Here is a 72089-nt window from a genome sequence, read left to right as displayed (position 1 = left end):
ATTTTTAAATTAAACTTATTATTATTATTTTTATGAAAATATTGAGAAGCCAATTAAATTTATAAAAAATTTAATATATTTCAGTTATATGAAATTTAAATAAATAGTCCAAATTAATTCATTAAAATTAGTTTAGGGACTAATACGAGTTATTATGATAAATTTTAGGGTTTAAATTGAATTAATTATAATTTTAAGAGTAAATTTAAATATGATTTCAAATTTTAGGAATTAGGATGAGTATTAATTCTATCGGTTTCTCTTATAGATTTTTTTTATTCCTAATTTTTAACATATGGACTATTGGACTTAATTACATGTATCTTTATTTTTTTTTTAAAAATTATTCAACTTATCTTCAAATCATGAAAGAAATTTTTATTGGCGTTATTATTAACGACCGTTTTTTTTTCCTAGTTCTAAAAATATATAACCATAATTTGCTTTTAAACTATCAATATAAAAAACAAAAACAAAAACAAAAGAGATTTAAAAAATAAATATTTATTTTTCCTTTTCTCCCAGAAAAAGTGAATCCAAATGCATGAGGCTTCTGTGTTTGGTTGTTCAGATTTGATTCTTTCTCTTCACTCTCTTCACACCTTGGATCTGCGTCCTTTTCCGCCCTCTTTCTGTCAGCTTTCTCCATAACACCCTTTTCGCTGCTTTGTTCCCTCAAAGAGCTTCACACTCAGCTGAAACCAAGATCCAATTTTGACCCTCACCCATCGTCATCCATTTCAAATCCCTCTCTGGGTCGATTTTGATTCCTCCAAAGGTGTTTTCCTCCGAGGTAATTCATTAGGTCACTACTTTTCAATGCACTGTGCTTTAATTGAGTTTTTTTTTAATTAAAAAGATTTTTTTTTCCTCTGTGGTAAAAAGTGTGTGAAGGTTATGGTGATGAAGGAGCGGCAATGAGGTGGTTTGTGGCAGAGAAATGGAGGTTAGATCGGAGGGTGTTCAGGTGAGGTGCGATAAGCTTCAAGCACCTGTGATAGCGAGGACACGTTTGCGGGTTTGGTTCATTCGAGTGTGTTCAAGCATTGTGATTTGGACATGCCTCATTCAGCTACTTACAGTCACTGAACTGTGGCGTTCCAATTTCATTTCTGGAATTACAAGTCGAATATATCACACTAATCAGCGTCCTTTCTTAGCAGAAACCACTGTTGCTCAAGCCCCTCCACCTTATCCACCTGCAAGTTAGTAGTTTTAGTTTATTATTATTATTATTATGCTTTATGTTAAGTGCTTTTGACTTATGAGTTTTGTTTGCCAGACCCCAATTTTTACTAATTATTACAGATGGGCTTGAATGAAACATGATGTTGCTCCATGTTTTGATTTTTAATATTATACTGTTAGTTGTTAAAAGAATCATGTCAATGAATGTAAGTAGTCTGAAACAACACTTGTAAATAGGTAGGTTTGGTGGATAGGATATACTTCGTTGTTTGTGTCTTTCTTCTGTTTAACTTTCAAATTTTGGTACATATTGAAGCTGTATAACCTGAAATCATGTAGGAAATTATACAAGTAATGGATTTCTAAGAGTGTCCTGCAATGGGGGCTTAAATCAAATGCGTGCAGCGGTTTGTATTTCCATTCTTCCATTTTTTTTTTGTTCCTTCTATAACAACATTAAATCTTCATTAGAAAGTTTTCCATTTCAGATTTGTGACATGGTAACAATTGCTCGACTTTTGAATCTCACATTGGTTGTTCCAGAGCTAGATAAGAAATCTTTTTGGGCAGACCCTAGGTATGTCCTTTCTTTAATAAAATTGTGAGTATCATTTAAGTTGGGTACCTTGACGATTGACATTTTAAAGTTTTGTAGTTTTCTTTTTGCAGTAATTTTGAAGACATATTTGATGTCACACATTTCATCGGGTCTCTTAGAGATGAAGTTCGAATAGTGAAAAGAGTGCCGAAGAAGTTTAATACTAAAAATGGATATTCCACCCTTAAGATGGCTCCTATTAGCTGGTCCAATGAAAAATATTACTTGGAGCAGGTCTGCATTTTTTTTTTCGGGTCATGGTCTGCATATTCTATTTAGCTGCATTTAAGCTAAAAGTACATGTATTAATGATATTGGTGGAAGTAAAATAATTAATGTTCTTTATACATTATCGTATCTCCTTACTTTCTAGTAGATATATTGAATCGGGTTCAATGCTACCAACACCACACTGCAGATTCTGCCACACTTTAGCAAGCATAAGGTGGTACACTTCAACAAAACAGACGCACGCCTAGCAAACAATGGTCTGCCATTGGATCTACAAAAACTTAGGTGTCGTGTTAATTTCCAGGCTCTTAAATTCACTCCTGAAATTGAGACTTTGGGGCAGAAATTGATTCGGATTCTTCGTGAGAAGGGACCTTTTGTGGCATTGCATCTGAGATATGAGATGGACATGTTGGCTTTCTCAGGCTGTACTCATGGTTGCAGTCATGAGGAAGCCGAGGAGCTCAAGAGGATGAGGTATCTTATGTTTGGTGTTTGGCTGGAAATATACTTTATTATGTCTAGTTTTTGACAGAGGATATAGGTGCTTTATATCTGACATTTACTAGGGAAGTTATGGATCAAGAAAACTTTTAGTTTTCCTCTATTGTAGCTAAACTACAATCAAATTCTTTTCCTTTTTCAGTCTTGTAAAATTCTAATTAGTTAATTATGCGAAAATGAGAAATAATGTTTTATTGGGTTAGAGAATCCTAATTGCTAGTCAATGAGCTGGTGAAGGCACTGCCCAGTTTGAGGAGAGTTTGATTCTTTGGTTCTAGAATTATATAGTGGATTTTGTGTATTCACTTTTGTACCCTAGGTACCTTCACCTTTGACCAAATAAAGCATTAAGGAAACAGCAATGAAAGCTACTACTCTAGAGCTGATAATTTGTCAAATTAAAGATCCAGCAACAACTACAAAGCTTTATCCCACTTGTCAAATTAGATATCGATTCAATATAAAATTATCTTGCTCGTGTAATTCAGGTATGCATTCCCTTGGTGGAGAGAAAAGGAGATAGTGTCTGAAGAGAGGAGATTGCAGGGTCAATGTCCCTTAACACCAGAGGAGACAGCCTTAGTTCTCCAAGCCTTAGGTTTTGATAGAGACATGCAGATCTACATTGCTGCTGGTGAGATCTATGGTGGCGAGCATAGACTTGCACAACTGAGAGCTGCATTTCCAAAAATTGTGAGTTCATCACCATATACCCCCCCCCCCCCTCTTTTCTGTTTATTTGCTGGATTTTCCACATTTTATGTATTTAGTAAAATAACATTCTGAAGAGTGCTGAATGATTCTTGCCGGGGCTAGGTGGATATGTGGGGTTATGTAAAACTGTCCATTTACAAGTTATATCGCTGATATTTATATGGCAGATTCAACAACATATTTTTGAAGTAAAATTTCATTTTCAGCAATGCACAATGACTTGTTTTCATGTGGTAATCATAATTTCTGTTTGTGGTATGATTTTCTGCTTCATTTTAGTTAAAAAAAGAAATGATGCTGGCCCATGATGAGTTGTGGCAGTTCCAAAATCATTCATCACAGATGGCAGCTTTGGATTTTATGGTTTCAGTAGCCAGTAACGCCTTCATTCCTACCTATGATGGGAACATGGCAAAACTTGTTGAAGGCCATCGCAGGTATGTGCACATATTTTTGCTAATCACAATTTGATTTCATATAGAAGGCAAAAGCACAACCTTGATGAATATCTACAGAAAACTCACTATTAAATTATCCTTCAGGTATTTGGGTTTTAAAAAATCCATCTTATTGGATCGGAAGAAGCTTGTAGAGTTGCTTGATTTGCATCAAAATGGAACCCTTCCATTTGATGAGTTTTCAGATGCAGTGAGACAGGTTCATGAAAACAGAATGGGGCAGCCATTTCGTCGTCGGGTGTCAGACAAGCCAAAGGAGGAAGATTACTTCTATGCCAACCCTCAAGAGTGCCTCTGTGAGGGGACAAAATGCAATGACCTGTTTGGCCCACGCAACTCCAGTGAAGTCAGATGAGTACAGGCCGCCAGATGTAGGAATGCCAGCTGCACAACTATGAATTTGAACTTTGACAAATGAATTTAAAAAATTTGCACATTCACACAAGTTCCTCAAGTTCTGTGTTGAAGAATCCATATCACTGGCATACTGTCTTAGAAATTTTATTATGTACACATGATTTTGTAGGAAAGCACGGAAAAGAAAGAGGAGAAAAAAAAGGAAGAAAGTATTAGCTTCTAATTCTATTGAGGTTTTGCAAAAGCTGTATCTTGATCTTTTCCCTTCATTTTTTTACTCCAACCACAGACTCACATCAAGCATTGTAAAGTTCATTCTCATTACCATCTTGACTATATTTATAACCGGTATAGAAGTGTAATTCAAGCGTTACATTATCCTCTTTGCAAGCAGCATTCAAGTAATGGGTTGTAAATGTAATAAACCTAGTAAAAAAATTGATTAAGACCCTTTAAAGATTGATTGAGTGCATGGCATGGACTTGTCTTGAAAGATTCCATCTACCAAATGTTCTGTTTCATTGTCCTCTGGAAATGTATAGTAGTGTCCCTAAGGGGGCGCTTCCTGCAAGATTACATGAACTTCTCAAGGTCCCCTAGTATATCACCACTTTCGCCGCAGAGGCCAAGGTCCTTGAGCCTCCTTTCTTGGTAATACTCTAACTGGTCCAGTTCCGATTCTTTCTCCTTGAAGACCTCATCAATTTGTTGCAGAACTTTCTTCTCCCCTTCTCTTATTCCGACTGCTATTGCAAGTCTTGAATCTAATTTTGCTTCCTTTAACTTGTTATCCTGCCATTCAAATGCTTGTGTTTTAGACTTTTAGTTATTTCTTGAGCTCAAAAGCTCCAAAATTAAAAAAAAATGTGTATATATATATATATACCAATTTAATAATGAACCTGCTCAGTAGAGATTTGTTTATATGCTTATATTTACTGAACCTCATTTTTGTTTTGATGAATACCTACCTATAAACTAAAGTGAAACCCTTTAATGTGTATGAGTTTATCTCAAATTAGAATATAAAATCATATACCTCTTCAATGGTTGTATGATAACCAGCAAGAGCAGATTTGCAGGCCTCTCTAACAACCCTGCATAAAAGTTCCTCATTGTCACGGCTCACTGGCAATTCTAGATGACTCCAGACAGTGTTTCTGAATAGCGCTTCCAGTAGGAAAGCATCAGTACCTCCTAGAGCTACAAGTCTCAGGTATGGAATCATCCCTGGTGGAAGTGGTTGGTTGTAGAATATGTCAAAGTATGCTGTCTCACCAAAACCATTGGTCTCTGCAATGTCTAGTTTGTCATCATAGAAAGGGTCGGACTCGGGTATTCCAAGTGTCAAGGTATATGCATTACGGTCAGAATTTGGTTCGATGAAGCCATAGTCCAGAGCCAACTCGGCGTTGCTTTTGTTCAAATCATATTGGATATATATCTGCAGTGAGGAGTTTCTTCCATTGTTATGTTTAACTATAGTATGATTGCAATTCACATTATCAAGAATGGAGATGAAATTGGAATTGGCACCAAAAAATTAGCACTAATGCGTATAGTTCACAGCAATTTGACATGCAGAGCTGGATAACTCTTGGTGGAAACCCCTATGATGGAGTTAATGTTCATCATTTTAATATAATGTTGTGTATAATTAGACCAAAAAACAAGAAGAAACAGAAGGTAAAAGCCTTCACCTGTTCCCCAGCCTTGACAGAAAGGGGGCTTCTTAGGGAAAATAAGTAATCCCAAGAGAAAAGGCCTGCAGCTCCTTTAACTTCATAAGCATGATCTTCTGTAGTTACTCTTGCACTGTGGTTTATCTGATCCAGAAATTTAATTTGGAAAATATCAATTTTTTCTGCACAAGATTGTAATATCTTCATAGGAATACCATGCAGTTTATATGTCTATATTAGTCTCCTCTATGATCTACAGTTATTGCAGTAGAAGAAGTGAATGGTGCATACTACTGCAGGATGCATGAGAGGAAATGAACCTTACCAAGTCTGCTAGTGGAATAACAACCAAATTTTCATTGCGAAGTCTAGAAAATGCCCTTGATCTGAGAATTCCAAATGCCCAGAAGAAGTCATCCAGTGTTATAGGAAAAGGAAAAAGCTTCTTGTTAGGGAGTATGATTTCTTCTTGCAGTCTCATAATTTCATTCTGCACATACTCTTTCACACCCAATGTTGTGTTCAGAAGTTGAGTACCTACACATGCATATTACTTCAATTAGGTCTGTGATAGACCTATTACTTTATAAGTTTATATACACAAATTCATTATTCAACACTTGTTGTTTACATTGGGGGAAATTCATTAGTTTATAGACCTAACAAATAACTAACCCATGAATAACTCCCAATAGGCCTAATCCTGATTACAGCCTATCTAATAACATTTACACACACAGGCATATAATATAACATTGCACACATACATATCAAAAAGTTCTATGCACTTGCATTAAACAATGTATTATCACATTTATTTAATATCAAAACTATCTATTGTTAACCATTAAATGATGTGTGTGTCAAAATAAGATCACCAACCTTGAATCTCTGAGAGCTCCTCCTCTGACCTGCACTGGAATAACCAATTAACAACTCAATCAACCAATGTCCATATTTACCAAATTCTCACCAACCATTGTATCACTAGAAATTAAAAAAAAAAAAAAACAAAACAAAACAAAAGAAACCCACCAGTATATAGTAGAATCAGTTTCTTTTGGCAGAACAGGGAAGTAGTGCTTCCAAAGTGAATCATCCCTTGACCTCTCCCTAATGAGGAACAAAGCAACAGAAAGCCATGGCTTGAGACCACTACACACATTCCCAATCTCAGAAGCAGCAACTGCATCTGGGTTAATCCAAAACCTCTTTGGAACCTGAAGAACAACCTCGTTTCTTGATATGTCTTTGGTTGCAACAAGTCCAAGGCCTTCAGGGACCACACCAGGTTTCACTGGTGTCTTTGAAGAGATAACACCTTCTTCCTTAAGCCATTGCCAGAAGGTGGTAACTGCTGGTGACACTGATACTGATGATACTTCTTGAGTTTCCAAAGAAGAAAGGGATTTCACAGAAAAAGGTTTCTTGATGTGGTGAAGAAGTGGTGATCCTTTGGGTAAAAGAGACAAGCACCTGGTGTGTGAAGTGCATGGAGACAGAAAAGCAGATGAACCCGAACACACTGAGAACAAAGTAGCCATGATGATATTATGGTTTCTGATTGTGTTGTGTTATGGTTCAAACTTTAAAGGTAAGGATTTAATTATATTTGTTGGTTTTGGTGGTTGTGGATAAGATTCTCTCTCTTCTTACTGGTTCTCTTCTCTTCTTCATGTTAGAAGAATTTAGATATTAAAATAGGTGGTACCACTAAAATTCAAAGATGATAAAGTGAATGTTGAATGCAAAAATGTACATGTTAATTCAAAGCTAATTTTTCATGGTAAAATTAGTTTTCATTTGAGCAGAAAGTTGAAAATAAACATGTGTTCACTAGTTTTGGAGCGAGAGAAAGACTTTATATAGTTAGATTTCAATTATGAATTTTATTACTTGAAAAATAAGATTTCTTAAGTTTTTGTTAATCTTTTAAAATTTTTTTATTTTCAAATTCTTTCAAATGGTAGGTTTGATCAGATTTTAATTTCATTTATATATGCTTTAAGTAATAGAATTTTTGTTACGTTTATTAATTTCTTTCAACATTCTTATCATTTTCATTTTTATACTTTTTAATTAATTTTTAAAGATATTTATAGTGGTTTATTGAAAATTAAATTAGGGATAAATTCAAAACGGTGATACCAGAGTTAAATCTCAATTTGGTCTCTGAAATTTAGCCCGATGCTTAAAATGACTTCCATAATTTCGTTGGCCCAAATTAGAATTTGTGGCTCCAACTTGCCCCTTCGATCATCTCCGTCACCAGAATGCTATTTGATGCAATTGCATGACACAGTGGACACTACTTAAACCACGGTGCATTGGTTTTCAAAGGGTTTGGGCGTGAAACCAATACGTCGTCGTTTAAGTACTGTCCGTCATGTCATGCAATTGCGCTAGATCAGCATTCCCGTGACGGAGATGATCGCAGGGGCAAGCTGGAGCCACAATTGTAAATTTGGGGGTTCTAATTGGGGCCAACAAAATTTTGAGGGTCATTCTGAACATCAAACTAAATTTCAGGGACTAAATTGAGATTTAACTCGTGATACCACGCAATCAACTCATTTTGATAACTCAGTCACAAAAAAAAAACTCATTTTAATAACTAAGTTCAATTAAGTTAGACTTTGTCTAAGATTATAAAAATTAATAACTCGAAATTTTTAGTTAAAAAAAAGGAGAGACATAAAAAAAAACTTAGTTAACTTATTAAAAAAATAATTTATTTACATAATATTTCTTAATTACGAATTAAAAACTTGTCATAATCGCTATTTGTATTCTCTCCTACCAAAATTCAAATTATTCTTAACAAAACACAATTTTGTTTTCTAGAAATACTGGGATTAATTCTTTATATTTGTTTCTGTCTACTACACATGAGCGCAATCCGAAAAAAAAAAAAAACACGTAAATTATCTAAACAAAAGGGGAAAAGAATATAGGATTAGCTAATCATTAATGGAAAATGTTTCTAAAAACATTCTATATGTCGTCTTACCAACACACACTGAACTCATTTTATTATATTTAAAATCAATACAATTTCCCTCAATTACCCAAAAAAAAAAAAAAATCAATACAATTATGAATCCATTAAACCCTTTCATTTTTCAGTCTTTTTTTTTTTGCAAAATTTTCAAATATATATCACAATAACTGCATATAAATTTGATGTTCTTTCTTTCTCTAGTATTTAAAAAAAAAATCAATTTCAAAATTTAAAAAAACAATCATTTTAAATTAAATTTAAAATTTATAAAATTATAACTTTTAAAAATTAAAAAAATTCTAAATCATTTAATCTGGAAAGCAGGGAAAACAAAAACAAGGAAGAGTTTTGTAAAAGGTATATGACGTCTTTAAATCTGCGAATTGGGAAGGAAGAAAAACAAAAACAAAAAGCAAATAATTTTTTTAAATAAAGAACTTTTTTATGTGGATTAGATGTTTAATGATATTTATTTTAGATAAATTTTTAGACGATTTCGGATGTATTTTAAAAAAAATTTGTGTATTATTATATTGTTTTAGATGGGCTTTATATTTATTTATTTTTTTATGTGTTTTGAAATTATTATATTTATGGTATATTAAAATCAGTCATCAAAGTTAGTTACTGGTATAAAATATATGTTAGAATATAAATATATATTAAAAATAAATTAAATTACATATATATTTATACACAAATATATTAGTGATTAATTTTAGCGACTAATTTTAATGTACAAATCGTATTTTTGTTATTTTGAACGGCTTTAAACACAATTAAAATATTACATCAAATTTTAACCACACATCTTTTTTTTTTTTTTTGTGACTATTTTAACTACACATCTAAAATTATATAATAACACATAAAATAAATTATAAATACATCCAATTCCAAAAATGAAATGAAGACGAAGAATCGATTGCTTCTCTTAAAAAAACTTGCCCCTCTTGATATCAGGCCTCAAATAGTCGTCCATATAAGCATTGAGTTCTTACCACTTAACACATCTATTAAGACCTGCATCAACAAACAAAATTAAAATATATCACCGTGAATTCAGTGACAAAATTAATATTATATATTAGGAAGTGCTCTCCAACTTCTATGTACATGTTTTTGAATTTTCAATGAGCAAGAGCAAGACTAGGGATGTCAATAGGGTGGGTTTGGGATGGGGATACTTTTTTGCTTTTGTTAGTTGGATAATTAGCTTGTTAATTATAGATATTAGTTTGTCATAGTCAGATTAGTAAAATTAGTTATTCTCACTTACATGTAGGGGTGCACATGGGGCCGGGTGAAGCCGGGTTCGCCGTGACCCGAACCCGACTCTAAATAATGACCGGGTCTATTTATGAGACCTTTACCCGATGAAATCGTGTTACTTTCGGGCCACACTTAAGCCGGGTCTAAACCGGGTGAAACCCGGGTCTTGATCAACTATATCACGACATCACCAAAAATTAGATTCTACATCTTTTGAACCTCTAAATTTTGAAAAATAATTATTTCATAACAATGCAACATTCGCATAATAATAATTTAGAATCTAATAATAATAATTTAAAGTTTCATAATAATAATTATATCAATTACACATTAAACATTCAAAGTTCAAAAGACAATTAAAACAAAGTTAACAACCAACACAAGATTAACATAATAATAATAATTTATAGTGTCATATCAACCTATAACAACAAAATATTAAGTAGCAAACAACTACACGGGTCCAACGGGCCGGACCCGGGTGACCCGAGGCTTGGCCCGAACCCGATTTAATAAATAACCGGAGCCATCTATTGAAACCTCGGGTCTGACCAGACCATAACGAAACCGGGCCAAATTAACCCCGAAATCATCGGGTCCGGTCCGGGTCTTCGGGCCGGACCGGGTCTTGTGCACCCCTACTTACATGTATGTATATATATGTGACAGTAAGATTTGTAAGAGTTAAGAAAAGAAAATAAAAAATACTGAAGGCACTTTTTGCTTTCAATTTTTTCTCTTTCTCGAACTGTCTATCTCACCTTCTATAATCCCCTTCTTCTTCTAATCAACAATTGATTTAATCATGGACGCAGAACACAGCAGTTTTAACATGGTGCGGTGAGCGTTCCATGGATTGAATCCTTCATTTCTTCTCCCTTTTGTACTCCCACCTCTTGATTTCTTCTCTTTCCTTAAACCTACACTATAGAGTTTGATGAGAGTTTCTCACTCCACGATCTTGTGATATTACTGTGGTGAGAACTCCGATCAACGGGATTAAGGGAAGAAGATTCTGAATCGGTCATTTACTAGATTCATTGATCAAAGATTTCAATTCCTACTCCAATGGATTCCAACCACACCCCGAATCTTGGAAGCATCGATCTCCAACTTTTGGCCCAAATTATGGCACAAATCACTAGTATGCAATCCACGTCGACGAAATCAACTGTGAGCCCTTATCTCGATTTGGCTAGTCCCTATTATTTGCATCCAGCGGACAGTCCAGGTAACCCCTTGATTTCTAGGGTTCTTGATCATCAGAATTATCACAGTTGGTCGCACTATATGTTGTTAGTGCTTAAATCAAAGAACAAATTGGCCTTTATTGATGGTACTCTCCTGAAGCCACCCATAGATGACCCGTTGTTTGAGGCTTAGGATCGTTGCAATACTTTCTCTAAGCAGTGACATTGCTCAAAGTGTAATGGAAAATAGTATAGCCAAGGATTTATGGCAAGAACTCAAGAATCGATTTTATCAAGGGGATGTCTTCAAGATTGCTGGGCTCCAAGAGAAGTTATTCTCAATCAAGCAAGGTGATCTGTCTGTCACTCATTATTTCACCAAACTCAAAGGAATTTGGAAAGATTTGAAAACTTTCAGACCCCTCCCACAGTGCAACTGCACACCGAAATGCACCTGTGTCTTTGACACGGTTAGCAATTATCAAAAGGATACTTTTGTGGTACGATTCTTGAGGGGCCTCAATGAACAATTTGGAAGTGCTCGATCAAACATTATGCTCATGAACCCTCTTTTCTCCATTGATTCTGCCTATTCAATGATGCTGCAATAGGAACGGCAACTCTTGGGCACTGACATTGCTGAGCTGAGCCCTTTGTTGAGCACTGCTTCATCACACACTTTTCAGTCTCGAGGCAGAGGACGCGGGAGAGGCGGTCGAGGACGCAGTCTAGGTGGCAGAGGAAGTTCTAAGCTCTGTGCCTAATGTGGTAAAACTGGACATCTCATCGACACTTGCTACCGCAAGCATGGAATGCCTCCACATCTTAAGAAACAGAACCAAATCAATAATCTCACTGCTGAGGATGATGATTACGGTGAACCAATTAGCTTGTATGAGAATCAGGGGGAATCTTCACATGCGAAGTTTACTTCAGAGCAAAAAGATGCACTACTGGCCCTTTTGCAGCATCATGGAGCCAAGGTCAATCATAATATGAATCAAGTTGCTTCAGCCAATAACACCACTCCTGGTGAGCATCACTATGCTGTCATGTCCATTTGTTCACAGTACAATGACTCCTGGGTCATCGACACTGGAGCCACCATACATGTGACATATAAGTTAGATGCATTTGATTCGTACCATAAAATCAAACCAATAAAGTTAGATTACCAAACAACCAAATCATCATTGCATCTATTGTGGGTCATGTCATTTTCTCAAAATCTTTATACCTTACAAATGTCTTATACATTCCATCTTTTGTATACAATTTAATTTCTGTTTCACAACTCATTGCATCACTTGACTGCCAATTTGTTTTCAACAAATTTGGTTGTGAGATACAGGACCTTCCAACATGGAAGATGATTGGAGCAACTGATTACTCTAATGGCTTGTATACACTGAACACTAGCACCACCATACATAATACACTTCAATGCAGCTCACATGACACCACGATGCACAACACTGAACTGTGGCACCTCAGATTGGGCCATGTTCCTTTTAATAAATTGCAACTCTTACATGATTCGTTTCCTTCAATTTCTAGTTCAAACTTTAATAAAATTGTGGCTGCAAAGCCGTGTGATTCTTGTCAATTTGCCAAACAAAAGAGGCTCTCTTTTTCTACTAGTCATAGCAAATCTAATGCAGTGTTTGACATTATACACATTGATATCTAGGGTCCTTTGAATATTCTTTCTACTGATGGTAACAAGTATTTTCTCACTATAGTAGATAACTACAGCAGATACACTTGGATATTTTTTATGAAATTAAAATCTGAGACAGAAAGACTGATTAAAAACCTTGTAACCCTCATTGAAAATCAAATTCACAAGACTATAAAGTGCATTCGGTCTGACAATGGCAAGGAGTTCTTAATGCATGACTTTTATGAAGCCAAAGGCATATTGCATCAAAGGTCATGCGTGGCAACTCTACAACAGAATGGAATAGTAGAACGTAAGCACCAGCACATACTGCAGGTAGCTCGATCCATTCTATTCCACTCTGCTGTCCCTAATTGCTATTGGGACTTTGCCGTTGCCCATGCTATCCATTTGATCAATAGATTGCCAAGTTCCATCAATAGATTGTCAATACGGCATTTTTACATGGCGATCTGGATGAGGAGGTTTATATGAGACCCCCTAAAGGCCTTCATCTACCAAGACCGGACCTAGTCTGCAAACTCAAAAAGTCTCTCTATGGCTTAAAACAAGCCAGCAGGCAATGGAACGTGAAACTGACTTCAATGTTAGTTAGTTTGGGGTACAAACAATCCATCAATGATTACTCTCTCTTTACTAAACAATCTGCCAAGTCGTTTACTGCTGTTTTGGTTTATGTGGATGATTTAATACTGACAGGGGATGACCAAGATGAAATAAGAAAAACAAAGATGGCTCTAGACAAAGCATTCAGCATCAAGGACATAGGTGATCTCAAATATTTCTTAGGCTTGGAAATAGCTAGGAGCAACAAAGATATCTCTGTTTGTCAAAGAAAATATGTCACTTATTTGTTGAAGGACTATGGCTTGAGTGATGCCAAACCAGTTAGTACTCCCATGGAGTATACATCAAAACTATCCAGATCAGCTACACCTCCATATGACGACATTTCAGCATATTGCAGATTGGTTGGGAGATTGGTGTATTTGACCACGACAAGGCCAGACATTTGTTATGCAGTTGGCAAGTTAAGTCAGTGTTTGGACTGCCCCACAACATCCCACTATCAAGCAGCGATTCGTGTGTTGAAATACCTCAAGAATGCCCCCGCTACTGGCCTCATATTCCCTACCTCTTCCGACCTCTGTCTGAAAGGCTTTACTGATGCTGACTGGGCATCTTGTCCAGATACCAGGAGGTCAATTTCTGGGTATTGCTTTTTTTTGGGTGATGCTTTGGTTTCTTGGAAGAGTAAAAAGCAACTTACTGTAGCGAGGTCATCCTCAGAAGCCGAGTATATAGCCATGGCAGGTGGTGTGTGTGAGGTTCAATGGTTGTCCTATCTTCTACATGATCTTAATATTCCTATTACTCAGCCCATTCCCTTTTATTGTGATAACCAGTCTGCCCTTTATATTGCAGCGAATCCTGTGTTTCATGAAAGGACTAAGCACATTGAGGTAGATTGTCATGTGGTGCGAGAAAGAGCTGTGTCTGGGTTAGTTAAGTTGCTACATTTCTCAAGCAAAAATCAAACAGCGGATATCTTCACCAAGGCCTTAGCACCTGGTCCTTTTCAGAATTGTTTTAGCAAGCTAGGCCTGTTCGATTTGTATGCTCCTCAATTGAGGGGGAATGGTACCAGTGATTTTGTTACTTGATGATTGACATCTTCCTTTATTGCAAGTTAGTGATATGGAATTCTCCATTTCTCCAACTTGAAGGGGAATGTTAGTTAGTTAGATGGTGTCATAGTTAGATTGTAGTTTTTTTTTTACTCCAAGTTGATATTATGACAATATGCATAACTATCAACTTAAGGAGGAATGTTAGTTGGATAATTAGCTTGTTAATTATAGAGATTAGTTTGTCATAGTTAGGTTAGTAAAATTAGTTATTCTCACTTACATGTATGTATATAGACAGCAAGATTTGTAAGAGTTAAGAAAAGAAAATGAAAAATACTGAAGGCAATTTTTGCCCCCAATTTTTTCTCTCTCTCTTGAACTGTCTCTCTCACCTTCTACAATCCCCTTCTTCTAATCAACAATTGATTCAATCATGGACGCAGAACACAGCAGTTTCAACAGCTTTCCGTCCCATTTCTAAAATTAATTTTTATCTCCGTCTTGATCTCTGCTATAGAAAAATAATTATTCCTATTCCTATTTTTATTTTTCGTGTTTTTTGTGTTTTCTATAGGATTTCATTATCTGTCTCTCTATATTAAACATTTATATAAAAATGATAGTAAAAAATAAAAAAGAAACAAAAAACAAACTACAAAACATTATTACAAACACACAAACATATTTTATCTAAGATTATAAGTCTAGAAATACAACATAATAAATCATAGTCCATTAAACAAAATCTTAAAATACAACTTCCATTCTTAAAAAAAACAATAAAAAGAATAAATAACAGAGAATATGCAAATTAAGATTTTAAACTACAATAAATCAGTAAAAAGGGCAAAAAACACAAAAAAAAAAATAAATTATAAACTGCAATAAATCAACAAAAGAACACATAATAGAGCATATTATTCAATATTCAGAATTCAAAAAACACATAACAAAGATTATACTGAAGAGTAGTATCAAACCCTAACTATTTCATAATTATAAACCCTATATGTCTAATTGCTTCAGATACATAGAAGGAGAGAGAATAAAACCTGAAGTCAAGTGGATGAGAAGGAGGAAGAGGATTGGAAGAAGGGCAACCGGTGACTGCTACAGCGTCAACAGTGATGCGCTCCAGTAGACGACGAGCAACGAAGAGAGGGCAGAGTAGTGGGATGTGACGGCGGAGAGGGGAGAATGGATGCGGTGACAATGACGAGAATGGACGCAATCACGCAGACGCAAGAATGGAGAGGGGAAGGACGTCGCACCTGAAGAGAGAGAACGACGTGGTGAAACTGTGAGGGTGACAACGCGGTAACATTAAGCACTGAACAGGAGGAGGAGTAGTGGCCAGTGGCGACTGGCGAGGGGGTATGGTGCTATGGCTGTGATTGTGGAAACAGCTCTGAGAATTTTGAACTTTTGGGATTGGAGAGTTAGGGCTTGGGGATGGCGCAGTAAATATGGAGAAGTAGTAGAGAAGGGAAGACACTCAATAAGATAGGGTTAGGATTTTCAATAGGTGAAATTACTAAAAAATCCCTATATTAAAAATAAATTAAGGGTATTTAAGCAAATTCAAGAATTCGGGGAATTATCGGGGATGGGGCAGGAATCCCCGCTCGAATTCCCGCCCCTATCTCGAGAGAATTTTAGTTTCTATCCTATAAAAAATTTTTCGCTTTCAAGTGTCCATTTGGGGCAGTCTTCACGGGAATTCCAGCGCTTTGGGAAATTTTGACATCCCTAAATAAGACTAACGAGAATGAAGAGAAGAATGAGGAGATAACAAAGAAAATAAAAAGAGAGAAAAAAGATATGAGCTTTATTTTAAAAGAAGGAAGTTATACTCAATAAAGAGATTTTAGAGATAAAAATTAAATACATTAAATTGAAAAAATTGTTTTCTGAAAAATAGGAAGATAACTTCATAAAAAACTAATTCAATTATTTTATAAGATTTAAAAGTTGAGTAAAGATAACATTTTAAAAAATGGATAGTATTTCTCATTTAAAATATGATGTAATTCTTACCCTAATACTTTTTAGGGTTAAGTACGATTTTGGTCTCTAAGGTAAGGGCTGAAAATTTATTTCGTCTCCGGCCTTTTTTTTCGCTTAAAAATGGTCCCAATTTTAAAATCGTCATTTTTACCAAAATTTTAATTTTTATTACCAAATTACCCCTAACTAAACAACGCGGAGGGTGGAGGGTAGGGAAGAAGAAGGGGGAAGGGGAAGAGAAGGGGGAATCACTCGCCGCTATGATTCGCATCACCACCGAAACCACCGTCCACCACCACTGCTGCTCCTCTCCATCGTCGCACAAGTACAACAACAGTTCGCTGGCGTCACCGTTACCTTGGATTCGCCTCACTGTCATTGCCGCGTGAGGTCATGCTAGCGCCGCCGCGGTAGCTGCCTTCCTCTGCTTGCGTCGCGCCGCCAGCATTCTACCCATCGCCTCACTGTTCTCCTCTGTGTCTTGTTGTGCTTTGTTTCTGATGATAGGCATTCATTTTGCTTCGCGTTATTTTTCCCTGGATTTGTTGAATTTTTTTATTTGTTGATTTTGTTAATTACATTATTTCTGATTCTGATTTTATTATTGTTGTTGATTCTATCTGCTTCTATAGTTCTGCTTCTGATTCTGATTCTATTATTCATTGTTGTTGTTGATGTTTCTGTTTGTTTCTGCTTTTGTTTCTTTTGTTGCTGTTGTTCTTTGGAGTGAGACAGTGATGCTTCTGCTTCTGCTTCTATGGTTCTTTTGTTGTTGTTCTTTGAAAAGTAGGGCTGCACACGGATTGGATATGCTCAAATTTTCGATCCGATCCGCACAAATTTCATCGAATAGGATTGAATCCAATTACCGCACTTTTCGCACTCAGATCCGATCCGCATATTTGCGGATAGGATCGGATATCGGATATCGGATATATCCACAAATTTGGAATAAAACTATATATATTTAAAATAACAAAAGATTAAACCATTACAGCAGCAACTCAAGGGTCAGATATGATCATTGATATCTAATTGATAAAAAAAATAAAATCATAACAATAGCAACTCAAACCTTTTAACAATTGAAGAAGTAAAATTATTTTTCAAAAAAAATTAAACTTATGAACAGAAACACCTTATTCTCATAATAGAAAAGATTTTTTCTTTTCAATATAACAATTTTCATATAAAAAATTAACAAAAAAATCACTTGATGAACGAAGCACTCCACAATAGCACTAGGTAGCGCCGACAAGAAGAGAAGACGATGAAGGCGGCGACGACAGAGGAGCCCCACGCTGCACCAGCCAGCACCACTCACACCATAGAAGTTGGAAGATACCAGGTAGCTCCGACAAGAACAGAAGACGATGAAGGCGAGAACAGAGACGGAGAGGTGGGGCGACAAGGAAGAGAAGAGAAGACGGCGAGGTGACAAAGCTAAGAGACTAGCAAGGAGACGACGTGATTGCGAGAGGATGAAGAAGAGGTGAATGCCAGTGATGGTCACTGATGAGCATATTAGACATGGATTTGTCTGAGAAGTGCGATTGTTAGAAGAGCATAGCGAGGGAGATGAGTGAAAGAGATCACAGTGAGGGTATAGCACCGTATTAAAATGTTTAGGGTTAAGAGTAGGGTTTTTGATTTTTTTTTTAAGTTAGCTATATATATTATTTATTTATTTATTTATTAAGTGTGCGGATCCGCAGATTGGATCCGCGGATCCAGTTGCAATATCCGCGATCCGATCCCCTTATAGTGCGGATCGGATAAGATCCGCAATTTGCGGATCGGATGCAGATAAATACCGCGGATCTGTGGATATTATCCAATCCATGTTCAGCCCTATTGGAAAGAGATAGTGATGCTTCTGTTTTTTTTTTTCCTTCTGTTTCTACTTTTTTTCTTTATGTTTATTACATTGTTTTATTATTATTGTTGCTGATGCTTTGATGAAGACGAAGAAAAAAGAAGCAGAGATGAAGAGATAATGCTGTTATGGGAAAGGGGGAAGGGGAAGGGAGAAGGATATTTTGATCTGAAATACGATTTTAAAATTAAGTTAAATCTTTAGGACCATTTTTTAGCGAAAAAAAGGCTGGAGATGAAATAAATTTTCAACCCCTACCTTAGAGACCAAAATCATATTTAATCCTATTTTTTATTAGTGTTTACATTTTGTACATGTCAATTGAACACATTTAATAATTTTCAAATACCATAATTAGAATATGTATGTGATGGACATAATATTTTGTCAAGTTATCTGACATCAGAACTTCACATTACACACATACACATTGAAAATGGCAATGAAAACGTTTGAGATTAGAGTTTTAAGGAAGCAAAGTTGTTCCCAACAAATCCAAAACCACTCAAACACAGCGTGAATATTGCTAAATTTATGAATACATAATATGCTTTTACAACTTTTCTTGGGGGCATAATAATTAAGCCCTATTGCCCCCTTTATCCAAATTTACCTAAGCTTCTACTTTCTAACTTGAGACTAAAAACGAAGGGAAACAAATATTTGTCATTCAAATCAACCATTATCTATTTGTTTGACATCTCGTTACAATTAGGTAACGAATGGTGGTACTTTTATTATTAGGCCACAAGAAGTCAAGAACTATAAAAATAAACTATGCTATATATTATGAATTAGACCCACGGAGCTAGGGATATATACATGGTAGACATAGGTTGTTGTAGTGGCAACCTCAAATTTATTTTATGCTCTCTGTAAAATGAAGGGATGCGTGCCTATGTATATATATTGAGATACAGATGCACCAACTTCCAATGGGTGCGTGCTTGACTACTTCTTCCCACTCTTTAATATTGTTAGCAACATTTTGCATTATCCAAAAGGTACACCACCCTAATATATATTAGGAAGCGTTTTAAGTGAGGCAGGTTCCTGTACTGGAAGTTTAGTACATCAGTTATTCACACCATTGAAATATATTATAAAATATTTAAATGGCTCAAATAAATAGATACATAGATACTGTGATGACTGATTTAATAAGATATACGATAGGAAGACTTTCACATGTGCCACAGTGCCAGGCAACTTTACTGTTACATTGCTATGCCATGTACGGCTAAGTAGCAGGTTTATAGTTTGTCTTGTAGCAAGCATGAGAATTACAAAAGAACCCTTGAAACGGTGGATGAAAAGACAAAAATACTTAAAAATAGTAGCCGCTTGGATAGGTAGCTAAGGTGAGGAGGATCGAAGCTATTAGACTGCGTCTTCATAGAGCCAGGGTGCAGTAAATGACAAAAAGTTAAAACTTTGGTATTACTTATAATTAATATTAAATCTACAATATTTTTAGTTTTAATTTTTTATTATAATGAACTTATTCTAAGAGCACTTTATATTCGTATAATAATAAAAATATTAAATTTTTTTATGTATTTAACACATTAAAAATACAAAATAAATTATATTTTCGATAACTTTTAATGAAATATATTTTTTATCCAATTTTAATTAAAATGTTTTTTGCATACATAAAACAAAGAAGAGTACTTAATCTTATTTTAAAAATTGACAAAAATAAAATAATATATTTTAGAGTAAAGTATTGTTTTTGTTTCCAACGTTTAGGGTAAGTCCTAAAGTTGTTTTCAATCGTCGTATTTAATTTCCTAACATTTCAAAATTGGCTCAATGTTATCCTGCCGTTAGAGATCCGTTAACAGAATTGACGGCGGGACAAAATTGAGACGATTTTAAAATGTTAGATACTTAAATAGAACAAAAATGTTGGGGACAAAAACGATAGATAGAAATAAATTTTAATTTTATCCTTCAATAATTTTAATTTTTTACTGTATATAATATTTAATTATTTTTTAATCACATTTAAGTAAATTACATTTAATCACACTACTTTCATTTCAAATAAATTTTTTTATATTTTTATATTAACTTATAACTTTAAGTGTAAAATTATAACAAAAACAAATTTATTTAGAATGAAAGTAATATGATTAAGTATAATTTACTTAGATGTGATTAAAAAATAATTGAATACTATGTATAGTGAAAAATTGATATTATTGAAGGATAAAACTAAAATTTATTTTTATGTATCGTTTTTGTCCTCAACGTTTTCGTCCAATTTAAGTCCCTAATGTTTCAAAATCGTCTCAATTTTGTCCCGCCGTCAATTCTGTTAACGGATTTCTAACGGCAGAACAACATTGAGTCAATTTTAAAACGTTAGGTAGCGTTTGGTGGAGAGACAGAGACAGAAAGACTGAGACTGAGAGACAGAGACTAAAAAACAGAGATTGGAATAAATTTCAGTATTCTGTTTAGTGCAAAGTGGGAGACAGAAATTGAAACAAGAATGAAATTCTAATTTAATTTGTACAAAGGGTAAAATTAGAATTAATTAATTGAAATGAAGGTATTTTAGGTATAAAATGTTATTAAAGTTTCAGTTTTTATCTTTAAAAATTTTAGTCCCCTGTGTCCCTACTTTTTGGAGGTACTAAAATATTGAAATTTTGGAGACAGAGATAGAAATTTTAGTACCAATCTCTGAATTAACAAACATGATACTGAATCTCAGTCTCCCAATCTCTGTCTCAGTATCTCAAAACAAACGCTACCTTAGAGACTTAAATAGGACACGATTGAAACGTTAGGGACAACTTTAGAACTTATCCCAAACGTTGAGAAAAAACCGATACTTTACTCTATATTTTATATAATAATTATTCAATCACTCATTAAAAAATTAGTATAATCGATAAAATTTCTATATACATTTGTACTAAAACTGTTTATTAAATTAAGAAAATTTAGAAGTAAATAGTTAATAATTTAACACACATATGTAATTAAAAGTTTTTTTTTGAAGGGAGACCATGATCCATGTTGGGCTTCTAGGTTTCGCCACTGGTGTTTGATGAAGAGAGAGATCGAATAAGAAGAATTTGGATTCTCTAAAATAAAGTGAGATCTTTTATTATTGAATATTTTTTCTCTTATTTTTTTCTTGGTCTCACCTATGAAATAAATAGTGATAGATCATATTTTATACTCTAAAGTAAAATTCAAAATTTAGAGGATCAAAATCTAAATACGAGATGTTGATTTGTATTCGATCTTTATAAGTATAAAAATATAAAAAAATACATAATAACTCATGTAAATGTATAAATAACATTTTTTTAATTAAGAATATATAAAAATCTGTATGTTTATCATCAGATGGAGAACTGTTCCGGAGCTTACCTAGAATCGGATGGTGGTTGGGCTTGTTTGTAAGGCTTAAGCGCTAAAAAATGGTGGCCTCCGACTTGTTTTAGATCTGAAGCCTCCGTCCGAATTATGTATGTGAAAGAATGGGGTGGTACCTGCAAAGATACTCCGATATCTAAGTTAGCAAGGGGGTAATCATGTTTTTAGAGTATTGGAATTTAGAGATACCTGAGGGGTAGTGTCAGTGTATTTATAGGTGATGTGCCAATAACTACCGTTGAAGTGGATCCACTATTAGTGGATAACCGTCCCTTTTATCTAGGGGTTGTTGAGGTCTCCTTTCTAGAAGTGGGGGAGAGATTTACGGAAGCAGTTACTCACTTAGATAAGTATGAGCTGCCTGCTTCAGTCTATTCCGACCTCTTCTAAGAGGTCGGATAAGTGGATAAGGTCACTCTTCTTAATTGGCCCTTTTAATTTTATTGGGTTTGACTTATGTTTTAGGTCAAGGTATGAACAAGAACTATCCTAATGTTGTTTCTGATCAAATTATTATAAACTTCTATAAATTCAAATAAATTGAATTTCACAATAATATTATACAATTAACACCACATTTATTTCGACTTGAATACTCACTTATGAGCAACACGAAGCATATTAACTTCATGTGGCAGATATGTTTTTGCAAGTCTTTGTTAACGTAAATAAAGATTTTCAAATTCGATTCATTTTAGCATTGATTTAGCGTTTAATCTTATGAACAATTCTTTAGAATAAGTTAAACTTAGAGTGTATGATTTCTACCAAATTCAAATACTTAAAAAAATTAAGTCGATAATCAATTGATTCGATTAAGACAAATTATAAACAAAGAATGTCTAAATGAACCAAAATAACTTATACACATTGAAGGTAGCACATTTTATAAATCATTGAATTTTAATAAATATAAATATTTTTTTTTTAAAATTATTCAAGTTCTTAATAATAGAATATATTAAAATATAAATAAATAAGTAACATATAAAATAATAGTAAAAAATAATTATTTTATTTATATATATTAAAAATAATTCGTATTCATCTTGATGAAGTCAAATTCATTTTTTTTATCTGCTCTTATAAACAAATAAAAAATAACATAATTATAAATTCATTATGAGATATATATGTATATACCGTTAGATACATATAATTTTGACGTACCTAATTTTTTTAGATATTTAAAAAAATAATAATATTATTTATTTTTTATTTCTATTACTAATCTTAGGTATAAATGAAACAACTAAAAAGTTTTACTGTTTTTTTTTCATAAAAGGGATCAATTTCCGTATATAATTATACATGTAATATTTTAAATAAAAATATATTTTAATAATATTTTTAACAAATATAGTTATTTAACATATTTTTAATAGTTATATGAAATAATCTATCATATATCGCAAATTAATATAAAATTTATTTATTTTATATTTTATTTGTTACAATAAAAAAATATCCTAATATAAATTTTATTTGTTTTTTGGCTGGAATATAAATTTTATTTGTTAAAATAGTCACATTATATTATTGTTGCCACATACATTTAATGGTCCATCTCATATTCTTGCTGTTATATAGTGTTACTCATTGACTCAATCTTTGCATCGGCTCCCATAACACTCCCGCGGCTTGGTTCCAAACAATGACTTCACAAAAAGACAAAAAAATGTATTCAACTGCCCATCATGTAATTTTCACCAACTCTAATTTGTTTCCCGCTTTAACCTGTTAGAAGACCAGCCAACACTCTCTGTCTCCTTACTCTACCGCATAACTCTACCAATCTATCTCCACCCTTATAATTTTTTAATATATATCTCAGCGGCTCTGCATTATGGCATAGCAATATGTCAATAAAGTTGCTTGGCACATGTGAAAGTTTTCCAAATACGATAAGACTCTAATCGCATCTATGGATATGAAGTTTTTAGTTGTTCGAGATGGCGTTAATGTCCAAGCTGGTGTGAAGTAATGGTGCTTTCCAATTCTCATGTAACTGGCTTGGCAAGCTGTACGGAAGCCAATGCAATGGGCCGTAGCATCTTATGTATTTAACTATATATATATATATCTTTTTTGCAAGTTACAATTATGGGAAATGAATTTTCTCGATTGTTAAAAAAAATTGAGAGTATAAAGTGTGATTTTTAACTCTTTATTATTTTCTTATATTTATTTTTGGTCCTACTTATAAAATTGATGGTGGGAGATCACATTTTACTCCCTTAATTGTTAAAAAAATTTGAGAGGATTCATTCCCCTCAATTATGCTACGTTGTATACCAAAATCAACCATCAAAATCAACCATCAATATAGAATACAGGTTGAAATACAAATACATATTGAAAATAAATTAAACCAACACATATGTTTATATATAAATACATTGGTGGCTAATTTTAGTGGCTGATTTTGGTATACAAATAATATTTTTTATTATGCGCTTGTATACGATGTTTTCTCTTACTTTAATGGGTTGTTTAGTTTATCTTTTCTTCACATATTCCTAGTTATATCATTGTCCTTCGAATACTATGTATATGTTTTTGTTTTTAGGTGTTGTAATACCTCACCACCTCAGATTTACGATTATAGCGTAAGGTTTTGTGTGGTAGGATATTACAAATTCCGATGACAGAAGATGCATGAAAAACTACATTATTGGTGCACTTTTTTAAATTTGAAAGATTAAAGTGTAGCAATTAAAAAGTCAAAGACTACTAAATCAGTACAACTCACTAATTCCAAAAATTAAAGTGGAGCTTAACTCACTTTTTACGCATTCTCAAATATTCTTATATAAAAAAATTTAGTTGTGTTAACTTTTTTTATCATAAATTGATAATTGACTATATAATAGATTGATAAGTCACAAGTAGATCATTATTATTAATGTGATAATATATATAGATATTGATCTTTATTTATAAAAAAATCACTTAATTATAACTTTTTGATAAATCAATAATTGTATTTGTGAAACTTTTTTTTGGGCATCTAATTGAATTTTGTGTTGTAGTCTTATTGTCTTAATTAATCTACAAAAATTGATTACCATTTTATTTAAAATAATGACAAAAATAATATATTTTATTTAGCATTAAAATAGAGAATTTTACTTTTAAAATAATTTTAAATAATTAAAATAGTTATTTAGTAAAATAAAATATGTTATTTTTTTATATTTGTTCAAAATATATATTAATATTTTAAAAGTATAAATTAATTAATGTTAATTAAAATACAAAATAAGTTAAAAAATATTAATCTTGATATTTTTTATATTTAAAAAAATTATAAAAAGTAGTTAAGTAATTGTTCGAATAAAAATATTTTATTAAAAATAATAACTAAGATATTTACTTGTATCATATTTAATAATATAATTAAATATAGTCAATTTTTAATTGTTGAATTCATTATTTTTTTTATTAATTTTGACCAAAAAAATATACTTTATACAACACATACACTGTAGTATTTCATTTCTAAAGCTACCTAATATCGTCTTTTTAAACTTTTGCTAAGAGTTATAGTTGTCTTTCAATCTCTCGCTACACAATAAATAAACATTACGTACCTGACATATCCAATTTCCACGAAAATATAATGGGATAGTTGAAACGTTTCCTATATATTAGTCAAAGGTAGGTTTCATGATCATCAACGGATAAATGAATGCAGAAACAAGTTGACATAAATAGGGAAATATATAGGAAAAATATTGTCACTTCCGTGTCTCATGAGTGATGACAGATATAGTTGTTAGAGGAGTTGATTTGTTTTTTGATAGTTTTTAAGCTTACACAACCTTTAAAAGAAAAGGTTACATACAAACAAGATAATTAAGCCTAATTAAACAAGGCTAGTCAACTCTCACTAAACTAGAAAATGACAAAAACTCACAGCAGACATTACACCACAAGAAGATAAAGAATTAAAATTCAGCCACACATGCAGCAAAAGACAAGACACCAATAATGTTAGTTATCTCAATTCTTAATATCTGTTATTCGAAATCTTCTGTCTCTTGACCAGCACCAAACACGATACATTTTGTTCTAACAGTGAGATATTCACCTTTTCTTTCTCGAAGACAACAGCATTTTTATGTTTTTACAGAGACTAAATTACAGTAAAAAAGATTGTCATTCAATCTTCTTTTTCGCCCTTCCTATTTGCTCTATGTATCCACGACTCAAAACATTGTCTAGAATTTTTTGCCCAAACCCAAAGTATATTCAATCATTTAGAGGAGTTGATTATTCAAAAAATTTTTTTTGAGTATATAGATATATCAATATTTTTAATAAATTTAATTGTTAATCGTTAATTATATATATTTTATAATGAAAATTAATAATTAAAAATTATTGAAACTACACATCAATATACTAATACACTTAAAAAAATTTCAATTATTTAATCTTTTATGTTATAATAATAATAATAATAAATTAATCTATCAATCTTTATAATGTCACTAGGCACTAGCTTAGCTCATTGGAATGCGATATTGGAAGCAGCAGCGAAGACAATTTAAAAAAAATGTCTATCAAAGAAACATTACATCATAAAATTATTCTAAAAAAATATTAATTAGAAATGAATATCAAACTTGTTTATATTTAACCAGTATTTATAAAATATCTTATAATGTACGTCCTCTGAAATTAATATAAAAAATTGGCTTAAATAAGTTTTTAGGTGAATGCTACAGTGTCTATTACTTTGTATCTAAGTTACTAAAAATGATAAATAAATAATATTTAATAAATTTTACTTGATTTATTTTTTATTTTAAATATTTTATTTTTTACTTTAAAAAAAAGTTAGACAATTTAAGCACCATAACAAAGGTATCATAGAACTCACCAAGTTTTTAATATGCAAAGTATCAAATTTATAGTTCTGATTTTTATAAAAGCTTTACTTTGGTTTTATTCCATTAAAATTTAAACTCGACTATTTTAATTATATTATTAGTTTATTCCAATATGACAAGACATCACATTAGCATTTAACGTATCATGTACATAGAAATTAAAATAGTTTACATTTTAATTTTATTTGACTAAAAGTTTTTTTTTTTGTAGAAATAAAAAAAAATACAGAAATCTTATTTCAACCTAAAAAATTGATACAAACAATATTATTCCTAAGTGTAAAAAAAGAAAAAAGTATGAAAAGAACGAATAAGTAAAATCCCTCTAAATCCAACTATATGAACTATAACATGACAAGGTACAATTAACATGTTTTGGGTAAGGATATCCAAGGCCCCCATTATTGAATTGACTGTCATAGTGTGAAAGATAATTTAATTAATCTGTCAAATGTTTTTGGAGTAAGATAATTCATTAACTATGAATAATGTATCATTCATCTCATCACTGAATATTGATAATAACAGAGAGATTGATAGGCATGTTACGATGCAAATTGACGAGTACGGTTGTATTGACCAAAAATAGAACCTAAGAAAAAAAAGATACGGTTGTCGACAGAGTCTAATAAATTGCATGTTCTTATTATTATATTTCCGCATGTACAATACGCTATAAATTTTATATTTTTGTTTGTAGTGTATGTATTGTCAATTTTTTTTTTTTTTTTTTTTTGTGACTGTGTGTATTGTATGTCAATTTGATGAGATAGTAGTCGATCGACTCAAAATTTTTAAATCGATTTTTATAGAGAATTAATTTTCTATTTACTAACAATTAGCTTTTAAAATAGTGGATGAATAATTATTACGGGAGAGAAAGAGAAATTGAGTAAATAGCCAAATTGGTCCCGAAAGATAGTCCATTCTTCAAACGAGTTCCCGTAAGAAAAAGATAATAAAATTTGTCCCCGAAAAATTTAAAATTGGTAACGTTAGTCCTTCCGTCAGTTGGATGATGACGTGGAGGGCTAATGCCACGTGTCACAATATGATTGGTTGACATGTCAGATCGGTGACACGTGCATGCCACATGGCACTTGACATGTAAAAAAGTTATTTATAATCAAAATAGTCCTTGAAAGTTCAGACGTAAGTCATTTTCATCCCTAAAATTTTAAAAATTAATCAAATTAGTCCTTATATAATTTTTTTTATTTTTTCTTGATAATATTAAATTTAAAATATTTTTTGATACTACTAATTTTAATAGAAATGTAATTATAATTGTATCTTTTCTTCTTAAAAATTTGTTCAATAAAATTATATCTCTCCTTTAATTCTTGTCAAAATCTCTCTATTCTTTTCTATTATAAAACCTTTTTCTTACATTATTACATTTTGTTGGAATATATATATATATATATATATATATATATATATATATATATATATATATATATATATATATATATATATAACCTAAACAAAGTTATATGCTCAAAATCAAAATTTATGTATGTTAATCTAAATGAAAGTAATAACGTAATGAAAAAAAAAAGATGTATAAATTTTTATTAAATTTGTTTAGGTTAACATACATAAATTTTTATTTTGAGCATATAACTTTATTTAGGGTAACAAATACATACATTTCAATTTTGAGTATATATATATATATTCCAGCAAAATGTAATAATGTAAGAAAAAGGTTTTAGAATAGAAAAGAATAAGAGAGATTTTGACAAGAATTAGAGGAGAGAGATAATTTTATTGAACAAATTTTTAAGAAGAAAAGATACAATTACTAATTTTTTTATTGTCAATTACATTTCTATTAAAATTAGTAGTATTAAAAAATATTTTAAATTTAGTATTATCAAGAAAAAATAAAAAAAATTATATAAGGACTAATTTGATTAATTTTTAAAATTTTAGGAATGAAAATGACTTACGTCTGAACTTTCAAAGACTATTTTGATTATAAATAACTTTTTTACATGTCAAGTGCCACGTGGCATGCCACGTGTCACTGACCTGACACGTGACATGTCACGTGTCACCGATCTAACATGTCAACCAATCATATTGTGACACGTGGCATTAGCCCTCCACGTCATCATATGCCACGTGGCACTTAACGTGACATGTCATCATCCAACTGACGGAAGGACTAACGTTACCAATTTTAAATTTTTCGGGGACAAATTTTATTATCTTTTTCTTACAGGGACTCGTTTGAATAATGTGCTATCTTTTGGGGACCAATTTGACTATTTACTCAAGAGAAATTTACAAAAAAATATCATGGATTATTGTTTATTAAAAAAATTGATTCTAAATTGATTTTGGTTTATATATTTTTATGTAAAAATAATAATTAAGTATTTTTACTTATTTAATTTAATTTATTGTTATAACACGTATTAATATTTCAATTATTATCCCCAAATAAACATATTTAAATAGCCATCTAAATTTAGTCTTATATAATCAAAAAAATTAACGTAAAAATAATAATATTTATTACAATTTTTTTGTGTAAAAATCTACATATAATTATTTTTATATAAAATTAATATTTAAACATCATTAAATAATTTAATAAATTTAATTAAATTATCGTCTAACAATTTTTAGCGTATACATTGCAGGATCTGAGTATTTCCTATTTTTTTTACCCTTTATTGTTTCTTTTTGCGCTAGAAAATTTTGCAATGTTGTAATTATTTACTATTGATATCCATATAAATAGGAGCATGACCTTTGATTCTGGCAGATCCAACCATAATTATTATTAACCACCGCATGCAAGATGAAGTTTGGAAAGGAATACAAATCACAAATGGTGCCAGAATGGGAGGAAGCATACACAGACTACAATTACCTAAAAGCCCTTCTCAAAGAAATCCAAAGATTCAAACAGAGCAGGAACAAGAAGCCATCATCATCATCATCATCACCATCAGCCATGCTCAAGAGAAAGCTAACACTCTACAGAGCCTTCAGTGGCCTCACACAGAGACGGTACTACCACCCTCTCACCCCTCCTGACATTGAGGCCCAACAAGAACCCATCGCCGTCCAACTCTGTGCCTCCTCCGCCGGCGATGATTGCTACCAGACCACGTTCCTGATGTCGTCGGAAGAAGGAGGTGAGTACGAGGTTGTGTTTTTCAAGAGACTGGATGATGAGTTCAACAAGGTGGAGAAGTTCTACAGGACGAAGATGGAGGAAGTGATGAAGGAAGCTGCAATGCTGAACAAGCAGATGGATGCTTTTATAGCTTTGAGAATGAAGGTTGAGAATCCCGATTTGAAGTTTGATAGATCTGTGGAGATGGCTATTCTTGCTTCTCATGTTGCTTCTTCCACCTCTCTCTTGTCTGCTTCTACTCCAAGAGGAGCCAAGATCAAAAGTAACCATTTCCATCTTTACCTTTATTTTTATCGGAAATCTTTGGTAACCAAAGAAAATCAGTCAAAAAACAGTCATAACTTGCCTTATTTGACATTCATTAATTGTTGCGATAATTAATTAATGCTAAATAAGACAAGTTCTGGCTATTTTTATTTACTCAATTATTTTTCAGAACAGATTAACTAGCAGGACCAACTATTTATTGATTAATATCAGCTGCTACTTTTGGAATTTTATTTTTAACTCATCATGGTAACATCTAAAATCACACGCATACATTATTTATTTATGTTAAACTTTAATTCCAAAATTAAAAAAAATTCTAACCCTGATATACACCAAAATTCTTAAAAATATTCAAAATCTAAAATGAAAATTTCATTATATTATAAAAAAATATTTAAAAATATTTACAACGAGAAATTTAATACATAATAGACAACAAATATTTAAATAAAAAGAAGATAAAAAGAAACTAAATTTCTAAAGTAGTCCTCCAAATTTATTATTTTTATTATTTTAATCCCTCAAATCTAAAATTTACTATACTGTTCGCAAGAATCAGTTTGGAGCACTATATTAGTCTTTGGATTATTTTTAGTATTGAGTTAGCGAATGAAGTGTCAAACTAGCTCTAATTTACTATCCTAGATATAGGGCTAAACAACATCGTTTCATTTTGACACTTAAACAAGGCAAAACGAGAAGACAAAGAATAGTCTATATGATATGCAAACTGTTTTATCTTATCTCATTCTGCAAAACGACCTTGTTTTTGTCTTGTTTAAACGTCAAAACAAACAAATATCATTCAGCCTCGTGTCTAGTGTAATAAGTCAAAACTAGTTCAACATTCTATTTATTTGACTTGATGCCTGAAAGAGTCCAAGGACCAACTAGATCTCAAAAACCAGTATAATAAATTTTAAATTTGAAGGACTAAAATAGTAAAAAGTGTAAATCTCAACACCCACTATAAAATTTAGTCGTAAAAAGAAGGGTAAGTTGACTTTAAAAAAAATAATTGATGTATGTTGGTTTTTTATATTTTCTCTTTTCAAAAATATGTTATATATGTATATACTAAAACTTATATATATATTTGTGTTGTTTTATAAAGTTTTAATATATATTTTATAAATTTAGCGATTAATTATTTGTTATCTTTTTATCTGAAACAATCTTGCCGAGTTAAGCATGACTTGACTACTTGTCAAAGCTTTTTTTTTTTTGGAATTTTATTACGGCTACTCAACTAGGGCTAGAAAGTAAGAGTTTCTGATCAAGTTAAACAATTTTTTATCAACTGGACTATCGTTGATTTATGTTTACTCTTTTATTCTAATTTTTTCTTTTAAAACCAAAAGTTACTATTTATTTAGACATTTTCAAACCTTAGAGTGGAGAAAATAGATGATAATTTCTTTTTTAATAAATAAATGACTTGAGAATAGATTCTGCTAACATGTTAACACGTTCTTCATGCTAGTATTATGACTATGACTATGATTAGCTTGCAATGCAACAAGAATAATTGTGTATTGTTTGTGTGGTCCACAAATGGCATTCAATATGCAAAGTTGCAACTTGCAAAGCACCATCTACTAATAGTAAAGGCAAGAAGCTACCACTTGGCAGTTGGCAATAATTGCTTGAACCCTGATCAGACAACAGTACCATTCCTTCCTTTTAAAACTTAGTATATTACTAATAATTCAATATATTTAAATATACAAGTTATATCAAAATTAAATATGTTGAATTAGGAATTTATCAAAGTAGCAGAATGAAAGATAGTTCAGAATGGAATGATGATATATTTATTTTTCAAAAGTTCTTATATTTATTTTGAAATGAACAAAGTATTTTTTGTAAGGGTATGCTAGAGAGACAAAAAAAACAGACAAAATTTTCCTTACAAGATAACCGAATCATTTTTTCTTTCAATAATTAACAAAATTTTATAATTATTTTACACAAATAAATTCACCAATTATAATGAGCTGAAACAACTTCTTATTTATACATAATTCTTTAGATACCAAAATTTATTATCTACAAAAAGTATGCTCAAATAAAACTTTAGGTGGCTAACCAATTAGAGGTAATGAGGAATATATATGTGTGTGTGTGTTAAAATACCAAAAAAATTACAGAACCATAAGCCCATAACTTCAGGCTTGTTTCACTAAAATAATGTGTGATAAGAATTAGAATGATTCTTTGAACATCGTATATTTATCTTATCAAGAAAAGATCTAAAGATTAATAAGAGTTTATGTGTTTAAGTGAACCAACTAAAATTTAAGAATAAATAATGGATGAGAAATTTTAAATAATCAATATTTTTTAATGTTTGCTTTACATTTAAGGGATGCTTCGGTAAAGTTGTCATTTTCATCTTTTTGTAAAGACGTTTTTTATTTTGTGGTTGTTATTGTTTTAAAAACGTGTCACTAAAAGTGTTGCTTAAAGAGAAATTGTTATCCTTAATCGTTAACTTGGTTCTGATACCAATTTTTCAATTTCGACTTTTCTTTTAATCTCTTTTTCGAAATTTCTACTAACTCTTCATATTTTGCTTCGAATAAGTTTATAATTTGTATAGATTCAATTGGTGGTGCTTTATCCAAAGGATTTTGATAAAAATAATTTGCAACTTCATAATCTAAAGTATTAACCATTTCTACAATTTCTCTTGTATTTGTTATATAATTATTTATTACTAGTCCTTGATGTATATTTATAATCCTGATTTCGTACTTATAGTTTTTTAATTCTGTTCTAATTTCTATCATAATTATAATATTCTTTTTTACATGGATTATTATATATAAAATCTTTTATCTGTTTTTCTTTTTCTTTAATATAATTTCTCAAATCTTCAATAACTTCTTTTATTTCTACACTTTCTCTTGTTTCTAAATATCTTTCTAATTTTTCAATTTCATTCTCCATTTTTTCTTTCAATAGCTTTAATTCTTTTAAATCATAATATGGTTTTCCAGGCATTTATAAATTTCTTAAATTTAATTCCAACTTGTTTATATTTATTTTTATTTCTATCCTTTTTATTATAAGATCATCAATTTCGATCTGAAGATTATTTAATTCTTTTTTATACTCCTCTATTTTACTTTTTAATTTTCTTGCTCTTTTCCTTTTTATTTTATTTTCTAGTTTTTCAATCATTTTATACTTCATAAATAATTCCTAAAAATAGTTTGGTTTAGCATTATTTATTTTAGAATTTCTGCAAACTCTATCATCGATTCATCACTATTTTCTAGAGATTCTATTAATTTTTCTAGCTCTTCAACTTCTCTTTTTAACTTGTTATAGATTATTTTTGGAGCTTTAAATGCTCTTTGATTTATTTCAGAAAACTGCAAATAATTCAAACGATTCTCCCTTTCAAAGAGCTCTTGTTTCTTATCTTGATAAGTTACATATATTTCTTCTTTATTTATTGTCATAATTTAGTATTTAGGGTTTCATTTAATTTTTCAACCTTTTTTGTTAATTCTTTTATTTCAGAGTTTTCTTCTTTAATCTTTAACTTATATAAACTTAAAGGACTATTAATTTTAGATTCTCTTATTTGAAAATTTGATGATCTCTTTGATGGTTCTTTTAATAATAGAACTGGGTTTTCAATAGCTTTATATTTTGGTATTTCTGTTTTTACAATTTTCTGAAATAATTCATCGACATAAATTCTTTCTCTGTTTTTAAATATTATACTACGATGGCTATTTGTTAAAGCATAATTTATTGCATATGTAATTGAAAATGGTTCATCATCTTGTTCCATTAAACTATTTCTATGAAATTTATAAGCTAAACTTAAAGATCTTCCAAGATTTTCAGTTGATAAAGGTACAGCATATCCAAGATGGGCATTAAATTTAACATTTATATTTGCCAAATTTCCATGAACAATTCCAATTATTTGATCTATTGGGTCATCAGTAATTCTTTTGTCACAGATTGCTAAACTTATTGGTGAATTAATTCCTTTCATATATGTAGATTTAATTAAGACTTGTACGGTACTAATATGAATCCATCCAATTTTAGATCTTTTTTGTTGATCCTTAATTTTCTCAATCTATTTACTCAATTCTTCATCATTTATCAAAGCTATTTCAAGTTCTCCATTAGCATATTTTATTTTTATAGGAGTTTCAAGTTGAATTTTTTCATAGTATATTATATTTTTTCTATTAAAAACTTCTTTTAAAAGACTTTGTTTATTAAAGTTTTCATTTGATTTGAGATTTAATTCTATTTTTAGAATAGCCTATTTTTCATTATCTTACAAAGCAGTTAATCTATAATAATCAGATTCCTCTGTTAATTCTAAGCTTTCTAAATAATTCATAACTAAGAGACTAGGATAAAGATGTACCTTTCTGCAGAAAAACTTCATTTATTTAGTATATTTTACATAAGGTGTTTTTATCTCCAGAGGAGAGATTGTAGATATTAACTCCAGAGGGGAGTTTAGAACTATTTTTTTCCTAAGGGAATTCTTTGTCAGACTACAGAATCGCCTCGGCAGCTTCCTCCTTGCTCTCCTAGCATATGAGTACTCTTAGCCTTCTGCTTTTTGTTTTCTGATGCTCTCTACAATTGCCTAAGCAACCTATTTATAATAGTTGGGTCTGATGGACAATTTCCATCCTTACCCTTCTTATGACGTCATTGCTTACGTCATTGTTTATTATCTTGCACCAGCTACATTATTGGTGCTTTATGACCTAAGCGCTTACGTCATTATGCAATAATGTTGAGGGATGCTTCAGATGCACTGTCCTCTTCTTTTATCATGTGGGCTTCAGATGCACTGTCCTCTTCTTTTATCATGTGGGTTGATTCCGTTTCATTATTGCTTTCTTCAGATATTTCTGAGGCACATAGCTGGCACTTGTGGTCTTCTCTATCTTTTATCAAATAGCAGAGATTCATCTTTATCCCCTTAGGGAGCTTTTTTAAAAGTCCAGATAAATTATAGAATGCTGATTCAAATTCCACCAAGAGTCTCATCTCTCTTTCTTCAATTTCATTTCTTTTACTGGACACAAGCAGAGTATTTCTACTTTTATAATTAATCCTTGTGTGAGATTCCTTCGTTATTTTTTGAGTTCTTTCAAAGACCCTTGCTAATGTGCTGTCTAGTCTTCCTTCATGACTATAAATTGTTAAATCTTGAATTCGATCAATTGGTTGAAAATTTTCTGGGAAGACAGACATGAATATTACTTGGTGTGCTGGAACCAAGCATTCTTCTTCATTAAAAATAGGTTGACTGTTTGTAAATTTTAGGGATACATCCTTTGGATTTACATTGTCAATCATATTTTTAAATCTCTTTACTGCATCAACGAATCCTGCAGGAAACTCGCTAATAATTTTTAGATCATTAAAAATTAAAATTGTATCAATTAATCCATACTGAAAAAACTAATAAGTATCAGATGGAGAAGCATCTGGAAAGATAACCAGCTTTGTTAGCTGTTATTTGGCAATAGGATAATATCCCAAAATTGCACTTTTTTCTTCAGTCCAATTCAGGACTATATTAAGGGTTTCTCTGAGATTTGATCTACAGACCCTTTTCTTTTCCTTGATTTCAGCCCTTGTAGGAATGTTTCTTATTATTCCTGTTCTTTGGGTTTGAATTGGAGCTTTATCTGCTCTTTTTAGAGTTTGCTCTGGATGAAGAGCTTCATATTCCCTAAAGGATTCCTTTGCCTCTTCTAGTGTTAAAAATCCTCCTTTATGAATTATCCTTGATTGATGTGTGAATGGTGCTGCTTTTTCCCAGGCATCATATACTCCTTTCATGGGGCCATTATAAATTACATAATATTTTTTATCTTGGATGGATTTTTTAATAATTTCAGCAATTGTTATATTTTCTGAAATTTTTTCTTCACTTGATTTGTCCACCATGCTTAGCTGGCTGAACTCTGATGGTTTCGCTTGTTGTGTTAATTTCATTGCTTCAATGGCCTTCTTGAGAGATTGGATCTGTGTTCTTATTTGATGACAATGCTTGCATTCTTCGAGTTCTTGCTCATATTTTTGAATTTCTTGATCTAATGCGTTGTAGACGAACTCCATTCTCTTGTTAATGTATCTGCAATAACATTTTTGTCACCCTTAATATATTCAATCTTTATTGGATATTGTAACAAAAATAATTGCCATCTTACCAATCGTCCATGATTATAATCAACTTTTAAATTATATCGTATGAAACCTGTTAGGTAACTTGAATTTGTCCTTAATGTAAATTCTCTGGGTAGTAAATCAATTTTCCATTTTTTAAGAGATTTAATTGCTGCTAGAGTTTCCTTTTCATGAGTAGTATATTTCTGTTCTGTTGGAGTAAAAGTCCCTGAAATATACCTGCAAAGTAATTCCTTTGGGGAATATTTAGAATCTAGTGATTCTTTTTCTTGTTCCAAACTTTTTATAGCTTTCTTAGCTTTTAGACATCCTGACCAGGTTATGTCTGAAGCATCTGTTTCTACTATTAAGTAGTTGTTTTCTTCTGGAATATAAAGTTCTGGAAGTTTTTCACATAATTCTTTGACTCTTTGAATTTGCATACTATCTTTTTCTTCCCATTTTCATTCTTTTTTAGTATTTATTTTTGGAAATAAGCTTTTAGTGTATTCTGTTATATTCTTTAAAAATCTTTGATCAGAAATATAATTTATACACCCTAAAAATCTTTGTAATTATTTTCTATCTTCTATTTTATTAGGAAATAAATTTACCTTTTCTAAAATATTTGGTTGAAGTTTTAGCTTTCCTTGAGTAGATAGAATTAATCCAAGAAACTCTATTTCTTGTTTTGCTATTCTTGCTTTCTTTTTGCTAAGAACTAATCCTTTTTCTTTACATCTTTCTAAAACTATTAATAATTTTTGAAGATGATCTTCTTTATCCTGTTTTGTAAAAATTAATATATCATCAATGTAAACTAAAACAAATTCATTTAACTCTTTTAGATTTTCTTCCATAAATCTTTGATAAATACCTGGGGCTTGTTTTAATCCGAATGGTAATACATTTCATTCATAGAGCAACACACTTGTTGATTTTTTTGTTGGGCAAGTAAAAGCAGTTAATTTCTTTGTTTCTTCGTCTAAACGAAGTTGCCAACATCCTTATTTTGCAGCAAGAGATAAAAACCAAGTTGTTCCTTTGATTTTTTCTAAAATAGAATCTTTTATTGGAAGTTTATGAGCATCACCAATAGTTGTTTCATTCATCTTCTTATAATTAATTACCATTCTTCTTTTCCCCTTTTAATTTCATTATTGTTTTCGACATAAAAGGTTGGAGCCGCATGAGGACTTTTACTTAATCTTATAATTCCTTTTTCCAAAAGATCTTTACATTCTAATGAGAACTCTTCTCTATCTCTTACGGAATAAGGAATTTTATTTGGAACATTTATTTCTTTTGTAGGATCTTTTAATTTAATGCTTACTAATTCTTTATTTGTATTTTTAATATCTAAAGGATTTTCAGCACAAATTTCATCCAAAAGTTCTTCTATCTTTATTTTAAGATTATTTTTTGGAATATTTATCTGAAAATATAAATTTAAATAACATGTTTCTAAAATAGAAAATATTTTATCTTTTAAAATCTTATCTATAGTAGTAGTTGGTATTTTTATACGTTTTGATTTTTGATTTATTGAAGAATCGTGTGGAGCTTTTAAAACTATATATGTTAATTCTTGAATGAATGGATGATATAGCTTTAAAAAGTTATTTCCTATGATAAAATCCATTCCAGACTCTAATATATATATAGATGGAATAATGAACCTATAATTTAGAATAAATATTTCAGCCACCTCTACTTTTTGGTCAATTTTATGTATTGATTTGTAAGCTATCCTAACTCTTAATGGTTTCTTTAATTTTTTCCAATAAAGTTTTATATTTGTACTAGCAAAGCATTGTGTTGCTCCAGTATCTATGAAAGCATTTATAAACTTTTCTGTTATTTTTATAGTAATAAATGTGGCATTATTGCTCAGTCTCTGAGTCTGTTTCTGAGACATATTCAAAAATATAGTCTAAGTTATCATCTGATTTTTCTAACGGTTCCATGAAACAAGACTTAGCAATTTCTATTTGTTTGGTAAGGTCCTTTTTATCCTTCTTTTTTGGACATTCATTTGCATAGTGTCATTCTTCTTGGCAATACCAACACTTACAATTTTCTTTTTTATTTGGGTAATAGTCATTTTTTTGCCTTTTGTTTTTATTGTTATTTTTTTTTTCTAAAATACCTCTTTTTTCTCCAGTTTGGATAGTATTTTCTTTTTCTAAATTGATATTTTCTTTTTCTTTGAAAATTTTTATTAAGACCATATTTTTGAGGTATTTCTTCATTGTCGTGATAGCAAATTCTAATTATATTTGCAAATCTTTTTTGAGTCGCTTCTTGCATACAACGTTCTTTTATTTCCTCTCTTATTGCAGAAGTTGCTCCACCAAAATTATTTTCAATTGTCCCTCTATTTATCTCTCTTATAAATCTTCCCATTATAAATTCATTAGCAGGATATGGAAGTTTTGTTATATACATACTAAGATAATGGTCTTTATCTTCTTCAATATTCATAATTTTAATGGTGATTTTACTTTTAGTTTTGTTATGTTGGCTATATTCTGAAGTTTTTCTTCTTTAGGATTCTCTTTTTCCTTATTTCTTTGAAATTTTATGGATACTAATATTTCTTCGAGCATATCTACTATAGAATTTAATTGTGGGTTAAAAGTATGATAGAGATGTGAGGAATCATTTCCATGGTAGCATTTTTTAGAAATTCCGTGTGAGATATAAGTTTTTGAAGTCCTTCAATAAAACTTATAGTAAAATAAAGATTTTGAGAAAAATCATTTTGTATTGATTTTAAGAATTCGGTGTCATCACAATTAACATTAGTTAAAATCATTAGTTTTTGATCTATTAATTTTGATAATTTAATTATTTCTTCTCTTAAATCTTCTAATTTACTTTTTTCCATTAGGTGACGCTTTTCTCATAAAATGCTATGGTTTTAAGTGTTATGTAGTAAAAAGTGTGGCTTTAGAATGTATGGTTTAGGTTTTGCCACATAGACGTCTTTAGAAAAAGTTGTTTTGGGGATCTTTATTTAAGTGGTGCCTTACATTTAAATCAATACTTATAAATTCTCTTCCTTTTATACTAAGAGTGTTGGCTTTGGCATTCCCCAAATATAGGCATGGAAATATTTATACTTAGATCAGAGAAAAAAATTGGGACATTACTTTTGCAGAAAATTTTAGAGGCCAGAAGTTTCTAGTAATTTTAGTCAGTATTTGGCCAACATAAATACTAAATTGTTTTCGACAAATAAATTTTAATAACTTATGTGTGTAAACTCATGTGTCGAAATTCTAATAAATATAGATACAAACTATGTCTTTTATGTGTGTAAATTCTTGTAAATGTGAGTACAAATTATTATTGGTCAAATGCTGGTTTAAAATGATCATGTTTGCTCATCATGTAGTATTGTTGCTAATTTTGAAACTTTAAAGTTGAATTCCCTTCTGCTTAATGAACAGGAAATGTTTCCATGGTCATGGAAAAGATTGAAGAAGGAAACACACATCATGATCAATCAGAAGATGAAGAAGAAGATGACAAGAAACAGAGAGTGAAACAAGAAGTTGAAGTACAGAAACAGAACAAGCCAAAGAACTTATTTGGAACTAGACCTACACCTTTGGAAGTGCTTAATCATGTGCAGCTGAATAACAATTTCGAAACTCCACGCTCAACTATAAAAGGAGTTCTCAATCACCCTGAGAATGCAGAGATAAGTTTCAACATGAAAACTCTGAAGAAAGTTGAGGATCAACTTCACCGTTCATTCATTGAATTCTACCGCAAGCTTCGCCTTCTAAAAAGCTATAGGTGACAACGGCATACATCATATGCTGCACTCATCAACTATTTCAAACATGTTTGTCTAAACTGAACAAGGATCTAAGTAAAACTTTTCGGTTTTCCTGAAGGAAACAGCTTTCTGAATGTGTTGGCATTTTCAAAGATAATGAAGAAATATGATAAGGTGATGTTGTAAGAATCAATAACCCTTTTCTGTTTGTTTCCAAGCTCTTCTTTTCTGCTATCTAATCTTCATAGTAACTATATGCAGATTACATCTAGAGGTGCAGGTAAATCTTACATGAAAATGGTAGACGATTCCAACCTTGGAGGCTCCGATGAGGTAAGATAAGAATGTTACAATGAAGCTCCAAGATTGAAATTCATCATTATTAATAACACTCGTCAGCAAAAATCGTCAGTGAAACATTAAAGTGGTGTTCTGCAAGTTTTGATTCTGAAGGTTGAGGAAGGGAAGAGAGCAAAGGTGTTAAGTGTAAATGTATTAAGTTTTACATCTTCCATTCCATTCCAAAATCCAAACTCGCAAACATACCCTTTACTCACTTTGAATTTCTTCTCGGTGTTTATTTGTTGCAACTTACTATATAGTCACTTTACCTGGCATAGGTCACAAAGCTTATGGATAGGGTTGAAAAGACATTCACTAAGCACTTTGCCAACTCAAATCGCAGTAAAGCAATGAGTATCCTCAGACCAAAAGCAAAGAGAGATACACATAGAGTTACATTTACCATGGGTAAGCACCAACATATTTATGTAAAATCCAAATAATGTACTTGTTTTTGTAGATCAAAAGAGAGGACGAACTTTTTATTTGTTCTTAACTTATACTATCTACATAAGAAAACACTTGACAGCCTGAAAAATATTTAGCAGAATTTTGTGGTAAATTATTAGAGAGACTTCAAAATTTATAACTGTCCATAATTTTGGAATTTAGATCCTCTAAAGTGAGGAAATTGGTAATGATAAAATGAGGGGTTAATCACTATTGAATTTGTAACTCTCATGAAATGTGTGCTCTACTATCTTTATTTAAGAGTGATTCCTCACTTTATCACTTTATCAACTTCACTTTAGAGGATCTTGATCCATAATTTTAACCTAACCATTATAAAATTGCCACAGAAACTGACAATAATTTCTGGCAAGATTCTAGCAAAAAAATCCGGGCTCTGTAAGATCACTCATCACCTATGCGCATATGTTGTTTCAGGTTTCTTAGCAGGATGCATAGCATCTCTAGTTCTAGCGCTTATTCTAATAATCCGTACTCGCAACATCATGGATCATGAAGAAACCACCAAGTACATGGAGACCTTGTTTCCTCTTCAAAGGTAAAATAGTTCTTCTAAAATCCATCTCTCATAGTGATAATATCTACACAGGGAAAACAACAGAATTGTTAGTAAATTTACCATATTGAACCTTGTTTTGTTGCAGCTTGTTTGGATTCGTAGTTCTACACATGGTTGTGTATGCAGCTGATATATACTTCTGGAAGCGATACAGAGTAAATTACTCATTCATATTTGGCTTCAAGCAAGGAACTGAGTTGGGCCACAATCGAGTCCTTCTTCTTAGTTTTGGCCTTGCAGTGTTGGCGCTGGTCGGCGTGATTGTTAACCTTGACATGCAGATGGATCCAGAGACACAAGACTATACAGCCCTCACCGAGCTTGTTCCACTGATCTTGCTTCTTGTAAGACAACAATTATGGTTGAAAGATTTGTCTTTAAAATTTTCTTTCTATAATAACATGATGGATATTTTACGTTGTTTATTAATCTGCAGAGTGTAGTTGCTATTTTGCTGTGTCCTTTCAACATCATCTATCGCTCGAGCCGCGTTTTCTTCCTTACATGCCTGTTTCACTGCATATGTGCTCCTCTTTACAAGGTAAAGAAACTTATTTTGCAAGCACGAGGTCTTTGCAATCCTGAGATTTTCTCTGGTATGCTAATTCTTTTGTTCACGTACCTCAGGTCACACTCCCAGATTTCGTATTGGCAGATCAATTTACCAGCCAGGTTTGTGACTAGAAAATGGGATCATACTGTTTCATTCCTTTGATTCTCATTGCCCAATTATAGTTAGTCTTAGAACATTCCCGATCCTTCAGTTATGTGTACTCTGAGATCAGGTGCAAGCCTTGAGAAGTTTCGAGTTCTACATTTGCTACTACGGTTGGGGAGACTTCAGACAGAGAGAAAACACCTGCAGCTCAAGCAGCATATTCAAAACTTTCAAATTCATTGTCGCTGCTATTCCATACTGGTCTCGTTTCCTTCAGGTAATAAATTTTGTTCCATCCCCATCAATGGTAAATGATGTGAGTCAGTACGATATTTTGCATATCATAAACATGCATAACGTTTTTCTCAAATACAATCTTTTGCCAGTGTCTTAGGCGCCTGTTCGAGGAGAAAGATCCAATGCAAGGATATAATGGGTTGAAATATTTAGTCACAATTGTAGCTGTATGCCTAAGAACAGCATATAGCATCAACGATGGAGTGGGATGGGGGGTGCTGGCCTGGATTTTCTCAATATCTGCAGCAGTTGTTTCTACATATTGGGACCTTGTGATAGATTGGGGTCTTCTGCAAAGGCATTCCAAGAATCGATGGCTCAGAGACAAACTCCTAATCCCTCATAAAACTATATACTTTGTAGCCATGGTATGTACAAAGATAGAAGACAAAATTATGTATTATTCAAGTTTTTTGTGGATAATCACTTACAAATTAGAACTTTGCAGGCCTTGAATGTTTTGCTGAGATTTGCTTGGCTGCAGACAGTTTTGAATTTCAAGTTTCCCTCCCTGCATGACCAAGCCATGATTTCCATTGTTGCTTCCCTAGAGATCATTCGTCGTGGCATATGGAACTTCTTCAGGTAAACAAGAGATTAATCAAGACTTGAATCCAATGCTACAGTGTCTCCTAAAACCACATAACATTCTTGTCCACCTTAACCCTTTATATGCAAATTTTCCATGCCCTCATTCAAAGACTACATCATTTCCATAGTTCGTTTCGATTTATATGTTATAATTGCTGCGGTTATGATTTTCTTTATTTTTTATGTTTCTTTTTCCAGATTGGAGAATGAGCATTTAAACAATGTTGGCAAGTACCGTGCTTTCAAGTCAGTGCCACTACCCTTCAACTACGATGAGGATGAAGATAAAGATGATTGATTTGTTCTTAAGCTCAATCAACAATAGCTCCAACATGATTGTATTTTACATTTGTACATGAGAGAGGAAATAAATTGTTGTCCTTGAATCTTTCATGATCCGTATGCTAAGATTTTGAGAGTATATTATATTTTTCTAACAAAATAAGTGTGCATTTCTTGGGCGACAGAAAAATAACTAGGGGTGAGAATGTGCCATTATAGTAGAAGCAAATCCTTTGTTTTTAAACATTGACGCTTCAATATTGTTGTTTCATAACTTCTCACAATTACAGTACTCACTAATTCGAGAATTTACGATAAAAGAAATCTAAGCATTGCAAAGAAAAGCAGAACGATGACAAAAGGTCACTATATCATTTTCCAAATCCATTATTTAAATAGCTAAGCTTCCAACCTTAAAATTTTATCCACTTCTTGCTGGTACCACAAGTTTTTTTTTTTTTTTTAATTCAAACTTAAAAGTTCTTGCAAAATCATATTAATAAGTAATAACTAGTAACAGTGTCTTCCCTGACTAACAGATCATAAGAAGGCCCAGTTATGAGATCAAATGGTTACTTAGTCAAACTTATATGGAAGTAAGTAATGCTGAATGACAGCAAAAGAACAAAATAACGAAATTAAAAAGGATACCTAAACTTGCAGAGTCTACAGATGCTGAATATGTATCAATCTAATCAAAGCTTTAGGAAGTCAAGAAACTAAGCATTTCTTCCTCACTACTAAATCAAGCACTTAAACTCATCATCAAGAAACAAATCTTCTCCACCACAAGCATTTGAGAAACATAATATTTTCTCTCCTAGGGCACAATAAACTACACAAAGTAGATATAGATTCGGAAAGCTCCTTAATGAGTTGCTTGCATTCAGGTTATTATCTAGCTAGCAGGGAACTGATTAGTAAATCAGTCAGCATAAAACTCAAGTCTCAAGATAATAAAAGGAGTGGAATGAAGACAAGTACACTTGGTAATATAAACTCATATCAGCACATGGAAACAAACTATAAGCAAACACATGGATCATCAAAAAATTTCATAGGGCCATACACCTGAATTCAATTGTACTAAACAGAGTCCGAGGATGATGATCCATATCTTCACTTTAGATATTAGAGATTTTTCACATTCAACTACCACATACATAAGGAGGAACCACTAGAGCAAAACATGACATGAATTTTGTATAACTTGTTCAAAAATTGTAATCAGTTCATCATAACGTTATTTCTAATACAAATTGAATTATTGAACAGAGATAGATTACCTATCAATATCATATATGTGAATTCAAGTAAGAACGTATTCATAAGAAATTCCAATTTATTGTGAGTTCAAAAATGCCTCTTTCTGTAGTCAGCCATCCTCTCCATCTCCAATAACTTAAGCCTCTAAACTGTAATCAAATCCTTCTTTTCACAATAAAATACAAGCAAAACAATTGCTAAAAGTAAAAGTAAAAAAATTTCGAATTGCGAGATCTCACTTTTTATCAGAATCAGAAGAAGCCCTATCTTGCTCCTTGGACTCTTTCTCCATGGCTTCTTTCTCCAATTCCGCGAGGGCTTGCTTCTCGGCGGCTTTCTCTGCGCGGAGGATGGGTTCGTAGTAATCGGAATGGGCCTCCATACACTGCTTCAGCGCCGCCGTGACATTGACGCACTTCTCAACGATGTCCGCTTTGTTCTTCTCTGCTTCATCGATGCACTTCTCCCACTCGATGAACGATTCCCTGCAACCGCCACTTTTCATGAACAAGCAGAACCCGCACTCTCCTTCTTCTTCCTCCTCTTCTTCTACTTCCCCTTCCTTTTCTTCATGGTGATCGAGATTTTGCTTTGCTTCGGGTTCGGAAGGGTCCGAACGAGGCTGATCCAACGGGAGAGTCTCCGGAGCTGGAAGATCCGGAGGGAGGAGCTGCTCAGGTTTGGGTTCAGGGTGGTCGGCTAGGGTTTGCTTCGCGGCGGCGGACATTGTGGGTGGCGGAGATTGGTGGTTGCGTTTTGGATGCTCTGCTTAAAACCTCCTAAAACCCTTTGTGTCTCTCTCTCTCTTCTCTTCTATAGTTAAGCTCGATGCAGTAAACTAATATGGGTTGGTCGAGCAATGAGTTTATGTGTAAGTGTTGGGTTCTAATTTTGTATTATGTATATAATAATTTATGAGTAGTGTTAGAGGCAGTAAAATTTATGATGTTTAGCCATCAATTAATCATTATTAATATTTTTAATGGTGTAATATGATATTTAATAATGTAGGATTAATTATATTTTTTTATGGTTAAGTGTTAGCCAAATTTTAATAAAAATACTAGCCCATAAACTTTTTCATAATTTATTGGTGAACAGTAAATTTTTAAATGAAATTTAGATATGTATGAAATTAGGATCCATGTGGATAGGTTCATTTTTTTTTATTTTTTAATATCTGATATAATTTTTAAAATTAAATTGTAATTTTTTAAAAAATTATTTTAGTACCTATAAAAAAGTAAAAAAAAAAATAATTTATCTCATAATAAAAACGTTTTTTTTTTCTCTTAAAATAAGTACTTTTAAAACTAAAAAACTAAACCACGCTTAAGCAAGTGTCGAGAGTTCAAACCATGCCTTGTGCATGCAGCAACTCATTGGCTAGCGGCAGACCCTTAAATGGAGTTGTTACAAATACAAGTTATTTTTAATATAAACATTTATTATTTAAACTATTTTTTTTTTAAATTGAGCGTCTAACGCACGCGCCTTACAACACGTTCATTATATCGCACTCTTTCTCTTCTTTTTTTTTGAAATAAAAAGTGCTCAACACAACAAGATGGAGCAATAAGAAACATAAGTAACAGGCTACTCAACGTACAACTCTCTAGTCATAACTCAAGAAGTAAACACCCTCTAGTCATCTTCGGCATTGCCATCAACAACCAAGAGATTCACCACCAAGCCACTCGTCGGAGAGCATAAAGGATCTGTTTATTATTTCCATCACCCCTGAGCCTTTATTGTTGAAGACTCTACCATTCCTTTCTAGCCAAACTGCCCAGATAACAGCAAAGAACCCAATCAGCCACCGCCTCCGCTCATTCTTCCTAGACGAAGCATTCGTCCAGCTCTCAAAGTGTTGTTTTAGTGTACCCGGCATAGTCCATATCCTGCCAAGGGCGAATAGCCATGCACACCACACCTGCCAAGTGATCTCACAGCTAATAAAAAGATGAGCAGCAGACTCAACAGACTTACAACATAGAACACATAAATTATCGTGCTGGTCAATGACACCTAGTTTGCATAGTCTTTCTTTAGTGTTCACCCTCTCAACCAAAACAAACCACGAAAATAGCTCAACCCTTGGCGGAGCGAATCCCTTCCAAATAGCACTAGTAAAGCTATAGCTAGTAATATCCTCCAGGGGAGCTGCTTCCTGCATCACCTGCACAAAGGAGTTAGTAGTAAAAATACCAGTTTTATCATATTTCCAGACCACCCTGTCCTCCCTCTCAGTTGTTATCTTTACTGACTGCAAGACCTCATGGAGTTGGTGTAGAAGCTCCAGCTCCCACTGAAATAATTCTCTCCTCCACTGGAGACTCCAGATCCATTCTAGCCCATCCCAAAACCCGCATTCCCCTATAACAGATCCTGTGAGGTTTGAAACCGAGAAAAGTCTAGGAAACATCTCTTTCAACCTCCCACCAGGTAGCCAGACATCCTCCCAGAATTTGATTGTTCTTCCATTCCCTACATCCATAGATAAGCCTCTGATCATCTTTTCTCTGATTTGTGGCTCTCTGATCTGGAGCTGACAGATATCTCTCCAAGGGCCCCCTCTTGCAGGAACAGGCTGACCACACAGCATCGCAGAGGGGTTCATGTTGTTACAAGAGCACACTACTCTCTTCCATAAAGGGTAATCTTCTTTCGAAAATCTCCACCACCACTTGAACAAAAGGGCTGTATTCCTAATTACTGCGTCTCCCACTCCTAAACCACCTGCCTTTCTAGGAGCCATCACTATCTCCCATCTCACTAGTGGCATCCCTATCTTCCCATCCTCCTTACTCCATAAGAACCGTCTTTGCAACGAGATCAACTTTTCTGCAACTGCCTTTGGCATCTTGTATAGGCTGAGATAGTATATAGGCAAACTATTGAGGACGGATTTGATGAGAACTAGTTTGCCCGCTTTATTGAGCGTCTTCGCCTTCCACAAGCTCAACTTTTCTTCCACCTTATCAATCACCGGTTTCCAGGTCTTAACTAACCTTGGATTCGCTCCCAGAGAAATTCCAAGGTATCGGACTGGTAGAGAGGCTTCCTTACATCCCAATAGCTGACACATCTGGCCCGTCCAATGCTGTTCACAATTAACTGGAATGAAACTGGACTTCTCAAAATTGATACTCAACCCGGACATCAGTTCAAAGCAACGCAGTAAGCGCTTATAATTCCTTATAGTCTCTTCCTCTGGAGGGCAGAACAGTATAGTATCATCCGCAAACTGTAAGTGCGACAGCTCAATGTGATCTCGTCCAACCAGCAGTGGGGAAATGCGCCCATTTGTTACCGCCTCTCCGATCATCCGATGAAGGACATCAACAACTAGTACAAACAGAAAGGGCGATAACGGATCTCCTTGTCGTAGACCCCTTTCCATTTTGAAAGGCTTAGAAGGGGATCCATTTATAAGCACCGACATGGACGCAGAGCAAACACATTCCTTAATCCAGCCCCGCCACTTCTGGCCAAAACCCATCTTCTGCAGAACTATATCCAAAAAGCTCCATTTGACCCTGTCATATGCCTTCTGAAAGTCCAGTTTAATTATCGCTGAGCTTCTTCTTCTAGCCTTAATCCACTGTACAGTTTCACAGGCTATCAAAGCCCCATCATGAATTTTTCTGCCTTGCACAAACGCACTTTGGGTCTCACCTACTAAGCCTGGCATCACATTTCGCATTCGCCTCACTAACACCTTAGAGATAACCTTATACACACAACCCACCATACTAATTGGCCTAAGGTCTTTGATTTCTGTAGCTCCAACAAACTTTGGTGCCAAAGCCACCCAAGTGACATTCGAATCCCTAGGCAGCCTAGCCGACCGAAAGAACCCCATGACTGCTTCAATGAATTCCTTCCCTATTTCATCCCAGCACTTCTTAATAAAATTCATGTTATACCCGTCACACCCTGGTGCCTTTGTTGACTCACAATCCCACACGGCATTCTTTATTTCTTCAGCAGTTGGCAACAACTCCAGCCCTGTTGCTTCTTCCTCAGATATCTGCCTTACCAGCCCATCCCGAAACCCTATATTAGGTGAGGTCTCCTGATGGTACAAATCCTTGTAGAACTCTCTTATAGCAACTTTAATTCGGGTTGATTCCTAACTAGTCTTCCATGGATTCTCAAGGCATCAATTCGATTGTTTCTCCTCCTTGCCGATGCTATGTTGTGGAAGTATCTAGTGTTTCTGTCCATCTCCTTAGCATGTCTGGATCGAGACATCTGCTTCCAATGGATCTCCTTCCTGATATACCATTTTTTACATGAGCTCACCAGTGCCTTCCTCCTTGATTCCGCTGTTCCATCATGCACTCCATTGCTCACCATTTCATCAACCTTCCTGATCTCCTCTTCAAACCTATCAATCCTCCTATCCATATCTCCAAAATTTTCTCTATGCCATCTGCGCAGTGGGGTCGTCATAGCCTTGAGCTTGTCCAAGAATTGTCTCTCCCCTATGCTCCTCCACTCCTCCTTCACCATCCTCAAAAACCCATCATGAGTAAACCAAGAATCCAGACTTCGAAAAGGCTTAGGTCCCCCTCCCATCCGTGTGACATCCATGACCAACGGACAATGGTCTGACAACCCTCGTGGCCCTCCTCGTAATCTTGTTTCAGGAAACTCTTCCAGCCACTCCAAGCTAACCAGTACCCTATCAATACGACTACATGACTGGCCCCTGAACCATGTGAACCTACAATCAGACAAAACGAGATCCACAAGCTCCATATCTTGAATCCAATCTTTAAACTCAACTGCGGATACCAGCATAGAAGTAGCCCCCTTTCTCTCCTCTACTTGAGTAATCTCATTAAAATCTCCCATAAAGCAGAAAGGTAATTGACATAAGCCTGATATGAAACTCAGCTCCTCCCACACAATAAGTTTTTCCTCCCTAATATGCTCACCATACACTAGACAGAAGGCACACCGAAAATTATTTTTAACCAGCACTCCATCCACACATAACCATCTAGCTCCTTTATGACAATTTCTCATATTAAAAACCGTTTCATCCCACATCAACAGTAGACCACCAGAGGCACCTTCCGATCCCACAAACTCCCATCCTACTACATCATTACCCCACAGTTGTACTACATCAAATTTAGTCAAAACCTCTTTTTTTGTCTCTATCAAGCCTAACATATGCAAATTAAATCTCCTCCTAAAATTCTTCACCATACTCAGTTTACCAATTCCCGCCAACCCCCTAACATTCCAGGATGAAAAATTCATTTTAAAATAGTTTTACACACCTTATTCCGATTTTTTGGACGACTTCTTCTAGCCTTTTCTTTCTGTTTGGCCTGCTTTTTCTTCAGTGCTAGTGCCTCATTCTGCTCCTGGAGTATCAGCATAATATCGTCTTCCTCGTCATATTGCACAGCTCCACACTCCAGAGCTAAGTTCCACGCCTTCCGATTTTCTTCCATCTCTTCTAGTCGTGTAGTTTCAGATGTCTCTGACTCACCACCATTCATAGCTGCAGCCCGTACTTCATCACCCACTGCATCCATTGATTCACCAGCCTTCGTGCCTTCCACCACCAGTGACTTTACCAGTCCCAGACCACTGCCATCGGGCTGCAAGTCCGCCACCCCCAAGTCGTCAGTCCCACCATTCCCCGCCTTTCCCCCAACTCGGTCTGTTCCAGCAAAACCCATTTCTCGATCCCCACCGCTCCTTCGATCCGTCCCTACCCACAAATCCGGTCGCCCCTCAAGGATCACCGCATTCATCGCCGGTGACCTCAGCTCCCCAGTCCTGTCATGGTCAAGGCTCGGGCTTCCCGGTTCGGCTTGAGTTTCCAGCCATCCCTGCCCCCGGCGCACTACCTCGCCTTCATGAGCTTCCCCTTCTTTCGACAAAGGATCGGCACAAGAAGACTGGGTCCGTCCCCCGCCGAAGACCGCCGCACCGCCCTCGTAAACTCCATCGAAGGCACGCCCCGAGTCCTCACCAGCACAAGTTTCGGTCCGGGTCATATGTGACACCCGATCCAGCAAGCAACCAGCGCCAGTCAGCCCAGTTTTCCCTTCAATTCCAATTTTTGGGCCTGTGTGTTGGAAGCCCAAAGTAAGTCCCTTAACATTGGAGGAACAGTTTTGGGTTCCATCTTCAGTGGGCCTCAAACCAATCCCCTTAGCACTAATAGCAGCCTCTACCTCAGCACATATTTGCCCACCAGGAACGTCCCATGACTTAGTTCTATCTGAAACTGTTTCCCCATAATTAGTGCGTAATCCCCCAATATCCTCTTGTGATAAATTGAGATCAAATCCCTTAAATGTAGGCGTTACTGTTTTGGAAACAAAAAATTCGTTATTCCACTCATTCAGATCTTCTGATGAGATTACTACTTTACCCTTCACCTGATCTTCCTCCCTCACCGTCGGCAGTATCACATCTGCCGATATGTCCCCTGTGGCCTGACTCCCATGACAGTTAGCCTCATAAACTCTTGTAATGCCCATGCCAGCGGAGCCTTCGCCAAGAGACCACCCCTGGTTCCGTGCGACAGCGCCCCCCTCTGCACCGCTCAATGAGTCACAAGTTCCACTCCTCACTTCCGATACAAAAACATCAAACCTATTTTTGCCAACGTGCATGCATATCTTTTCGTGAATAACATCAAACCTTGGCGTATCAATTAACACCCGACCAGCGCTAAACGACAAGCATGACACTGTTGCGTTCTCGCACACCACGACCTCTCCCCATTGTTCACCAATCGCACGAAATGTAGCTTCAGACCACGTGTGTAGCGGAACTCCGATACACTCAATCCATACTCGTCTACTGTCACAACGATCATACTCGCTCCAGCGTCCTACTCGATAAAAAAACTTCAAGAAATCAGTCATGTGGATAGTGAGCGCCTCATCCGCACTGTTTGTGCTATCAAAGACTAACAAGGCTTTGTATGCTCCCAATGCATAAACCTTTACGACTTTAGGCCATTCCGTTCGAGCTACGACGCTTAATAACCGGAAATCAATAGCCTGCACAGTACTTCCAACAATGCTCCGCTTCAACCAATTCCAATTATTCTCCTCCACTGAGGCCTTGATTGTCCTTACCCCCAAGCCCTCTCCGTCCTTCAGCAAGTTACTTGCGTGCGGATCATTTGTATTTTCCAATGCTTTGCTTCCCCCCGGTTGGCTATCAGTCGGATCTATTCTTATCCCTCTGGCAGCCACACTATCTACCAGAGAATAATCAAGCTCGATCTGAGATTTCCCCCCTTCAATCTTCTTTTTGTCTGGTTCTCTCCTTGTATCTGCATTTTCCAGAGTCCGCTTTCCCTTAGAAACATCCCTTCTATACTTTGCCTCCCCTACAAAGATCTCCTTCCCCCTTAAGCACAAGCGATTCATCTCTGAAATTGCTTTTAAAGCTCCACCCTTTGTGGTATATCGGATGAATGCAAAGAGATACACCATGCCACTCCTCATCTTCCTGGAGAGGTAAATATCATTAATCCTCCCTGTCCATGAAAACAAACCAAACAATTCTTGTTTCGATATGTCTACCGGTAGTCTGTCTACAAACACAGTGAACGAGTCCTGTTCCAATCGAAGATACTCATCTCGGTTCCAAACCCTCGGATCTTTACCTAAAAATTGTTGCCTCGACCCTCCCCGTCCGGTGGTTTCCCAACGCGCTCTCTCCCTCTCTCGCTCTCTCATTTTCTCTTCTTCCTTAATCAAAACGCAAACCGTCAAGATTCAAGCGACATTCAAAACAAACTACGATTCTGCGAATAGTAGAAGAAATCAAGAAGAAAAGATACAAATCTTCATAAAAAATCACCAGAAAAAACGAAAAAACATTATTCAAGGTACTGTTTTACTGTTCTTCTAAGTTTTTTTTTCTAGATTGTCTCTGTCATATGCCTCATCCTTAACCAACAAAATATTAAAAGATTTCAAGAAGAAATATATTGTCTCCTCCTGATATTGGGTGTATTTCTTAAATCCTTTGGGTGTATTTCTGTAATCATTTGGTTTATTTCCGTAACCGTTTGGATGTATTTTTATAATCTTTTGGGTATATTTCTGTAATCGTTTGGGTGTATTTCTGAAGTTCCATTATCTTCAAAACAATTTCAAAACTTGATTTCAAAAACCATGAAAATCGAAAAAAACAGAAAGAGATCGAAGGCAAAGAGAGAGCGCACGAAGAAGATCGAACAAATTTAGCAAGAAACTCGAAAAAGGAAACGGAATCTTTTGAAAAATGAAAGTTATATATTCACGTGTTAATTAATTTGGATTGATTTAAAAGTCTGTTAAAGAGGCCCATAACATAAGCAGCACGTTTATGGGGTTTCGTTCTCTTCAGACTTGTAAAGCTTGTAAGCGCAAAATACTTGTACGTAGAAATTAATCTTTTTTTTAAAAGAACTTAATTAAACTGTTTACCAAACTAAATCTTAGTTCTTGACTGGTTAGATTGAAAGATACCGTAAACAAAAAAAATTCGATACAATTAATTTCATGTAATAATAGTAATATTGATAATTGAAAATGATTAAATAATTTAATATATTTAATTAAATTATCGTTTAAAAATTTTTAATTATTAGTTTTATGTAAAGCTGTACGTAAATTTTCATTTTATTCTTGTTGAAAACCATTTATTTCCAAGTTCGTGTGAAGTTGACTATTCTATTGGCGTAATTGACTTGAGTTTAGGAGGGCAGCAATTAAAAATGTTTCTTAAAAATAAACAGTTGTTTAATATAAAATAAGATTTCAAAAATTAATATATAGTCTGTTAAAGTTGCAGATTGATAATTTAAATTGGTCTATAATATTTTTCTTATTAGAAAATTCATTTTTTTAACAAAAAATTAATAAATTTATCTGTTTTTTTTAGACAAATTACTCCTTCAATCTTCAATTTTTTTTTTTCTAAAAGATAGTATGGTTGAAGTATTAAATTGTTTAAATTTTAAAAAATAATAACTAATCTATTCATTGTTAGAAATTATTTTGTGCAATTTCTTTATGAAATAAAGACTAATTTATCAAAATTTTTTAATTCATCTAATACAAAATGGTCAGATATCAATTTATAATTTTACTTGTATTTTTTTCTTAAATTGATTTTCAACTCAAAGTTTGGATATAGAAAAATCAGTAATCCAATAGTATTATCTTAATATACAAAGATAATAAGCTAAGAATTTTAAAAATATGAGATTTTATTTAACCTTTCAAGATTTAGTTTTTATGCGTAATTGCGTATATGTAGCAAAAACTAATTATATATATCATTGATTGGTGATTAAGTTTTTTTACATATATAATATGGTTGATTTTTAAATTCATAACTTAAAATAGTTACCTTTAAGTGCATAAAATAAATTTTTATATTGGCGGTGTATAGTGGAAAATGGAGATAGTATTGGCTGTCAGACACAGTGTGAGGAAATTGTCTTGATTCTCCAAGACTACAACTTTAACATCAACATGTATGTGTTGGACTTACAAGGTGCAGATTTGGTTCTAGGTGTCCAATGGCTTATGGGTCTTGGTTATGTCACTACTCATTATGGGTTGTTGACTATGGAGTTTGTAGTGTATGATTTGAAGGTGAAGTTACAAGGAGAAAGGCTATTGCAATCAGAAGGGCTCAGTAATAGAATGCTGCAGAAATTGGTGACAAATGAGGTCATTACTACATTCTATCACCTGAGAATGATTGAGGGAGAGACCAACAGCAAACCAACAGCCCCTGTAGATATTCAGCAGCTTTTGAAAGAATTCTAACAGGTTTTTGAGGAACCTACACGGCTTCCTCCCACTAGGGTGATTGACCATAAAATTGAGCTCATACCGGGTGCCCAGCCGGTTAAGGTACGACCCTACAAATATCCTCAATTTCAGAAAAAGGAATGGAGCGTTTGATCGCGGAGATGCTTGAAACCGGTGTGATTAGAGAAAGCCATAGTGCATTCTCTAGCCCGGTGCTTTTGGTAAGAAAGAAGGATGGTGGTTGGCGCTTTTGCGTTGATTATAGGGCTCTCAATGCAATTACAGTTAAGGACAAATTTTCTATACCAACTATAGAAGAGATACTTGATGAACTCTTTGGTGCTGAATATTTTTCTAAGATTGATCTGCGGTCGGGCTACCACCAAATCAGAATGAATGAAAATTCAGTGCACATGACAGCCTTTCGAACTCATTTGGGTCACTATGAGTTTGTGGTAATGCCATTCGGCCTTACTAATGCCCCTTCTACATTCCAAGCTACCATGAATCGGATTTTTCAACTTTACCTACGAAAATTCATCGCAGTTTTCTTTGATGACATTCTCATTTACAGCCGCACATGGGCGGATCATTTGGAGCATCTCAAAACTACTCTTGCTGTCCTACGTACTCATGATCTATATGCTAAAGCTTATAAATGTTCTTTTGGTCAAAATCAGGTTGATTATTTGGGACATGTTGTGTGCTCTATGGGAATCAAGGTTGACCCTTCTAAAATTGAGGCAATACAAGCTTGGCCGAAGCCAACTTCCCTTAAGCAATTGAGGGGTTTCCTTAGGTTAACAGGCTATTATTAAAAATTTGTTTTGGGGTATGCCCAACTAGCTCATTCACTCACTGAATTGCTGAAGAAAAACAATTTTCATTGGGGTGTTGAAGCGGACATGGCATTTGACAAATTGAAGACAGCCATGACTTACACACCTGTGCTATCCCTTTCGGATTTTTCTTAGAGGTTTACTGTTGAGACCGATGCATCTAACACCGGGATAGGTGCTGTCCTATCCCAGAATGGGCACCCTTTAGCCTACTTTAGCAAGAAACTAAACCCGAAGTTGGCTATGTCTTCTGCCTATATTCGAGAGTTGTATGCCATTACTCAGGCGGTTGTCAAATGGCGTCATCATCTACTAGGCAGAAAATTCACCGTAAAAACTGATCATCAGGGTTTAAAAGAGCTACTGACACAGGTGGTGTTGACCCTTGAACAACAATTTTATTTGCATAAATTACTGGGATATGATTTTGACATAGAATACCGACCGGGAAAACAAAACCAGGTGGCAGACGCACTGTCCAGGCATCCAGAGACAACTATAGCTCATGAATTCAGGGCCTTCACCTCAATCCATCTCACACTGATGGAGGATTTATTGGAAGAGAATCAGACTAATCCAGCCTTGCTGCGCCTCCATGATAAGTTGAAAACAGGGGAATTGGGCCCAGATTATACAGTCAAGGAGGGTCTTTTGATGTATCAAGGGCGAGTTTGGGTTCCCGATTTCAAAGGGTTAAGGGAATTATTGTTGCAAGAGTTTCACTCATCACTTAGGGGCGGTCATGGGGGAATTCTATAGACTTACAAGGCCCTTGGGGAGTCATTTTTTGGCCTGGAATGCGAGGCCAAGTTCACAGGTTTGTTGAGCACTGTCAAGAGTGCCAAGTTACTAAGTACATTCCTGCCAAGTCCCAAGGTTTGCTACAGCCCTTGTCAATTCCGGTTAGACCATGGACCGATATTTCTATGAATTTTATTGTGCAACTTCCTAAGTCGGCTGGGTTTACAGGGATCTTAGTGGTGGTGGACCGTTTCAGCAAAGTGGGCCATTTCAGTGCTCTGAAACCTGGGTTTACAGCCAAGGATGTGGCACAGGTATTCATTAATTTAGTAGTATGGTTACATGGCTTTCCTGTTACTATTGTTTCGGATCGAGATCCGATTTTCTTAAGTCGGTTTTGGAAGAGTTTGTTTGAATTAAGTGGGACTAAGTTACTTTATAGCTCTGCATATCACCCTCAGAGTGATGGCCAAACAGAGGTGGTTAATCAAAACACTTGAGCAGTACCTACGCGTATTCACACACACCTATCCGAAACAGTGGACCTCCTATTTAACATGGGCAGAGTTCTGTTACAATGGCTCCTACCATTCTACTATTAACATGACTCCACACGAAGCTTTATTTGGATTTCCCATGAATGTACTCCCTGGGTACTCATCAGGTACTACGAGTGTTATAGAGGTGGATGAGATGTTAAAGGTGAGGGAAGTTTTGAATAAGGAACTGACTTACTTTATTCAAAGGGCTCAAAATAAAATGAAGTAGCAAGCTTATTCACATGGAAGGGACATGAAATTTAACATTGGGGATTGGGTTTTACTCAAGATTAAACCATATAGGCAGCGCTCCCTATCCTTGGAGCCACATAATAAACTGCGGAAGAGATATTATTGTCCCTACAAAGTCATTCAGAAGATAAGGAAGGTGGCTTACCGGTTGGAGCTGCCGAAGTCGTGTGCCCTTCATCTGGTCTTCCATGTTTCAGTGCTGAAACCCTTCCACGGTCCTCCGCCAGTGTCAGTGCCATCTGCAGCTAAATTACCGTCTTCCCTGCAGCCACACCCAGCCGCCATCATAGCAAGTCATGTTGTCTCCACTCCGACAGGACCTCGAACTGAACACCTTGTTGATTGGGAAGGAGTTCCTCGCCATGAGACCACATGGGTAGATATGGTTGAACTTAGCAGGGAGTTTCTAGATGTGGACCTTGAGGACAAGGTCATAGTGGAGAGGGGGATAATTGATGCAAACCCAAATCCAAATCAACAAGGCCCAGCTGAAGAGGAACTAATTGAAGATGAAAAAGAAGAGAGTCATGGGCCAGAGATGTTGGGTCCTAGAAGAAAGAAACACCCAACTTGGCACCAAGATTATGTGATGTAACAAATTGCTTCTAGAATGCCTACGTGGCAAAGTTAGTTACGTTTTGAGTATGAGAATGATTGATATAAGGTAAAAGTAGCATCAGGAGAGAGTAGAGAATTATCATTTGGCCATTAGAAAATTGGCTCTGGAGTATAACCCTCACTCGAAGCAGGAAAACGTTTGTGTTCGTACTTCTTTTCATTCATGCTATTCACTAGTAATACAACACTAATTCAATATACTTTCTCCCCTATTATACAAATTCATTACAAATCCTATTACACATTTTCTAATCTATCAACACCAGAGAAAAAAGACCAGGTGAAATCCCAATTTTTCCATTTTAAAACCCCCAGTATAACGCCATTTGTCTTCTTATTTGTATACATAGGATGGAGCTTTGGAAAATAAGATTCAATATCAATAATGTATTCACGGGCAGACTTGTTTTCTTTCTCTTTTTAATTCTATATATGGAAAAGTGAAAAAATTATCCTATAAAAATTCTATAATCAGTACTATATTCATTGGCATAGAACAAATTTTCAGCAACAAAAAATTTAGCATTGTATATATTTTCAACAAATTATTTTCAGTGATAATCAATAACAAATTCACGTAGGCGATTATTTTCAACAATCAAAAGACTAGTTTAATGATATTTTCAATACCAAAATCAAAGACAACAATAAATAGAAAAACAAAGAACGAGATAATTTGTTGGAACTCACCAATTCAAAACCAGCTTCTGATTGCATAAAAGAAGCTGACGGCAAAAAAGAAGTTGACGGCTAGAGTTATTGACGGTGAGGAGGAAGCCTAGATTGAAACATGCGTGCACTCCCTTAAATCTGAGTTTCATGATTGGTGGTTTGATGTACTTCTTCTACATGGATGTTCAAACTTCAAAGAATTGAATGAAACCTACAAGCAGAGTTGGACGGTGGAGGCATGACTAAGCAAACATAGGCGCTTGCCCGCCAACAATTTTCAGGAATATAATATATTCATCAATGTTATTGGGGTTTGTAAACATAAATCAGTAGCATTGATTTGTTGAGAATAAATTTTAGAAGAGTTCCGCTAGGGAGACAATGAAATATGTATATAATGCCTACAATGGGCTCTTTATTAGGCCCAATTGAAATTAAAGGATAAAATTAACCCTAATCCTATTATAGCTGTTTACTTTAACACACCACCAAATTTCTGCTATTTCCACTTTTTCCCCAAATTCCCAATCTCTGTTGTTTCGCCGTTTCTCCTCCCCCACTAAAACCCTCCCAATTCGTTGCAGAGACCTGTGACGGCGATAGAACCCTGAACCCCTGCAACCTGCAACCGAAGAAGGTCACAGCTAAAAGCAAGCAACTTCTTCTTTGCCCGCAAGTACGGCGCCGTCGCTGAACATCTGGCCGTCGCTGCAACCGAGCCGCTGGGCGAGACGCCGCCGACCATAACTGCCGCCAAGGAGATCTCAACACTGAACCGAGCATCTGTAGAGTACTTGGCGCGCGGGCCCGTTGTCTCCGAGCAGCGGAGCAGTCGACCTTGAATAAATAGCCGCCTGCTAGTCAACGGTTCACCGGAAACACAACGAACATCATCACCGGAAGAATCCTAACCATCCAAGGTAAGTGGGTGAAGTTGTTCATTTTTTGATCGGTAATCGCTGTTGCATGTTTGATTGTAGATAGATTTTGTTGATGAAATACGTGATTAACCATGGTAAAATAGCAGCAGGAGCCATTTTTGTAGTTAGTTTAGGTTGTTGTTATTGGTTTGTAATAAATTTAAAATAATTTTCATCTCTGGCCTGGACCGTTAGGATTTTTAAACCCGGACCGCAGAGTTTCATTTAGAGAAAAAAAATTTGTAATGAATGATACAAATTGTTTCTACTGATTAAATGGTATTGCTTATGTCATTGGCTATATAAATGAATGTTAATGTGTGAAATTTTTATTAATTTCATATTAGAGTATAAGTAAATTCCTAACTTATTACTTTTAGAATTAGTGTGATAGTGTTAAAATTCAGTTTTTCAAAAAGTTGTTCATGTTTACCGACAATTCACTTGGGAAAATTGATCAAGCATTGATGAGAAGTGAAAAAAGTACAACTGTGAATGATATAGAGAATTATGTATTAGATCTTTTTGCAGGTTCACCAAAGCCTTTGCATTATTTTTCATCTTCAGCATAGAAACTGAAAAGGGATAAGAGTGTTTGATGCAGATTTTTTTTATTCATTTTTTATGTTGGCTTGGTTTTAGCAATTGGGAATGCCATTTACAAAATTTTAGTTTTCTTACACCATTGACATTAAATTAAAATTAATGTGGCTCACCTTCTAACTCACTTTGGATGAACATTCATGTGTGATCTTATTACATGACGACTTTGTTATAATTTTTTCTAATGAATTTCTATCAATTGTTGACCTTTTTTTTATAAAACAGGTTGAATGTTTAAGATCAATTAGTCCATAAAATAATTGAGTGATCGTTTTTGAATTTTTTATGCCACTATATATATTATGAGATCATTTTTTATTCTTAAATGCTCCTGGAATTGATTTTGAGAGCATCTTGGATTGTTGCTGAAATTGAGGGTAGAATGAGAGTTGAGTGTTAGAAACGAGGGGATTTTATTTTATTTCTTTTTCCTTAATTAATTAGTACTTGCATCTATGTTGTTGCATTGGTATTAGATGTATGTTTTTTTTTTGTATTTGCTACTAACTCGATGTACACATGATGAGATCAATTACATGTCAGATGGTTAGTTTTTCAGGCAATTGGATGGTCATTTTTCATAATGGAAATTGCTATTTTAATTTGATTGTAGTGACATCACCTTTTTAAAAGATAATGCTAAAAAAGTCTCTGTTTTCTACGTAAACTAGTGTATATATGGTGCTGAAAAGCAGGATCTAGTCTTAGATATTCAATCCTGACGTTTACTAAAACGGATGGTTACTTTAATTTATTTTGTGGTGGTTATTTTTTGTTGTAGCCATTATTGTTTGGTGATAACATGTTGTTGTGCTGTGTGATTCTTATTTACCTTTCTCATTGTTATGTTTATAATTGGTTGATTTGGTCTCTACATCCAGTTAAATTCTTGCTAAAGATTTCCTTTCTCTACACGAGGCTGCTATTTTTTTTATTAGCAGCTGGAATGAATACAATTTTTATGTCTCATGTTGTTTTAATTTTTCTTACTTGATTATAAACTGAAAAGAATATTCACTTGGATTGCAGAGAACCTATTGAGTGAGTATTTATTCACGACGATCCAATCATACATTTTTCTACAGTCCAAGCTATAAATCAGATGGGTAAAAAGTAAGTTAGATCACCATTCACAGCTCCAAGCACTAGGACGTTGAAATAACGTACAGAAGGATTGCCTAAAGGGAGAAAGTTCAAAGGAAGAAAAAATTAGCATACTTAAGATAACGTACTTGATAAGATTTGAATATTTACCTTATTTACTAGGTAGAGTCTTGGAAATTTATTTATGACACATTGGGATGACATTTTTGTGGTGGATCCCTTTTTTTTAGAACTTATGTGAATCTGTTGGTGTAAATGAATTCAAGCATGACACTGACGAGTGAGTCGAAAATGACCATCTATTTTTCTTATGAAAGTAACCATCTAGATACATGGTGAACCGAACATCTAGTATACTATTTCTTAGTACAGAGATATCTCTTTTGTATTTCAAGCTGACATTACTTGAATTTGATAAGTGTTGACTTCATTATCACTGTTCTTGAACCAATATACTATAATTTGTTTTGAGTACCTGCTACAATTTACAAGGGTTGAATACCCGAAAACAACCATCCACGTATACAGTTACAGTAAACATCCGATTTCATACATAAATGAACATCCAACACATCTAAGTAAAGATAAATATGTAACTACTATCTAAAGCGACTAGCTGCACACCAAATGAAATTAATCAAGCTCCTTATACAACAAAGTATCAGAACTTATCTAGATTAAATTGGTTCATTGGAATTAATCAAGTCTAGTTTCTTGCAACAATTACGAATACATCGGATACCTATATCTTTAGAGAATAAAGCCATCCGTTGCTAACAACAAAAGCATCACACTTGGCATTTGCGTCTTTGAAAAATAGCATCTTCATCTACAATTGCTGACAAATGAATAACTATTGAAATCCTATATCCATGAATAAAAATATTAAAGGTACTCGAAACCATTTTCAATAGATTCTAACTGCTGCCGAATGAGCTTAACAAAGACATGCAGCTACCAGCTTGTTGGCGCTCATGCCGGCAAACCGGAGCACCAAATTTCATATTCTGAGAGGCCTCCAGAGGAACCATCTGCTAAACAACACAAAAAGATGACAACAATTAACTACTTGCATAGTAATGTACTAAATAATCGTGTAAGGTCGGATTAATTTAATCATGTACCGGAGCGACATTTAATTTATTCTCTATCTAGTTTATTCATCATATAAATATAGTTAATGTAAATATGCAGGATAAATATTTAGTCAACCATGAATTCATATCTCCTGGATATTTAACAATTATTTTTACAAAGAGTCTAGATAACCATATCTCCATTAGCTAGATTTTATATTATATACTTCACTAATACGGTTTCAGTGGAGCTTTGGAATCATTATCACACGCAAATTTTGCACATATCAAATATACATGAAATTGAATTATCACATGCGAATTCTTCGTCCATATAATCATAAAAAGAATTTAATAAAACCATAGAAGTGGTTGCATGTGGAGTGCTTCTGTTGCATCTACTGAAGCATTTAACATAAAAAAGAGCCCCCTACTTTCACTAAGTGGAATGAATAAAAATCATAAACAAATAACCATTCGCTATGCATGCCTTCACATAAATTGTTTACCTTGTTGGATTCCTCACCCTCTTCTACGCAATGGTTGGGATCATTGTTATGTGAATTTGATGAATTTCCGTTACTGACAGCCAATGGAACACCACATAGCAGTTGAATGAAATTCAACTCCATTTATGCTCTTCCGAGGCGTGATGGACGTCTCAAGCCTGACTCCACTTGTAATCCCTCTAACTTGCGAATGCCGACGTCGCAAGGAAGTCGCAAGCCGGCTGCGACGGAATGCCTAAAGATAACAAAATTTAAGACAAATGCTGGTCAAACATAGGAATTAAATAAAAAGTTTCACTCAGGTATTTCATCGAGCATATGGTGTGCACAATATGTAAACAGGGATTTTACACTCAATTTAAGCAGCAATCAATCCAGAAAAATCAGCCATCAAACATTTTGGAATCCAAAAAGTATCAATCCATTAATCTAAGCCTAATCTAAACACTAAAAGCAAAATTAAAAATTAGTTAACATAAATAAATAAAAGAACACGGGAAGGAAGAAGCATAGAACCTGTGTTGATGAAAGGGGAAGAATGAAAAAGAGAGGAGTAGCAGAGGCGGTGTTGCAGCGGCATAGAGCTCAGCCGCTGCTGGGTTGCACTGGGGTTTCTCGCAGGTGGACTTGATGCGGTGCCGTCAGAACGCACCGGACGACCAGAATGCCCTGCTGGGAGTTCACCTGTGCGGACTTCCGGTGACAATACACGAGCTAGGGAGAAGATGCGTTATCACCGTCGGTAGGAAGGGCTGCGTTTTTGGTCTGTCCTTGCCCTTCAGAGAGAGATGTTCGTGGTTTTAGGTTTCATATAACTGAATCCTAATTTTTTAAAAAATTTAAATTATCAAATCTTTATAATTAATGCTTGTACCCATAATTTAATTTTAATTTCAATTAAACCCCATTGTATGCATTGTACAATAAAACTATTGTCTCCTCATACTTTTCCTTTTCGTAACCTTAATTTTTACTAATATCATAATATAACATTTGTCAGTGCAAAACTATTTTACAATGATATAATATAAAAGTTAAATTCTAATATAAATTGGTAAAATATGATAAAGAATAATAAAATTTCAAGTACTGGTAGGGAGCCAATGGCCTAAGCGTACAATATGTACAATGGATTAAATTTTTGGTCCATGAATAAAATGAACATCACCCATACTATCCAGAATAACCATCCGATACCAGGATAATAAACATCTCATGTCATAAAACCACTTATTCCAAAAACTTAAGTTGGTTTTGGAGTTCACCAAGAATTGAACTTTTGACCTTTCGGATCTAGAACTCTAATACCATATCATGAAACCACTCATCCTAAAAGTATAACCTGACAGAACAATGTAACATTAATGGTCATATCTCTAATACTTCCTAAACTTTCATTGTACACATTGTACGTGTTGAGTCTGCAGCGAAATTTTGACTTCTAATAGCTACAAAGTAATATGAAATTGAACACTACTCACAATAATGCACTCGCTATATAATTACTAAAGAGAAAAGGAAAATAAAATAAAATAATAATAATAATATGAAAAGAAGATGTGAATGTAGTTGTTATTGTTGATGATGATATCAATTACAATTCTTGAGACGTATATATAGTATCTCTATGCTATAACTTCAACGAATAGGAATAAAATTCTCCGACAAAAACTCCTTACTAAACATTTTGAGTTCTTTCCTATTAAAACTCAATTTTAATTTCACTTCCTAAAATTACTCTTATCCTTCCTTTATTCTCATAATTCTCCACCTCGGTCACAATTTGAAATCTACTCAAATTTTGGACGATCAAAGTGTGGTATTCATATCTGGTTGCATCATTTGACAATGACTGCCTAACATGGAACAATATTGAGCAATTTCAAACAGTGTTGGAACTTGCTTCCTGACACCACTTTAGTCAACATGTCAGCGGAATTTTCATCCGTGTGTACTTTTACAAGAGAAATGTTATCTTTCTCTATAACATCGCGCACGAAGTGATATCTTACATCAATATGCTTGGTACGAGCATGATGAACCTGATTTTTAGCCAAATGAATTGCACTTTGACTATCACAACTCAGATTCACGCAATCTTGCTTCAACCCCAAATCATCTAGAAGACCCCTTAGCCACAATGCTTCTTTCACCCCTTCTGCTACTGCCATGTACTCAGCCTCTGTAGTAGATAGTGCCACTGTAGCTTGTAACATTGATCGCCAACTAACTAGAGCACCTTGTATTTTATATACATAACCAGTCGTAGAACGTCTTCTATCTAGATCACCAGCATAATCAGAATCAACAAAGCCGCTGATTTGACATGATTTTCCACTAAAGCATAAACCTGTGTCAATGGTACCCTTCAAGTATCTTAATATCCACTTGACTGCTTCCCAGTGTGCCTTACCCGGGTTTGCCATGAACCTGCTAACAACACTGACTGCCTGTGAAATATCTGGGCGTGTACACACCATAGCATACATTAGGCTACCGACTGCACTAGCATAAGGTACATTTTCCATGTAAGCCTTATCCTCTGCTGTTGTGGGAGATTGTTTACTAGAGAGCCTAAAATGTGGAGCCAACGGCGTTACCACCGATTTAGCATTTTTCATTTCAAATCTTTCAATGACGCGCTCAATGTATCCTCTTTGGCTCAAGAACAATTTTTGGCTTGATCTCTCCCTTTTAATTTCCATGCCTAATATTTTTCGTGCAGCACCCAAGTCTTTTGTTTCAAATTCTTTACCAAGTTGAACCTTTAACATATTTATCTCTACCTTGCTCTTAAAGGCAATAAGCATGTCATCCACATACAATAGAAGATAGATATAATCACCTCCAAGAAGCTTACGAATGTATACACAACAATCATAATTACTTCTGGAAAAACCTTGTTTTAACATAAAGAAGTCAAATCGCTTATACCATTGCCGAGGAGATTGTTTCAATCCATATAGCGATTTCCTTAAGCGACATACCTGACTTTCTTTACCCTCAACCTTGAAACCCTCAGGTTGATACATGTAGATTTCTTCCTCTAAGTCACCGTGCAAGAATGCAGTCTTCACGTCTAGTTGTTCCAACTCAAGATCACCATGAGCGACAAGACTTAAAAGCACCCGTATGGAAGTGTGTTTCACCACTGGAGAAAATATCTCATTGTAATCAACACCTTCTTTCTGTGCAAATCCCTTTGCTACTAACCTAGCTTTGAATCTTGTACCATCTGACTTAGTAGGATCTTCTTTTCTTTTATACACCCACTTACAACCAATTGCAGTCTTTCCCACGGGCAATGGGACCACATCCCATGTCTTGTTCTTATGAAGAGATTGCATCTCTTCCTCCATAGCGACAAACCAACTCTCTTTATCTTTGTCTTTGACAGCATGTTTGAAGGTGACCGGCTCATCATCCTCCACTGAGAGTGCATAATCTACCAAGTTTAGCTGCCCATAATGTCTCAAAGGCTTGTCTGACCCGAACTTCTGAACAAATTTATAATTCCTCTTTGGCCTAGTAGATGCCAAAGAATCCTGCTGCTGCTGTTGTAATGCATGTGCATTTTCTCGCTGAATTTCCTCATGATCAAGTTCATCATCTGCGTCATCTCGAGTAGCATTAGGATGCTCCACTTGAACATTATTAGAGTCTATTTGTTGATATTTAGACTCTATCTCCACCACTTGAGTATTTGAAGTTTTTCCAACATCACCATCATCTGGCATCACATCTTTAGACAAAGCTACCATAGATCGTTCATCAAAGGTAACATCCCTGCTAATTACAAACTTAGAATCATTTACACTCCAAAGGCGATAGCCTTGAACCCCTCTTGGATACCCCAAAAAGATTGCCTTCTTAGCTCTATCATCAAGCTTATTATCTTTGACATGATAATAGGCTGTGCATCCAAAGACTCTGAGTTTCTCGTAATCTGCATGTTCCCCTGACCATACCTTATAAGGTGTGTCTCCATCTAGAGAAGAATGTGGGGATCGATTCACTATGTAGCAAGCTGTAGCAACCGATTCTGCCCACCATTCTCTGCCTAACCCGGAATTAGAGTGCATACACCTTGCCTTCTCAAGTAGCGTACGATTCAGTCGTTCGGCGACTCCATTCTGCTGTGGTGTTTCTCTAACTGTCCAGTGTCTTGCAATGCCTTCTCGGTCACAGAACTCCTTGAAAGCCCCATCAGTGTACTCTGTGCCATTATCAGATCGTAGAGTTTTCAGCTTCCTACCTGTCCGGTTTTCAACCATTGCTCTCCACCGCTTAAAAGTATCGAATACCTCATTCTTATGTTTGAGGAAGTAAATCCAAACATACCTGGAATAATCATCAACAAAAGTAACGAAATACCTGGAACCACCCTTGGAAGTAACTTTAGCCGGGCCCCAAACATCAGTATGCACGTAGTCTAACAACCCTCTGCTTTTATGCTTGCTTGTAGAAAACTTCACCCTATGTGCCTTTCCATACACACAATGCTCACAAAATTCCATTTGTGGTTTCTTCATATTCTTCAGCAAACCTTGTCCACAAAGCAATGATAGACCTTTCTCTGACATATGTCCAAGCCGCATGTGCCATATTCTCGTGCAATCTGTTTGATCTCTACTTCCACCGATTCCAACTGCTAATTCACCTATAACCGTTGTCCCCAAAAGAGAATAAAGATTACCATGACGAACTCCTTTCATCACTACCAAAGAACCACGAACAACTTTCAGTACCCCATTTTCCGCAACTATTTTGCAACCATTTTTCTCCAACAAACCTATGGAGATCAGATTTTTCCGCAAGTCTGGAATATGTCTCACATCCTTTAAGGTTCTTACGACACCACCATGCATCTTGATTCTTACAGTACCCAACCCCACAGTTTTACAAGCATGATAATTGCCCATTAAAACTGTGCCACCATTTATGCTTTCATAGGTAGTAAACCACTTCCTACTTGGACACATATGGTGAGAGGCTCCTGAATCAAGAATCCACTTATCGAAGATTTCATAAGATTGTTCTGTCACAGAGTAACAATCTTCCTCATCATTTGAGACGTAGCTTGCTTCTTGCTTTTCTTTTGGGTTGTCGTTGTTCTGTTTCTTGAAAGTTATCTTCTTATTTGGACAATTTGCTTTGAAATGTCCAGCTTCACCACATTTAAAGCATGTTCTCTCCGCGTGAGGTCTAGATTTTGGCCTAGACTTTCCACGCTTATTACCTTTTCCTCTTTCATTAGTCCTTCCTCTAGCCGCGAACAATCCTTGTGCTTGATCATTATACTCTCTTCCATTTGAAGATGACATTACACTTGTAGCAACCTTACGTAGATCATCCGCTAAAAGTGATGCCCTCGTCTCATCCATGGTCAGAGTGTCACCCACCAGCATCAATGTCTGCACCAGATTTTCATAAGACTTCGGTAATGAAAGTAACAATATGAGTGCTTGGTCTTCATCATCAACCTTCACATCTATATCCTTTAAGTTTGATATGATCCTGTCAAACTTATTGATATATTCTCGGATTGAGGTGCCTTCCTCCATCTTGCATGTATACAATTTGGATTTTAAGTAGATCCTGTTAGTTAGATTCTTCGTCATGAAGTTACTCTCTAACTTTAACCAAACGCCTGCTGCAGTAGCTTCTTCATTTACCAAAAAAGCAACATCCCTCTCAAGGCATAAGATTATTGCAGCCCGCGCCTCAAGATCTAATTCTTCCCAATCCTCATCTTTCATTTCCTCCGGCTTTTTCTCTTTTCCTGCCAGTGCCTTGTGTAATTTTGTGATATAAGCAGATTTTTCATCTGCATCCTCCAATAGGAAAAATCATTTTTTCCATTGAACTTCTCGATTTCATATTTGCCTACTTTGACATTACTACTAGTAGAAGCCATTATATTCAAAATTGAATTTTACCACTCAAATAATGAATAATATAACGTTGGCTCTGATACCAATTGTTGAGTCTGCAGCGAAATTTTGACTTCTAATAGCTACAAAGTAATATGAAATTGAACACTACTCACAATAATGCACTCGCTATATAATTACTAAAGAGAAAAGGAAAATAAAATAAAATAATAATAATAATATGAAAAGAAGATGTGAATGTAGTTGTTATTGTTGATGATGATATCAATTACAATTCTTGAGACGTATATATAGTATCTCTATGCTATAACTTCAACGAATAGGAATAAAATTCTCCGACAAAAACTCCTTACTAAACATTTTGAGTTCTTTCCTATTAAAACTCAATTTTAATTTCACTTCCTAAAATTACTTTTATGATCTTATCCTTCCTTTATTCTCATAGTACGCTTAGATCATTGGCTCCCGTACTTATTCTTATAAAAATTAAACTAGTTATTAAATTGATAGAGTTAGAAGTTCAAAAATCTAAAAATTTAACCGAAAAAATAAATATAGTAAAGATTATATTGAATTTAAGATATTTTGTTCATAAATATTTTGATATCATGTAATGAATTATCTTTTCTAAAACCGGTGGAAGATTAAAAGTATATGAAAAATTATAAATGTAACAGAAAAAAAATAGTAATAACATTAACAAGGCTAAAATTGTCATTATGAAATTATTCGAAGGATCAAGCAGTAACAACATTTGAATTTTGACAGGAAAAAATGTCATTGTAGAGTTTTCCGAAGGTTATAATAGTAAAAGTATAATCAGGTTTTCCGATTCGGTATATACGGATATAGCAACCATTTAATATGGCCCTTTATCAAACGTAACATACAATTCATCTGGCCTCTAATAAGTCTTCAAAAAATATATATCGCAATTTTCATTTCATGAAACTTAGCCAAACGTTATATTCGCTTATTTATTTAAGCACAACCAAAATATCTTGTTATTTTTCTTCCTTACCTTAATTATGGGCAGAACTCTCACAAGAACTAAATATATTTGTCATGTGTAATTATACAAAGATCTAAGTTATCATAATCTAAAAATATATATAAATGTTAGGCTCCTCTTTAAACAAATTTTCTAGTATAAACCCCCACCAATTAGGACATAGATGCTTTAATTTAACAAAAACAAACAGATCACATGCAAAACATAATGGCTCAGACGAAGACCATATCTTTAGATCAAGCAATAGAATAAAATAAGAGAGATGTGCAATAACAAATAACAAACAAGCAGGGATGTGTTGATCAGTAGCAGTTTTGTCTTCTTCTTCTTTTGAATAATTAATCTTTCTTCTTGTACTCATTGGATTCTTGTTATTCTTGTACTCATTTTTCTCTTACTTTGTAAGTTATAAGATTTTGGGATCCATTTTTTGTTAGTAACAAAAACTTTTTGTATTAGGTCTTTTTTGTTTATCTAAATTCTCAACGTAAACACTAATAAAATGAGTTATACGACTTTAGAAATAAAATCATCACCACAAAAATTAACAATTATAGTAGAAAAGATTAAAATCTTATAAGATTCTTTTTAAATATTAATCCCTAATATAAAGTCTTTTCTATATTATTTTAACTAAAAGAAACAATTTTTCATTAAACAATAAATAAATAATGAAAAAAAATATTACAAAAAAAAAATAAAAGAAATTAATTAATTATTAGTTAAAATTTTATTTTTTAATTTTTTTTCCAAAAAAACAATGTTACATGGCTAACAAATATTATTACTTTTTGTCGGTATTTGGCTAACAATAATTTACACAGATATTTATAAGAATTTTATATACAAAAAATATATAATTTATATTTATATTTTTTTGAAACAAAACAAGCTCAACACATTAGAGTAGAACAAAACAGACAAACATAACTTAGCTACATACAATAGAAATCAATCCCGTGACATCTCCGGTATTGCCATCAACCACTAATAGGATGACGTTCATTCCACTCGTTATAGCTCAACAACGTCTTTGTTTAAATGATCTCAACACCTGCTCTTTTATTATTGAATATTTTGGCATTACGTTCTAACCAGATGTTTCAAATCACTGCAAAGAACGCGGTCATCCACGACTTCTTTCATATTTATATTTATCAACATTTATACATATAAATCAATATAATTTATATCTATTATTCATACCCTGACCCAAATAACAAAGCTAGACCCAAATCGAGTTAAAATGCCCAATCCAACAGATTGGCCTCTACCACTTGCCCGACCTCCTTCAAGAGGTCGGGTTCGACGTAAGCAGGCACTTAACACTTATCTAAGTAAATAACTGTCTCCGTAAATCTCTTTCTCATTTCTAGAAGAGAGATCTCAACAACCCTAAGATAAAGGGACGATTATTTATCATCAGAAGTGGAACTATTTCAACGGTAGTTATTGGTTCATCTCCTATAAATACACTGACCAACTCAGGTACACTCAAGTCCAATACACTAAAACCTACTTAACCTCTTGCTAACTTAGGCATCGGAGTGTCTTGCAGGTATCATCACTCTCCACCTTTTCAAATACACAATTCGGATGGTGGCTCTCTGATGCAGGACAAGTCAAAGACCACTCCATTAAACGTTTGGGTCTCGTAAACAAGCTCAATCCACATTCGATTTCAAATAACTCCCGAAACATCTATATTTTTTAGAATTTATATGCATAAATTAATAGAATTTATTTATTAAAAGTAATTTAATATTTATATTAATTAAATAATAATAAAAGAAACTAAAAATTACTGACTTTCTTTTCAAAATATTCACTTCCTCAAAAGTCATATCAATGCAAAAAAGAAAAGGAAGAAATCCATTCAAACCAGTGATATCAGATCACTGAAAACCAAGCCACAATGATTGCTTAATAGCTAGCATATCAGTATATAATGATTTTGATCTGAAAAATAAAAGGCACAGAACAATAGATACACCCAAGGACTTTCAAATCATCACTACCTATTGGAGATAAACTGTATGATTAATTAATCTCCTGACCTAAAAAGAGCATTGTTATGATCCCAAAGTCCAAATTCATGGAAACAATAAAGATATGCTCTAACCTCTCTAAAGATAAGGTAGAAAAAAAAACGAAGATTTTAGGTGACATTAGAAAAATAAATTAAATACATAAAATATAAAATTATAATATAAAATCTAAATCTTAAAATTATTAAATTTAATATACATTTTATAAAATTGACTAATTTATTTAAAATTATAATATTAAAAAATATTAAGAGTTAAATTGAGATTTTATTTACTATACTAAAAATAGTTAATGAGTAGTTAATGTGATTAATTAATCTTCACAAAAAAAAAATGCTCTAACCTCTCTTAAGAAGGAAATAATGTTAATGAGAATAGTAGTTTACCCGCTAGGTACTAGCTATTTAGAAGTCAAACTTTTACATCCTTGTATTTAAAATGGATAATATTAGGAAGACAAAAAAAAAAACAGACAGAATTTGTCTTATTTAACATTCATTAATTATCGTAACAATTAATGAATAAATGCTAAATAAGACAAGTTATGATTGTTTTTTGCTGATTTTCTTTGGTTACCAAACATTTCTGATTCAAACTTTAGTTCTTACTTATGGAAACTCACATGAATACACAAGAGTGGTCAATACAGATTATTATTAATCTCACTTGGATTGTATGTTCCCTACAAAAGCAGCATCAGATATTGCTATATAGATACATACATAGATGATGGTTCCAACTTCCAATAACTCCACTGGTAACGGACATTAATTGATCAAAAAGCACTTAAGATGAGTCACTGTCATATTTGAAGCAGATACCTTCTCCACCAACACACATATCCCATTAATGCAAGTTCTTAATTGAAGCAGTGTCCGTACAGTTATGACAACAAAGAAACAAATATACAGGGTC

At 34.0% G+C, this 72089-nt stretch overlaps 6 protein-coding genes across 8 annotated transcripts; 3 read left to right on the top strand and 3 right to left on the bottom strand.

Moving 5' to 3' along the window:
* Positions 1 to 453: 453 nt before the first annotated feature.
* Positions 454 to 4428, top strand: LOC112734119 (rhamnogalacturonan I rhamnosyltransferase 1). The gene is made up of 9 exons (XM_025783326.3): positions 454 to 793; positions 886 to 1205; positions 1528 to 1595; positions 1677 to 1765; positions 1858 to 2020; positions 2205 to 2494; positions 3010 to 3214; positions 3515 to 3672; positions 3778 to 4428. Exons 2-9 carry the CDS (start codon positions 941 to 943, stop codon positions 4046 to 4048), a joined length of 1509 nt encoding a protein of 502 aa, XP_025639111.1. The 5' UTR covers positions 454 to 793; positions 886 to 940; the 3' UTR covers positions 4049 to 4428.
* Positions 4354 to 8933, bottom strand: LOC112734120 (ribulose-1,5 bisphosphate carboxylase/oxygenase large subunit N-methyltransferase, chloroplastic). The gene is made up of 6 exons (XM_025783327.3): positions 6768 to 8933; positions 6615 to 6643; positions 6058 to 6269; positions 5751 to 5876; positions 5090 to 5494; positions 4354 to 4842 (listed from the first exon to the last, which is right to left on the bottom strand). The coding sequence occupies exons 1-6, from the start codon at positions 7274 to 7276 to the stop codon at positions 4624 to 4626; spliced, it is 1500 nt and encodes a 499-aa protein (XP_025639112.1). The 5' UTR covers positions 7277 to 8933; the 3' UTR covers positions 4354 to 4623.
* A 2435-nt stretch (positions 8934 to 11368) lies between these two features.
* LOC140183640 (uncharacterized) lies at positions 11369 to 11809 on the top strand. Its single transcript, XM_072232104.1, has one exon. The coding sequence runs from the start codon at positions 11369 to 11371 to the stop codon at positions 11807 to 11809; it is 441 nt and encodes a 146-aa protein (XP_072088205.1).
* Positions 11810 to 29449: 17640 nt separating this feature from the next.
* LOC112734114 (phosphate transporter PHO1 homolog 3) lies at positions 29450 to 43438 on the top strand. Its single transcript, XM_025783319.3, has 13 exons — positions 29450 to 30109; positions 39744 to 40095; positions 40204 to 40252; positions 40340 to 40411; positions 40699 to 40828; positions 41309 to 41429; positions 41536 to 41794; positions 41887 to 41991; positions 42078 to 42122; positions 42236 to 42385; positions 42495 to 42773; positions 42854 to 42990; positions 43195 to 43438. Exons 1-13 carry the CDS (start codon positions 29506 to 29508, stop codon positions 43292 to 43294), a joined length of 2403 nt encoding a protein of 800 aa, XP_025639104.1. The 5' UTR covers positions 29450 to 29505; the 3' UTR covers positions 43295 to 43438.
* LOC112734115 (uncharacterized) lies at positions 42426 to 45412 on the bottom strand. 3 transcript variants are annotated; one of them, XM_025783320.3, is made up of 3 exons: positions 44784 to 45412; positions 42837 to 42984; positions 42426 to 42695 (listed from the first exon to the last, which is right to left on the bottom strand). In XM_025783320.3, exons 1-2 carry the CDS (start codon positions 45269 to 45271, stop codon positions 42960 to 42962), a joined length of 513 nt encoding a protein of 170 aa, XP_025639105.1. In that variant the 5' UTR covers positions 45272 to 45412; the 3' UTR covers positions 42426 to 42695; positions 42837 to 42959. The 3 variants fall into 3 exon arrangements, with proteins under 3 accessions (XP_025639105.1, XP_025639106.1, XP_025639107.1); XM_025783321.3 differs by having other exon boundaries at positions 42837 to 42981; XM_025783322.3 differs by lacking the exons at positions 42426 to 42695; positions 42837 to 42984 and adding an exon at positions 44457 to 44693.
* A 798-nt stretch (positions 45413 to 46210) lies between these two features.
* LOC112735569 (uncharacterized) lies at positions 46211 to 49767 on the bottom strand. The gene is made up of 2 exons (XM_025785099.1): positions 48853 to 49767; positions 46211 to 48622 (listed from the first exon to the last, which is right to left on the bottom strand). The coding sequence occupies exons 1-2, from the start codon at positions 49765 to 49767 to the stop codon at positions 46211 to 46213; spliced, it is 3327 nt and encodes a 1108-aa protein (XP_025640884.1).
* Positions 49768 to 72089: the final 22322 nt, after the last annotated feature.

The sequence above is a fragment of the Arachis hypogaea genome, chromosome 3, assembly GCF_003086295.3.
Source record: "Arachis hypogaea cultivar Tifrunner chromosome 3, arahy.Tifrunner.gnm2.J5K5, whole genome shotgun sequence".
NCBI classification, from domain to species: Eukaryota; Viridiplantae; Streptophyta; class Magnoliopsida; order Fabales; family Fabaceae; genus Arachis; species Arachis hypogaea.
The sequence above is the reverse complement of the archived record's forward strand: the minus strand, read 5'-3'. Positions and strand labels throughout refer to the sequence as shown.

What these genes read in the sequence shown, in the direction of transcription:
- LOC112735569 (XM_025785099.1), bottom strand. Translation starts at nt 49,767, where the DNA reads ATGGTGAAGAATTTTAGGAGGAGATTTAATTTGCATATGTTAGGCTTG. An exon ending in AATCAAGGAGGAAGGCACTG is followed by an intron (nt 48,623 to 48,852) that starts GTGAGCTCATGT and finishes TTGTACCATCAG; the next exon opens with GAGACCTCACCTAATATAGG.
- LOC112734115 (XM_025783320.3), bottom strand. Translation starts at nt 45,271, where the DNA reads ATGTCCGCCGCCGCGAAGCAAACCCTAGCCGACCACCCTGAACCCAAA. An exon ending in TCTTCTGATTCTGATAAAAA is followed by an intron (nt 42,985 to 44,783) that starts GTGAGATCTCGC and finishes GTTTACCTGAAG; the next exon opens with AAGTTCCATATGCCACGACG.
- LOC140183640 (XM_072232104.1), top strand. Translation starts at nt 11,369, where the DNA reads ATGACCCGTTGTTTGAGGCTTAGGATCGTTGCAATACTTTCTCTAAGC.
- LOC112734114 (XM_025783319.3), top strand. Translation starts at nt 29,506, where the DNA reads ATGAAGTTTGGAAAGGAATACAAATCACAAATGGTGCCAGAATGGGAG. An exon ending in TAGAGTTACATTTACCATGG is followed by an intron (nt 40,829 to 41,308) that starts GTAAGCACCAAC and finishes ATGTTGTTTCAG; the next exon opens with GTTTCTTAGCAGGATGCATA. An exon ending in TTCCACTGATCTTGCTTCTT is followed by an intron (nt 41,795 to 41,886) that starts GTAAGACAACAA and finishes ATTAATCTGCAG; the next exon opens with AGTGTAGTTGCTATTTTGCT.
- LOC112734119 (XM_025783326.3), top strand. Translation starts at nt 941, where the DNA reads ATGGAGGTTAGATCGGAGGGTGTTCAGGTGAGGTGCGATAAGCTTCAA. An exon ending in AAAAATATTACTTGGAGCAG is followed by an intron (nt 2,021 to 2,204) that starts GTCTGCATTTTT and finishes ACCACACTGCAG; the next exon opens with ATTCTGCCACACTTTAGCAA. An exon ending in GAGGAGCTCAAGAGGATGAG is followed by an intron (nt 2,495 to 3,009) that starts GTATCTTATGTT and finishes CGTGTAATTCAG; the next exon opens with GTATGCATTCCCTTGGTGGA.
- LOC112734120 (XM_025783327.3), bottom strand. Translation starts at nt 7,276, where the DNA reads ATGGCTACTTTGTTCTCAGTGTGTTCGGGTTCATCTGCTTTTCTGTCT. An exon ending in TTATTCCACTAGCAGACTTG is followed by an intron (nt 5,877 to 6,057) that starts GTAAGGTTCATT and finishes TTTCTGGATCAG; the next exon opens with ATAAACCACAGTGCAAGAGT. An exon ending in CTGTCAAGGCTGGGGAACAG is followed by an intron (nt 5,495 to 5,750) that starts GTGAAGGCTTTT and finishes TCCTCACTGCAG; the next exon opens with ATATATATCCAATATGATTT.